The sequence below is a fragment of the Volvox carteri genome (genome assembly GCF_000143455.1).
Source record: "Volvox carteri f. nagariensis unplaced genomic scaffold VOLCAscaffold_3, whole genome shotgun sequence".
NCBI lineage: Eukaryota > Viridiplantae > Chlorophyta > Chlorophyceae > Chlamydomonadales > Volvocaceae > Volvox > Volvox carteri.
In genome coordinates, this window is record NW_003307546.1 from 1,960,902 (window position 1) to 2,024,845 (window position 63,944).

General features: G+C 56.5%; 10 protein-coding genes across 10 annotated transcripts in view; 3 read left to right on the forward strand and 7 right to left on the reverse strand.

The window, feature by feature from the left end:
- VOLCADRAFT_103034 (uncharacterized protein) overlaps positions 1 to 2,777 on the reverse strand; it is a gene marked incomplete at its 5' end in the record, with an annotated part of 12,575 nt that extends 9,798 nt beyond the window's left edge. Inside the window, 6 exons of the mRNA XM_002946571.1 lie at positions 1 to 38; positions 415 to 590; positions 1,042 to 1,122; positions 1,595 to 1,681; positions 2,378 to 2,475; positions 2,666 to 2,777. The exon at positions 1 to 38 is cut by the window's left edge and continues 145 nt beyond it. Coding sequence (XP_002946617.1) covers positions 1 to 38; positions 415 to 590; positions 1,042 to 1,122; positions 1,595 to 1,681; positions 2,378 to 2,475; positions 2,666 to 2,777 — 592 coding nt within the window. The remainder of the gene's footprint in view (positions 39 to 414; positions 591 to 1,041; positions 1,123 to 1,594; positions 1,682 to 2,377; positions 2,476 to 2,665) is intronic.
- A 1,157-nt stretch (positions 2,778 to 3,934) lies between these two features.
- VOLCADRAFT_116030 (uncharacterized protein) lies at positions 3,935 to 11,371 on the reverse strand (the record flags this gene model as incomplete). Its single annotated transcript, XM_002946572.1, has 14 exons — positions 3,935 to 4,546; positions 4,978 to 5,043; positions 5,407 to 5,490; positions 5,797 to 5,867; positions 6,333 to 6,568; positions 6,741 to 6,865; positions 7,107 to 7,155; positions 7,251 to 7,390; positions 7,940 to 8,116; positions 8,411 to 8,602; positions 9,202 to 9,492; positions 9,825 to 9,933; positions 10,058 to 10,233; positions 10,709 to 11,371. The coding sequence occupies 14 exons, from the start codon at positions 11,369 to 11,371 to the stop codon at positions 3,935 to 3,937; spliced, it is 2,991 nt and encodes a 996-aa protein (XP_002946618.1).
- Positions 11,372 to 14,026: 2,655 nt separating this feature from the next.
- VOLCADRAFT_86751 (uncharacterized protein) lies at positions 14,027 to 22,776 on the reverse strand (the record flags this gene model as incomplete). Its single annotated transcript, XM_002946573.1, has 15 exons — positions 14,027 to 14,236; positions 14,701 to 14,952; positions 15,256 to 15,577; positions 15,863 to 16,442; positions 17,057 to 17,335; positions 17,693 to 17,819; positions 18,334 to 18,366; positions 19,691 to 19,758; positions 20,014 to 20,099; positions 20,453 to 20,656; positions 20,981 to 21,156; positions 21,361 to 21,473; positions 21,737 to 21,920; positions 22,346 to 22,447; positions 22,582 to 22,776. 15 exons carry the CDS (start codon positions 22,774 to 22,776, stop codon positions 14,027 to 14,029), a joined length of 2,931 nt encoding a protein of 976 aa, XP_002946619.1.
- A 1,919-nt stretch (positions 22,777 to 24,695) lies between these two features.
- Positions 24,696 to 26,928, forward strand: VOLCADRAFT_86752 (uncharacterized protein; the record flags this gene model as incomplete). The annotated part of the gene is made up of 5 exons (XM_002946405.1): positions 24,696 to 24,749; positions 25,083 to 25,783; positions 25,899 to 26,282; positions 26,374 to 26,714; positions 26,777 to 26,928. Coding segments are annotated over 5 exons (1,632 nt in total), but the record flags the coding sequence as incomplete, so codon positions are not given.
- A 1,653-nt stretch (positions 26,929 to 28,581) lies between these two features.
- mrpL12 (mitochondrial ribosomal protein L7/L12) lies at positions 28,582 to 29,864 on the reverse strand. Its single transcript, XM_002946574.1, has 3 exons — positions 29,196 to 29,864; positions 28,980 to 29,058; positions 28,582 to 28,808 (listed from the first exon to the last, which is right to left on the reverse strand). The coding sequence occupies exons 1-3, from the start codon at positions 29,673 to 29,675 to the stop codon at positions 28,783 to 28,785; spliced, it is 585 nt and encodes a 194-aa protein (XP_002946620.1). The 5' UTR covers positions 29,676 to 29,864; the 3' UTR covers positions 28,582 to 28,782.
- A 638-nt stretch (positions 29,865 to 30,502) lies between these two features.
- shmt2 (serine hydroxymethyltransferase) lies at positions 30,503 to 34,517 on the reverse strand. Its single transcript, XM_002946575.1, has 8 exons — positions 34,292 to 34,517; positions 33,882 to 34,109; positions 33,588 to 33,756; positions 33,289 to 33,455; positions 33,013 to 33,127; positions 32,612 to 32,797; positions 31,721 to 31,940; positions 30,503 to 31,543 (listed from the first exon to the last, which is right to left on the reverse strand). Exons 1-8 carry the CDS (start codon positions 34,432 to 34,434, stop codon positions 31,299 to 31,301), a joined length of 1,473 nt encoding a protein of 490 aa, XP_002946621.1. The 5' UTR covers positions 34,435 to 34,517; the 3' UTR covers positions 30,503 to 31,298.
- Positions 34,518 to 36,692: 2,175 nt separating this feature from the next.
- Positions 36,693 to 39,134, reverse strand: cag2 (uncharacterized protein). Its single transcript, XM_002946576.1, has 4 exons — positions 38,816 to 39,134; positions 38,623 to 38,723; positions 38,295 to 38,553; positions 36,693 to 38,080 (listed from the first exon to the last, which is right to left on the reverse strand). The coding sequence occupies exons 1-4, from the start codon at positions 39,077 to 39,079 to the stop codon at positions 37,862 to 37,864; spliced, it is 843 nt and encodes a 280-aa protein (XP_002946622.1). The 5' UTR covers positions 39,080 to 39,134; the 3' UTR covers positions 36,693 to 37,861.
- Positions 39,135 to 39,221: 87 nt separating this feature from the next.
- On the reverse strand, positions 39,222 to 42,200 carry VOLCADRAFT_103039 (uncharacterized protein; the record flags this gene model as incomplete). Its single annotated transcript, XM_002946577.1, has 8 exons — positions 39,222 to 39,767; positions 40,019 to 40,078; positions 40,314 to 40,395; positions 40,609 to 40,665; positions 41,077 to 41,190; positions 41,287 to 41,370; positions 41,592 to 41,702; positions 42,129 to 42,200. 8 exons carry the CDS (start codon positions 42,198 to 42,200, stop codon positions 39,682 to 39,684), a joined length of 666 nt encoding a protein of 221 aa, XP_002946623.1. The 3' UTR covers positions 39,222 to 39,681.
- A 467-nt stretch (positions 42,201 to 42,667) lies between these two features.
- VOLCADRAFT_86759 (uncharacterized protein) lies at positions 42,668 to 60,531 on the forward strand (the record flags this gene model as incomplete). Its single annotated transcript, XM_002946406.1, has 45 exons — positions 42,668 to 42,683; positions 43,250 to 43,458; positions 43,558 to 43,800; positions 44,036 to 44,150; positions 44,348 to 44,504; positions 44,785 to 44,863; positions 45,048 to 45,282; positions 45,583 to 45,750; positions 45,976 to 46,166; positions 46,278 to 46,383; positions 46,577 to 46,751; positions 47,024 to 47,222; positions 47,441 to 47,587; positions 47,721 to 47,885; positions 48,035 to 48,175; positions 48,314 to 48,445; positions 48,609 to 49,005; positions 49,241 to 49,392; positions 49,501 to 49,624; positions 49,816 to 49,928; positions 50,029 to 50,253; positions 50,412 to 50,570; positions 50,810 to 50,995; positions 51,182 to 51,400; positions 51,647 to 51,785; positions 51,975 to 52,072; positions 52,318 to 52,589; positions 52,835 to 52,958; positions 53,157 to 53,298; positions 53,590 to 53,807; positions 54,115 to 54,237; positions 54,581 to 54,996; positions 55,257 to 55,602; positions 55,789 to 55,938; positions 56,229 to 56,443; positions 56,663 to 56,733; positions 56,895 to 57,018; positions 57,171 to 57,330; positions 57,531 to 57,632; positions 57,793 to 57,955; positions 58,092 to 58,285; positions 58,511 to 58,654; positions 59,673 to 59,705; positions 59,932 to 60,197; positions 60,354 to 60,531. 45 exons carry the CDS (start codon positions 42,668 to 42,670, stop codon positions 60,529 to 60,531), a joined length of 7,731 nt encoding a protein of 2,576 aa, XP_002946452.1.
- A 2,758-nt stretch (positions 60,532 to 63,289) lies between these two features.
- Positions 63,290 to 63,944, forward strand: part of rlsL (RegA-like protein RlsL) — a gene marked incomplete at both ends in the record, with an annotated part of 11,040 nt that continues 10,385 nt past the window's right edge. The window contains one exon of the mRNA XM_002946407.1: positions 63,290 to 63,334. Within this exon, the coding sequence (XP_002946453.1) occupies positions 63,290 to 63,334 (45 nt within the window). The remainder of the gene's footprint in view (positions 63,335 to 63,944) is intronic.

Sequence of the window (63,944 nt, forward strand, 5' to 3'; positions counted from 1 at the left end):
CCAGCGGAGGAAAGAAGTTGAGCCAGTGACCCGAGTCCCTAAACAGAGCGCAAGGGTACAAAGGTGTGATGTCACATGGTGCTTCAATACCGAGGATACGTATATTGAGGTCCCCGCCAAGATATACATCTCCCGGGGTACTTGACGGCCGCTAGGGGCCTCAAGAAGCGTCCCGGTCAGCATTAGGTCCGGTGCCGCACTCTGCGGAGATGGCCATAGGCCTTCTGATGCCGTAAGCTCACTATACTACCCGAATAGCTGTACAACGTACAGTGTGGGTTACAAGACTCAGACAACCCAATGAAAGGCGGGAAACCCCGGCGGGCCGAGTCGCGAGGCTGCACTGTATGTCCGACACACACGACCGGCACTGGAACGGCTCCTCGACTACGTGGTTTCCGGAAGGCCATTCACCTGAACTCCGGAATCTGGTCCTCCGGGATCCCGCTGAGCTTGAGGATGTCGTACTGGTACGCGCCCGGCCCCTTCTTCGCGGCCGCCTTGCTCTTTTTGCCGCTGAATTTGGTCGGGTCGGCCTTCACCTCCCCGCCGGCCGGAGCTGCAGGCGCTGCTGCGGCTGCCTCGGCCTCCTGCGGTGGCCACAGGCATTAGCATACACGTGCGTGTGCTACCAGGCTAGCCGGCCATCGCCCGAGCGCGACAACTCTCATACCATGACTCCAATAACCACATTTGGCGCTACTCGCGCATAGACGCAACTAGTCGTCCTCAAATCCTCTTTAGCCTACGACTTCATACTCTCCCCCAAGTCCCTGCCCCGTCCCAAAGCCCTTTAGACCCCCTAATATAGCATTAAGCCTTGTGCAGTCACCGACCTGTATTTTCAGGATGCCTACCTATGCCACCATCCTCAACCCTGTCCTTCAAACCGTCCCTCCCGCCTCTATCCTGTCTGCCACTCTCGTTTGCAGTCCATTTACTATTGCGCACATGCACAATTCTACCCACGCGAGGCAAGGTAGCCCAGTAGAGGCTTCGCTTCTCACCCGAGTCCGAAGCCTTCCCAACCCAGAACCGCACCTCCTCCATCGCGTCCTCCCGGGGGAAGTTAGGTGGGCAGCCGTACGTGCGCAGCTCCCGATCCAGCTTGTCCGCACAGGCCTGCAGGAGGTACGATGGCATATTGAAGCGCACCCCTAATCTCGCGCCAAGGGCCAAGACAGAACCGCCGAGTTATGCATAATGGCTCCGCCCGGTCCATGAACAGGAAGCAAACAGGCGGATAAGAATTAAATGCAAAGAGGACACATGGGCCATGGCCAAGGGCGCACAACCTACTCATGTGGCGTAAATACCACCATATTGTTACCTTCATAAAGCGTTCCTGAAAGCCGTGCGCCAAGGTGGGGTACGTGGCCGACCCCGGCAATCAACACACTTAGCAACCTCCCCCTGTATCTGTCCCAGAGACGCAACCGGATGTCGGTGCGTGTTGGCGAGCACCAGCGCCCCAATCCCCACCCCGTCAACACCAGCACCCATGAGCTGAGCTCATGGGCCATATAACCTGTAAGCGCCTTTCCCCCCACTGTGTTTGGCTGCCCGGTCTCTCCCCGACATGAACCCTAGTCACCTTGATAGGCATGCCGGTGCAGTGGAAGGCCTGCGGGAAGAGCACGTTCTTGCCAGACAGCCGCTCGTACGCCGCTTTGAACTCCAGCTGCACGATGGCGACGCAAGTGAATAACCAAGCAGAGCAGCACGCAGCTCGTGAAGGGTCAATGGTGCGAACGGACAGTACGGGTTATGGAGCATGGAACCCCACCGCAACCCCCTGTACGTGCGCAACCTAGACCCACTTGTTTCGCATCTGGCCATGTGCAGCTGGGTAAGTTATGTATGCTACGCATGCTGCTGTAGTGCATGCACCCATCACCCGCTGAGACAGCGACGTAGCTCGCCTGCAGATCGCCTGCCCAACTTTCCCGGCACCTCAACCCGCATGCCCGTGCCCCGGCTGGCCACCCTAGCGGCAAGGGTTTGCTCAGCGAGGGGATTTCGGGACATGTCAGCCTCCAGGTACGGATAGATGGCCGAAGCTGCCGACCAATGGACACGATACACCGCACACTCGTCTTGGTGGGACCCAGATCAAAGCTACGCCACTGTTATTCACCATGGGGCCCCCTGCCCTTGTCCCATACTATTTTCACCTGCCGCACGACAAACCATGCATCATGAATGCGTGCATACATACAAAGTTATCCCAGCTATGGACCATGCATACATCAAATATGTTGCGCTCCATTGAGGAACACTCATTGCTGTGCTAGCTCAAGCACCCATCACGACACCCTAATCCGCAATCGTTGCACCAGTCAGCGCCTTATCCTCCCCGTTTCCAGACGGTGCTGACCTTCGAGAGCGAGAACGCATGACCCAGATGGAGCAGGCCATTCATGTAGGGGTAGGGGAAGTTGCCAAAGAACTTGGGGCGAAGCTTTGCGTCACCGTCTGACGTGTGAAACGAGGCGGAGGGCGCAGGAAACTCAGGTGAACGCGGCGCTAAGCTGTTGGGACAGATCACAGATTCAGAAACCTGGCGCGGTGGGTTTTGGTAACCCGCCAGGTAGAAACAAAACCCCCTCTCCGCGGCTGGGTATCAGAAGAGAGAAACGTTAAGCCGACCGTCCAGTGTGCTTACCAAGCGGGGCATTGGCCTCGAAAATTTTCTCCTCCTCCCACAGCTTTTGTATCTGCCCCTGGATGCTGAGCAACAGGTCGCGACGCGCGCGGTTCTCCTTAGCGCCCTGCATACATGTGGACAGTAGAGCTCTTTTTATGTGCTAGATCCAGCATGTAGTCGCTCCTTTGAGTAATTGCTATGAGGCACACCTCGGGCGCGGCGGCGCTTGCTGATGCCATATGACAGGAACGGATCACGCCAGGGATCGTGTAAGGATATTGAAAGATAAACTTTTCTATAGTCACAGATCGTTGCTCCGTAACAAGGCTCAGCAAACTCAAAAGACGCCCGCCGATCCGGCAACTTCGCATAAGCGGAGCAGCGCTAAGGACGAAAAGAAGCGGTCAGTCGGTAAAAGGGGCTCCAGGTGTTACGACGCTGTTTTTCGCAACCAGGTACATGTACGGATTGTCAGTTTCTTAACGGTCACAGAGTTTAGGGAGGGACGACCCTCTTCATGTGCGCACATTGTGTAATTATCGGAATAAAAAAAATGATTTGATATAATACCTTGTACACAGTTTACAACGTGGTGTACCGTGCCAGGACATCTTCAACTTTTGATGTTCAGAAAGACCTCGACAACACATGCGTCACACTTCACATCTCTCGACATAGTAAAGATATGAGAGCATCGCTCAGACCTAACTGCTATACAAAGGACCCATGCTTGGTCCGGAAGCGTCGGTGTAAATAACTGTCAACTACTGCAGTTGACCTTAGCAGCGCGCCTTGCATGGCACATACCCTAGTCCGGAAACTTGTTAACGAATGAAAGTACAGGTTTCCTTTGTTTGGCTCAAGTTCCACGCGGCCAACGACCATCATGCTGAGTCAAAATCTCAATCGTTGTTGCCAGTTACATAAAAAAAGGCCCCAGTCACCTGCGCACCGTACAATATGCTCGCGAGCAAGCTATACAATCCGCATATCACAACTTTCGATGGCCACATGAACTGATCAATTGCAACGCATGCATCGCCGTACATGGAAGGTGGATCAGTTATCGTTCATGGTTTGTTCGGCTTACAACTGATGTGTTCACTGCCGTATACGTATCTTCACCACAAGGTGAAGATGCGCAAAGAAAATGCAAATTGCAGTGGTGGTCGTGCCTGCCCTTCCTGCTGCAACACAAACAGCGGGACCTACTGTGAAGCCCTTGCAACTTCAGCTAGCTCTGCATGCAGCTCGTTGTTGCAACGGCTCCTTTGCCTGCCCCGTCACTCATGGCACCCCCGAAAGCGCAGCATCCAGCTCTGTTACGTATGTGGGCGCCAAGTGCGTCCCGTCAAATGCCAGGTCCGGCCGCAGACCCATCCCTGCGGCAGCTGCTGCCGCCGGCGCCGCTGCCGACCCCTCTACCGCAGCGCCCCCAACAACTCCCGTGTGCGCTGTCCCACTGCCGTCAGCGTCATCACGCGCTGCCACAGCACCCGAATTCTCCTCGCCTCGCGGTCTGCCATCTGCGAACGCTTCGCGCGACACCTCATCGGATGAAGAAGACAAACCGCCCACAGCGCCACCAGTGGCCCCAGGCTCGCTCGAGCTGCCAGTGGCACACACGGAGGCACCAGCTGCGCTGCGACGAGGCACCAGCAGCTGGTTGAAGAAGTCCAGGTAGTGCAGCCGCTGCCGCAGCGTCGGGTTAGCATTCCGCGCGGCGGTCACCGCGTTGCGGAGAGCAGCGGTGAAGAGCGTCACGACGCCACGCGTCTCGTTTAGAACAGGCGGTACAGGGTGAACGAATACCTCCATGGACCGTTCCGAAACCATGCGGCCAAGCACCTCCATGTAGATGGCCACGGTGGCGTCGATGCCCTCGGCGATGCTGCCATACTGTGATGCATGGCAGGAGTGCGGTCCACGACGGGGTCCCAAACATCAGAACGCAGAGTATGGGCTGCATGAAGCATGCTGCATGCGGACGTGATACATGGCTCCCGGGTCAGTGAGTTCTCATCCCTTGGCGGCAAGGTGAGGGAAAGAAAGTCGCCAGCCCAAAGCTGTGTGGACAACCTTTGCAACTTGCCTCAAGAACCATTTCGGGAAGTATATTGTCTCCTGACTTCGATTACGCTATCCGTTTTGATAGGACCTTCTTTTATCAGGCACACAAGGATGGATCTGCAAAGCCGTCGTCCGAGGGGCTCAGAAGCCCATTAGCCAGCTCAGAGGAGCAGCACAATACGTGCGAAAGCTCAAATCATTGCTATACTGCACATATGGACGCGCCCGCCAGTTCTTCCCGGCCAGCGCGTCTGACTCACCTTGCCCTTCTGCACCGCCAGCAGCAGCCCCTCCCGGCAGTCGATCTCCCCCAGCACCAACACCACCTGCAGCACGCGCCGGAGAGCAAGGGCAATCACACGTACAATGTGCCAATGCCCAGAAACGGTGTATGATAGGGTACGGCAGCATTGGGCGTGTCTTGGGGCCTTCGGTAACGCTTTTTTGAAAAAGCGAAATTCATGAAGTAGCAAGAAGCGATCAGCAAGCCGAGGAGAAAGGAGAGATCACCGTCTCCATTCAGATCTTCTCCACATGTTTTGTTAACCCCCTGTGGGCAAGCGTTGACGCTATGTGCTTAAGATGGCGCAGCAGGACACGAGTCTAAAGTCTTGGGAGGCCGCTGGCTGGGACAGCCATCTGCCCCTGTCCTGTCCAGCCGCCCTTCGTCCCCCAATGCGGTCCCTCACCTGTGCGCCATCCGGCAGAAGTTGCAAGGTGACCTCGAATTGCTTTTTGGGATAGAACTCGCTGGAGGGCCGCAGGTGCCATACCTGACCAAGCGGGTGAGGTGGCGGGGAGTGAGGGATCAGACAGTGCTGTGTGAGGTGTGAAAGCGGGCCGGGTAATGAGGTAAGCCTATCATTAGGTGTGGGCCGACACATGTTGTGTGATAGTAAAGGGCATTGGATCTGGAAGGCAGGACAACGCAAAGCAATTGAGACAGAGGGCCGCATCCTCGGCCGCGCGGGTTCGGCCCTACCGCACCGGTGGGCAACGGCGCTTGGCCACGCGACGGTCATGGCGCGCGTCAAGAGCACGATGAACGCAACCTTGCGGGGCGCGTCTCTCAAACCCACCTTGCAGCCCGTGACAAGCAGCGGCCGTAGTAGCCGTTGCTGTCCGCGCAAATTTACCAGCCGCCATGCGGCTGCAGATCAGCCGGCCGATGGGTCCGTACGGAGTTGGCAGGACGGCAGATCATCCCACAAAACGGAAGCACAAGGGTTGGGTCAAGAAGTGAGGAGGACAGGCGGGTCAGGCAGTATCAGTTACCCGAACAGAACCAGGATGTGGCAATCTGTCATGCTTGACCGGGCGCGACAAAACTCTGCTCAGTCAGTTCGGTGGGCTGGCCGGATGGACAGCCGGACATGCTCATGCGCCGGGGACCCCACCTCGCGCTCAACTAGTCACACGACCTGTTTTGTGCCCCAAGCGGCAGCCCTGGCCTCCATGCATTTCCGTATTCCCAGGTCGCTGGCCCTATTGCGGGTGCCATGCCAGACCATCGACTGGCACCTATTCATCACATCCAACCAAACAGCCCGAGGACAATCCAAGTCCGCAGCAGCCCCACCAGCTCCGAAACCACATCGAGCAGCGCAAGACCTACCAGATAGGCAATGGGAGTCTCCACACAAGTACAACGGCGAGGGGCTGCTACCGCTCGCGGAGGCTCCGCCGGCACCAGCGGACGTGTCAGCAGCGGCCTGCGGTGGTAGGCGGGTGTGGGGTAGCTGCGCTGGCCACGCGGGCGGCGGCGGGTAGTCCTTGAGCAGCTGCATTACACACCCGAAGTAAGCTGCTTCGTTGCGTATGAGAGTGGTGTGGAGCTCAACGGCTGAGGCCCTGTGGGGAGAGCGGAAGGGCGGGACGGGCAAGAACGGCAGGGATACGGGAGGGGACGCAACTCCGTAATTTGGTAGGCATTGACACACACACACACGCACACACATACTGCGGTCGACGTCAGCTACTACGGCACGCCCCGCATCTCCGGATCCACGCTTTGGATACCCACCTGCGCATCGGCTCCACAAGGTCGCACAACCTGGCCGCCGCAGTGAGTGCTCCACCCACGAACAGCACCTTAGCAAGTGTAAAGAGCAGCGCCAGCTCGTCCAACTGATCTGAGCTGTACGATACCTGTTGTACGACACCACAGGCAGATGGCGCGTTAGCACTCATGCCGCCCGGCAGGCGGGCAGGACACCAGTATGCAGAAGAATGGAACCCTGCGGCGCTCTGAACTGCATTGAGGATGCGGACAGAGGAATGGACGTTTCGCAAAAAATGCATTGCAGCCTTTCCTTGACCCCTCCTCCTCCTCCTCTCCTCTTCCTGGCCAATTCAAATCTACTAGGCACCTCTTCTCCTCACAATGCACCTTGCCTTGGCCGGTGCTGAGTGGGCGGCGGCTGCAGTACCGGCAACCCCTGCGGTGTGGCCAGGATGGACCCCTCCGGCTTGTGGAGCATAGGGCCCGTTGCCTCCGCCGCCACCATCTCCGTCAACGTCATTGCCTCCGCACCCTTCCTTTCTCTCCGTAGGCGGGTCAGGCCCATGCCCTTGCGCATATACCGCCGAGCCCCACAACGGCTGCGAGCTGTACCAAACCGTCTGCAGCGGGTTGCGCAGCTCCGGCAGGCTGGGCAACAAGGCATCCACATCCTGGCCAGGTTAGAGAAGACAGAGGTTGGCATGTGGTGAGGGTCCACGGACAGCGTCGCAAACGGTTGAGACGGGGCGCAGGATGCACGGGACAGGACTCCACGAAGGGTGTGAAGTGCAAGCTGCCTTCCCAGCATGGTGCTTTTTAAGGTAACGGTGAACATGCAAATGGCATGGGGGCCCTACGGCTGAAGGGGTAAAAGTCCCCTAAGACGCCCTAAGCCGCGTGCGGCAAGGCCACGGCGCCCCCCATCCTGGTGGCACTGTGTGTGTCTCGGGGTTGCTTCGGGGCACGTGGCGGGTTTAGACCTGTCCCTGAGGCCCTTAAGCTTCCACAATCGTGAAAACAGCAACTCTGCGTCAAGTTCTGTAAGATGCACATGCCGCGTCCACAATAGGATAGGATAGGATTCCGCCGCCTTTAGCTTGCATAGGCGGCGGCCCTAGCTCAGTTTAGCAAACTCAACTCGACCAGCCCGTGCCGCCCCGTACCGGCCAGGCCCCCCCTCACACGCCCATGCGCCTCACGGCACTTCAGGGCGGACCCACCCGCAGCGGCCGCCCAGCGAGATGCGAGCCGCAATGGCGGCAGTAGCTCCTGCCCGCGTCCAGCGCCGCCTGCAGATCCTGGCGCAGCTCCAGTGCATGCACCAGGTTAAGACAATAGCTGGGGTTGGCGGGGTCCAGTTGTACGGCACGCTGCAGCAGGGCGATGCAGGTATCCACCTGGAAGGGAGAGAGGGAGGCGAGATCGGGTAGAAAGTACAGCCTGGCTTACAGCTCCTGCCGAAACACCACGTCCAGGATGCGGCAAGGAAAAAACACACACAGGGGTTTCGAGTGTATACCAGTGCGTTGTTATTGGCGTTCCCAATACCTTGCGTTCGTGACAACTTCAGTTGAAGATGGTGCGGACTCAGGTCAGTCAGTCAATTGGATGGCCCACCAACACCATTGGTGTGGGCCGTCCGCTCATCTCCCACGCATCCATTGACCCAGGGGCCCCCATCCGCGCCATACCTTGCCGAAGTCCTTCACGGCCGTAGCCACGAACGCAAGCGCTGCTGCCGTGCTGCTGCTGTTATTAGTGCTACTGCTACAGGTGCTGCTGCTCAGAGTGCCGTTCGGCGCAGCCTCCGACGCTTCTGGCGGCGTCTGGACCGGGAACGCAATCCCCAGCTCGTCATAGAGCGGCTGGCAGCTCGCCTCGTCCTGCGCAGCGCATCAAGATGACGACCCAATACCGTCAGGGCGCCAGCCTGGACCCAAGATTCTTTTCACGTGCTGCATCACGCCGCATGTCGGCCACATGTGTGAAAGGGCTCAGCAGCGATCCGCCTGCTTCGCAAACACCAACAAAAACACTTCACAATAACCTGCTATAACATGATGCACTCCGGCACCACGTACGACACCCTTAAATTCCTCTTAGCATGGTGCGTCCCATGTGCTCATTCCCCTTAAGCCAGCCCGCTCCCGCGTTGCCCTGCCCTGCCTTGGCTACCCGAACCCCTCCAACCTCTGTTACCCCACTTGGACTTCCCATGCGCTGACAGCCGCTCGCGCACTCACCCCTTCGGGCCAATCCCACATGAAATTCCCGTTGTAAGGCGCCGCATCCCGTGCTAAACCCTGCACGAATACCCTTCCTATAGCCTTGCGACGTCAAACATTTCCCTGCCCCACGGACTCGCGCTTCGCCGTTCACATCTGGGTCCCGTTTGTTTCGACGATGCTCTTTCCTTTAACCACACCCATCCACCGGCCAGCTCCAACAGAACCTTCTAGCCCCGACCCCCAACCCTTCCCACCGGCAGGCATTCCGACAGCAGCGCCTTGGCCCCACGGTGCTTGGGTTGCCCCACCACCAGCCGCAACGCCACCTTGAGCGCATCCTCCCGCAGACCCCGATCCAGAGCGATCCGCGCGTACAGCCGCAGCGCCTCCCAGTGGCCCGGGTCGCGCTCCAGAACTGCCATGACCAGCGAAGCCGCCAGGTCCTGGTTGTTGTAAGGGGGGGATATGCTGCTGCCAGGGACGGCCGCCAGGCAGGCGGCGAGGGACAACCGGAGACGCAACAGCGCGCCGCTTGCGGCGGACACCTGCACCGGCGGCGGCAGCCGGGACGACAGCGGCGCGATGCTCGTGATGAAAGGAAAACAGGCGGCAAGAAACGCGACTGCAGCGCGCAATGAAGCCGGGCTGCCTACGAACCCGACCCAAACGTGAACCACCTCCCATCTCACTCTGTCCTGCCCGCCGTCCTTCCTACCAGAACCGACCGGCAATGTCTAGCCGCGCGCAACCCCCTATCAACTCCTCCGTCGCCACCAGATCTTGCCGCTGCGGTTTGTAAAGTCTCGTCGGCCGGCCTGCCGTGCCTGCCTTAGCACCTCACTCTAATGCCGACCTCGCGGCTGCGGCGCACACGCACCTGATCCGTCGTGCCTTTTACTGCCCCGTTCTCCTCGCCGTTCCCCTCCTGGAGCGCCTCCAGCGCGGACTGGTATTGCGCCGCCGCCTCGCGCGGTCGGCCACCCTCTCTGGTACATAAGCGGGAAGAAGTTGCAATGCACAGAACACAGCAGTCGGAAACCGAGTACAATTAGGCATCAGGACGTGAATGTCCTAGCACTCTGCTGCGCTTCACCGCCCTCACCCGCCCACCTCAGGCAATCCCCAGCCAGTTCCAAAACTTCCGGGTCTCCAGGGCTTTGCTTCGCTGCCCTCAGCGCCCACAACACGGCCGCTTTGGGGTTGCCAGCTGACAGCCACATTCGGGCTAGTCGCACGAGTGTGGCGACGTGGGCCGGGGATGTGGGCTCCGGAACCAGTAGCAGTGCCTGCGTGGAATCGGAAGCACGGGCATGGACGTGAACAGGGAGCCAGGGGGCATTACCAGGCGAGTGCATGGGCTGAAAAAGCCCGGAGGAGGTTGCGGGAGTGAGCTGGGCGCCAGACTAAGGGTGCCATGTGCATCGCGGCCAGGTGCGAATTTCACTCTTCTTCAAGGTAAGGCAGCACGGAAACATCTGCCAGGGAATGCTGTCCCTCTGCTGCCCAGCCAAGGAAACGTGCCCGCCTGCAGGACTGAGCCGCGTGGGAAGCCTTACCGTGATGTGTTGCACTGGCTTCGCGCACCCCGAAGTGCGCCCAACCAATACCTTCACATTACGCTGACCCCGACCAGACGGACATCCCAGGCTCCGCTGCGCCAACGATCCTCCTCCTCCTCCGCGTCCCATGGCACAACCCCGCCACCGGATCCCAGTCGAAGTCGAATATTAGGCAAAGTCACCCAGCCCCGGCCTTACCAACCTGCTGTAGGATATCCCCTGCACCCCGGTAGTGCAGCTGAGCCACTAGCTCCTCAGCCTGCAGCCACAGCGCCCGCACCACCGGTACCAGAGCCTCGCAAGTCCTGCTGCTGTCATTGCTTGTAGCCTGCCCTGTGCTGGGCCCGCTAGGCGTGGAACCCCCTATCGTCCGTATTTGCTCAGTAGCTGCTACGTGGATAGCTCGATGTTGGCCTTCGGCCTGAACAGCCGCCCGTGACGATGGGGCTGCGACCTCGTCAGCTTGCGGGCTGGCGATCTGCCCGCTTGCTAACGGTTGGGATGCAACGCTCGTTGGCATACCACCCTTGGCAGATGAGGTAGCTGCAGCGGCGGTAGGTGCGTCGCACATGGCAGCGCGCCCAGGGCTAGTTCCTGAGTTGGACTGCCGTGACGACGGTGTGGCCGACGATCTAGCAGCCTGGACAGCCGATGCGCTAACTTCGAAGAACACATCGTCACCGTTGGTCAGCACGTCAGCTATACAAGAAGATACAGACAGAGGCCGACGGTTGGCGCCAGTTAACCGCAGTGTGCCAGGCCCGCTGGCTGCAATGTCGGGATGCCACGCCGTTAGGGCTTCCCAGCAAGCATCCCGCAAGTCTGAAACAGAATTGCCCTCGCCAATTTTGATGACCTGCAGCATTGTACGGAAAAGCTAAACGACAGATAGTTTTGACTCCCGCGGGTCATGCATTTCGCGGACCTTGGTGAGCGGCCGATCGCCTTCCCAATGGATATATATCTTCATATGTTCTAACTTTAAGCCGTCGTTCTTAATGATCGCTCCAGATGCGTGAATGATAATTGAAAATCTAACCCTTTACCATATTGCGCACCGTTATAGTGATCTACATCGTGATTATACCAGGTCATCGTTCATATTACATAACTTGCGCCAAAGGGAGTCTGCTGCACCACAAGGTACTGTCGGAATGCGGCACAGTTGAAGTCGTACAGCAGCAACGTGGCAGGCCAGCCCCACCGTTACGTACGACACCAACGACCATCCAATCGGTGATTGGCATTCACTGCGGCCGCTAGACAGCTGCGTGCCTTAATGCGTCCCAAGAGGATATGCACAGGGTGGGGCAGCTGGAACTGCCGTGTCCGCAATTTTCCGAAAAATAACCACGAATCGGGTTGGAGAGAGAAAATGCCAGATTATCCCGGCGCACCAAAATATTCAGCTCCAGTGCCGCTCGCACTTTCCTGCGCTGTTTACGGCTGCTTTTGCAGGTGGCTCCTGCCGTACTGCGATGTCGGGATAGTTAATAAGGAGCCTGATGTGGCCCGTTCCTCGCAGTCAAAACGCACAGTCTACTTCCCGCAGCCCCTCAGCCCATGCGCGGACACAACGTCCGTTTTCGCGGTGACCGATGCGAGTTGAGTACGGCTACGTACGGGTCATTGCTGCGGTAGCATGCTACCAGTGTGCTGCTAGGCCTACAAGATTCTCATTATTCGTAAGCTTACAAGATGCTCATTATTAGTACACCGTCCAATCCCCAGACGGAGCCTGGCGGGAATGGGTTTCGAACAGCAACCACAACGGTACCGGCGGGGTTTTAGCCTGAGAACACGAAACACCTTGCAACACAACGGGACGCCGCTGGACATGACCCGGACACCCCAATGCCACACGGCGCAGACCTCCCCAACCGACCGGTGCTGGTCCCTGCCCGGAAACCCACCTTGCTGCACCTCCGCCTCCGTCCGCGACCCCGAGAAGACATCTCTGCAGGCCAAACAGCCCGTGGTGGTGCGGTGCAGTTCTTCCCAAATCAAAGATCCTCCAGCCGGGTGCCCTCCACCACGGGCGCCCTCAGGCAAGGACTTCCCTCTGCCTTTCCCATTGGCAACAACACTCAGCCTTTCCTTAATCACAGCTCCTGCAGCCGCCTATTCTGTCATATTTGCACGTGCAGCAAGCAGCACGTGCTTTCAGACAATTGCTAAAACATCAACAAAGCAAACGTTGGACCTCCTCCTCGCCGGACTAGATGAAAACATACTTGCAGGCAATATAAGAATGCAATGTCTTCTCGTTTTATAGGCTTCTAGGGATGAATGCCTGATTCGTGGAACTTCCTTGGACACTATGCCATGGGTGTTGCGTCCCAGGGTGTCGCCGTACCTGCCGTACTTGTGCGGGTTGGGCAGGAGCTACCTGGGAACCCCTGGGCGCATATTACCAGCGCAGCACCAAAATGGACAACCCAGCAATAGTCGATGTGCCCATTCGCACAGCACCGCGCATTATCACCATCGTCATCACGACACCGTGCGCGTGGTTATTACCGCATTCCAAGAACGAAGACAAACCACCAACGCCAGATACGCATGAGCGACGCCACGTAGGCCTCTTTAGGGAATCCTCCGATGCTAAAGCGGCGGCGCAAAAGCATTTACTGGGATGTTTAAATTCAACAAGATCCACGCTCAGGTCTGGATCATCAGTGCATTGCAATGCAGTGCAGTACTAGACACTACTGCCGTAATCCACGTATGTATAAAAATGCAACAACTATAATGCAACAACTATATATCCCTGCAAGCAACCAGCGTCGCAGGTTAAATGAATAAAAAAGACACATTGCAGGTGGAAAGCTACAAATATATGCGCACGTATTCTCTCGCACGTTCTATTCGGGAGGTGAGGTACTAATCACACAATACACGACACGACACGACACGACGAATGGGACCAGGCTCAAGAACCCCCACTGGCCATGGGGACACCAGGAGGAGGGGGGTAAAACCTGTTGAAATTTTTTATATGATATACACTCATATACATGGGGAATTGAGAACAGAAATAGAACCCGAGGGGGTCCGGCGCTTTGCCGATTCCAATAAAACAGAGGCCCCGGCACCATCCCGGAGTCTCCCATGGAAACTAACGGGGATTTTCAAGTCAGCGCTGTCCGTCATTGCCGAACACCCCAACAGTGCGGACGAAATGACTGCACCACGATGAGGACAGGCAATAGGGATGAATGTAAGGCACATGAAAGCAAAAAAAAGCGGCAACGTATGCATGTAGGTTCAGGCGTGAAACAAGCCACGAAACCCAATATCATGCGTACATCCACCCATCCACCCGCACACACCCACACGTATGGTCTGCCTCTCTTTGCTAAGCTCGTCTCCAGCTGCCAGACTCACATTCAACGCGAACCAGCGAGGTCATTTGCAATAATAACATCCTCTAACAAAGCAGGCGTCAGTAGAGTGTTAATAACACAACACAACTGCCTACGCGGCGGCTCCGTCCAGGTTGAGAAGGTCCTCCCGCCGGCTAAGACTCGCCAGCTGTCCACTTAATGCCCCTGACGCCCGGTGGCAGCGGCCAGGTGATACCCGTCGACTCCCATGTGACGTTGGCTGGGAACCCCCGCATGCCCAGAGTGAAGGTGCGCTCGTTTGGAGGTACGTAGCCAGGGTAGCAGGTGGCGAAGGCGAAAGGCGGCAGTGACGCGTACAGCTTGTCGTGGCTTGGGTGCATCGCCTGTGAGAATGCGGGGAGGGTGTGTAGAGAACAGCGTAGCGTGCGGTGAAAGGAGAGGAAGGGAGGCGGTTAGGCGGCCTGGGAGGCGGTGTGCGAGTCATGGAGACCGAGGGTTTCGCAGGAGGCGTGTCTGAAGGAGATGGGTCAGGCGGGTCGCGTGTGCATGCGCGGAGGGGCATGACGTCGTGTGACTGCCTACTTGGGAGCGAGGGGGTTGCTGGGCCGCGTACTGCATCTTGGCCTCGCGTCTTTTGAGGCGGGGCCCCACGCGTGGGGCACACTGGGGAGAAATGCACACCCGTGTACTGCCTGAACATCGCACGACACCCGACACGCGCACGGCATGCACCACCATCCCTCTGCATGCACCTCAGGGGCAACTGAAACCCTTCCAACCAACCCCCTCGTACGATGCTATCCACGTGCTTCGCTCCCCCTCAGTCTAGATCTGCGGCAGTTTTCACCTCTGCAAACGTGAGCACATCCCCAGCAGGGTGCAGTACACCGTACGGGTGTACGCAATCGCCGCCGCGGCAGTGCACCAGCACGCTCAATACGGCATCCAGCCGGCTCAGAAGCGCTGGCGCGGCTTGACCCAAAACATTGTCAGCCTCGTATGGATCGTGTGACAGGTCGTACAGCTCTCGTCCGTTGTCCTTGCACCACACAATGTACTTGAGACAATATACCGTTGGCCCGTGAGGCGGTTGCGGCACCTGTGAGGGGGAAGAGCGCCGATGCAGCGCACGGCGAAGAGGGCAGGCAAACATCAACGTGCGTAAAAAGCCGACGGAGCGCAATTCGTAGCGCTCCGTTGGCCTCTCCCCCAGAGGACCGCGCGGGCAGAAAGGACGTGGATCACCACGCGCTATAGAACCACAGGGCGACTACAGGGTGCTGGCCTTCTACACGAAGGGGCTGCGAGGAAGCGGCTCCTGCCTATCCACTTGCCCGCACAGCGCAGCGCAGGACAGTGTTACAGCACGTAAAAAACACTTCAGACGTCAAAGTCTGCGCACCATGAGCGCAGGGGGCCGGCTGGCCGCCGGCTGCTGTCGCAGAGGCGACGGTGGCGGATACGGCGGCGATGGCTGCTGTGGCGAGGGCGAGGGCGGGAACGGCAGCGGAGGCCGCTGCCGCGGCGGTGACGGCGACGGCGGCGGCTGAACCCACCGCTTCGGCGATTGCTGCATTGGCGGCGGAGGCCGCCGCTGCGAGCTGGGTGGCGAGGGCGGTGCCTTGAGGTTGGCCTGGTAGGCGCTACACAGGCGAAGCGCCTTGAAGGTGATCCCTGGGAAGAAGCCGCTCTTCGCATCGCTGTCCCAGGCCTCCAGCAGGACACTGCGGCGGCGGCGGAGTGCGGATGTGGGTGCAAAGACGCACGCACACACACATGAGATAGAAGGATGCGCCCCAATTTAATGCAACGAGGGCATATAGCTGAGGCGGAACAATGACCACAACAAAGACGAAAAAGAGAGTGGCGGACACAGGCCTCGCACACAATCATTTACGCATAGACTCCATGTCTACCACAGCTAAGGATGCGAACTTCAGGTCCAACAAGAGATGGGGATCCGCAGGCAAGAGTGATGGCCCTCCCGCGTACGCTAGCCCCTGACTCACGCTTCTCGTAACCAGGCAGGTGCACTTGTCGGTGGTTGAGGCGATGGTGGCGAGGGGTGGGGTGATGGCGGCGAGGGGTGAGGTGCTGGTAGCGAAGGATGGGGCGATGGCGGTGAAGGATGGGGTGCTGGTAGCGAGGGCTGGGGTGATGGCGGCGAGGGGTGGGGCGATGGTGGCGAGGGGTGGGGCGATGGCGGCGAGGGGTGGGGCGATGGCGGCGAGGGCTGGGGTGCTGGCAGCGAGGGGTGGGGCGATGGCGGCGAGGGGTGGGGCGATGGTGGCGAGGGGTGGGGCGATGGCGGCGAGGGTTGGGGCGATGGCGGCGAGGGGTGGGGCGATGGTGGCGAGGGGTGGGGCGATGGTGGCGAGGGGTGGGGCGATGGTGGCGAGGGGTGGGGCGATGGTGGCGAGGGGTGAGGCGATGGTGGCGAGGGGTGGGGCGATGGTGGCGGTGGTTCAGGTGCCAGAGGTTGCGATTGGGTTGACGGCGGCAACTGTACTGGGACAGGAAGTGCTTCGGGCACTGCCAAAGGCTGAGGTTGTGGAGAGGGCGTCTCAAACACCAGCGGCGCAGGCCATCCTACAGATTGTGGGAAAGATGGCGGCGGGGGTGGGGCGATGGTGGCGAGGGGTGGGGCGATGGTGGCGAGGGGTGAGGCGATGGTGGCGAGGGGTGGGGCGATGGTGGCGGTGGTTCAGGTGCCAGAGGTTGCGATTGGGTTGACGGCGGCAACTGTACTGGGACAGGAAGTGCTTCGGGCACTGCCAAAGGCTGAGGTTGTGGAGAGGGCGTCTCAAACACCAGCGGCGCAGGCCATCCTACAGATTGTGGGAAAGATGGCGGCGGCGGACGGGATGATGGCGAGGGGGTCAAAGGGTCGAGAACATTTTCCACCACTGGCGGTTGTCGAGACGGCACAGGGGATTGTGCTGGCGGCTGCCCGATAGGCGGTGGCGGCGAAGACAGTGCTGGCGGGTGCGAGGGACGTGAGGTTGCCGCCGGCGGCCGTTCAAGCGGCCATGATGATGATGAAGTGGCGGCCGCCGCCAGCGGTCGGACTTTCCCTTGAAGTGGCGGCGGCGGCGGCGGCGGCCGTGGGGATCGGCTATTCAACACGGGTGGCGGAGTCACCGCGGCCCCCGACCATGATGGCCGTGGCGAAGGTCTTGACAACGCAGCTGAGATCGTCGTACCCAGGACTCGGGCGACGCCTGCATCCACGGGCATTGACGGTGCCAACTTGGCTCGTGGTCGTTTGGGCGGCGGCGACGCCAGTGGCGACGGACGTGGCAGCGACGGAGGTGGCAGCGGTGACGGAGGTGCGCCCGGCGGGCCAGGTGGCAGCGGCGGCAGCAGCCCCGCTCGCTGCGCCGCCGCAGCGACGGCCAGACGCATGACCGCATCGTATGCATCCGTCGTCAGGCCTTCTATAGGTAACGGCACGCCGTCAAGGTCAGGTCGCGGCGGCAGACCTGCGGAGGGCGGTGGGATGGGTGTCAGGTTTTGTTCGTGGGCCGTGGCGACAGCAGGCTGCTGTGCTACTGGACCCATCAACTCCTCACGCATATGGCCGCGGCACTGGTGGCCACGTCTCTAATCGCGGCTGATGCGGATGTGGAATTGAGCCAAGCGGCGCGGGTATTGCATTGCATCTAAGCGGCGCACGCACACGGCACACATGGTGTGCTGGTTCCTGGTGCCTGCCATCAGCCTCCTGCCGCCTGCAGGTCTATCATGTGGGAGTTGAGCTGGGTGGTGTGGAGGCGGGAAGACGGGTCCCCGATAATATAGACTCGCTCGCAGGGTGGTGTGTTCCACCTACCACCTACCCGCCAGAGCCCTCACGGTGGGCGCAAAATCCACGAGGTTGGCTTGGTAGGCGCTCACCACCCCTGCCGGGACACCGGGGCCTCGGAGGTACAGCGGCACGCGGCTGTCCTCCTCAATGGGGGTGGCCTGAGGCGCGGAGGGAGACGGAGCCACGGCGGGTAACGAGGGCTAAGCAAGGGGATCGGGATGGCGGACAGGTCGGGAATAATCTGCAAGGGGCGACGGGTAGGGCAGAGCGGCAGGGCCTGCGGCTGGGCAAGCGGGCGGCAGCACGGAGCACATACATCTCAGCACCTAGCGACGAGGGCCATGCGGCCGGGGCAGGACATGAGAGTTATGGGCGCGGGGGCGAGCACGCCAGCTTGATTCCTCAGGCCTTGTGCCGCCGCCATATGCCTTAGGCAGGCCTCCTTGTATATGTTCCCCACCCCACACACAGGTGATTCACGCTTCCTCAAGGATCCGGTGCCAGACCGCGCAGCCCTGCAGCGCCAGCTTCCTCGCAAATGCCGTTCATCCTGCTGCCCCTACTCCTCCTCCTCCTCCGTGTTCGCCCTTCCTATTATTCTTAGCCCATGTATCTGAGGTGTGTCGGTTTTTTGAATCCCTTGCGCTCGGGCTCCTAATTTTCCCAGCCTACCTTGCCGTCGTCCAGGGAGTGTTGCCCCATATGCTGTCGTTGTGTAACGGGCAAGGGAAGAGATAACGATTAAGGGAGAGGGATGGGCATCAGGATGTGTGACGCGGCGTCGGGAAGGACATCCGGTGCTCGTCCGAGACGCGGGCCGGGCCGGGACGCGGAACAGAGCGGCAACATTTCCAATAATGAATTTGTAACATAATTGCCCAGCATGGCAGCAGGTAGTGAAAATACAACATTTGTTTACAGCATCAAGTGGACTCTAGCCGACGGGGCGGCGAGCCACAAAAGGAACCGTCGTACGCTTTAATAAATCACTATACAAATGACATAATCTATACAAAAAAGTTTAAATTATAACTCATATTAAATTTGAGAAATCGTGCCTTCAAATTGGAAAACTATGATGACTGTAGTGAAATATCCTGCAAAATATCCTTCAGGCTGACATCTTTAAACTTTTAAATTTTAATTCATTCGACTTTGCCTAGTTTTAAAAATGAGTAATCTTTGGGACAAGTCGTGGCAGAAAGCCCTAGTGACCACAGCCAACGTGTGTGTGTGTGTGTGCATAGCAGCTAACGTGGGTGCATAGCAGCTAACAAGCTGCTTGACGTGAAAGCGGCCTGCCCCCTCCAAAACTTCCTTCAGCATGTGAATGAATACTTTGAACGCCAACTTACTTAAAGCATGGTTTTCGTATGGCGACGGACAACGAGACGATAGTTCCATAAAAACAGATAGTCGCGACGTTTTCGCTAACAATGCGTCGCCTGTGCCAAATAGCGCTTATCCCACCATAACCACCAAAAGGCCTAAAAACATGAACACTAAAGGAGCATTTCCGTTGTCTAGGTAAGCAGCTAATCAGAACCCAGCCAGGTTTACGAATGTGTCCTAAAAAGACATGTGTCCAAGTGTCCGTAATCGGACTGAAGAGACACAGTAGTGAGCGCAGGGTAGACTCGCCCGTAATCCTGCATAGCCGAAATCTTTGTGTGTTGTTATTCTTGGGGTGTCATTTGGATGCGCGTTCATGCCCAAGCCACACAGCTATACTCGCATCACGACCCTATCACGGAACTATCACGGGACGCGGCCCGTCCCATCAACGTGAAAATCGGAACGCGTTCGCAACAGCTAAACAGGCAACAGCCTTCTTGAAAACAAACATTTTGAAAAAAGTGGCTACATGGGCACGTGGGCTGTGTGCAACACATTTTTGGTTATCAGCAGAGCTGTGATTACGGGCCACAGCCCATTTTTGCCCAGCTGCAATGCAGCCGGTTGCCCGTATGCGGATTCATCCCTTCGTCCCTGCACCCCAACTACCCCAGAACATGCCACCTACACTCACCAGGCCATTGTCAGACATGTAGATGACGTAGGTGTTGTCCAGGATGCCCAGGTCGGATAGCTTGGCGACTGCAATAATAAGATTTGGGGTGGATGACGTGGGAGGCGCGGGCATGGGGTGACGAGAGTAACCAAGCGCGGGTCTATGACGGATTTCCTCCTCAAACTTGAAGTGTCGTGTGAGAGCCGGGGTAATGCAACGGGACGCCGGCTCCAAGATCCCCCCCCCGTGAGCCCCGCAGCATCTTAAACGTGCGAAGAGCCATTGACACCGCAGAACAGAGCTACAGCAATGGAGAAGGCCCGATCCTGGAGAGGGCTCACCTATTGCGCCCACCATCTCATCAACCGCTCTCAGTGACCTGATACGTCCCACATACAAATCCGTCGCGTCTTTTACGTTCTCGGGGCTGCGGGTGGATGGGTGGGGAGATTGTGCGTGGGGATGGGTGGGGATCGAGCCAAGGCCCAAGCACAAAGACAGGTGGTGTGCTTGTGAAGACGTGTCCTTGACGGCTGTTCGCCCTGGAGTACGGCACCGGGCAGTACACGTGAAAGGCAACGCTGATGGCGCACGGCGACACGCACATGGCTCACACCAACTCCGGCACAGCACCCCCGTTCCTGCCCTCCCTCCCTCCCTCCCTGCCTGCCTGTATGTATGTAACTAAGCCACCCATCGAGTTATCCACCCACCCATCTACCCACTCCTGCATCCCTCCCCTTCCCTCTTGTCACGCCGCGCCAGCCTGCGCGCACCCACTTGTTCATGTCCCGCGTTCGAAAGGGATTGAGTGGGTTCACTTTTAGGAACGTGGGGTTGTCCGGCAGCTCCAAGCCGGGGTAGAGGTCCGCATGGCGCTGCGCAGGCGGGGGGGGTCGCCAGCCTTCACCGCCACCGTTGTCCACGTGTGGTGCGGCGGGATCCAGCTGCAGGTAGAAGGGCGACCCCGCGGCGACGGCGCCCCTGCGGCGGAGGAACGGCAATGTGTGTGTGTGTGTGTGTGATATAGAGAGCGCGGTGCACACCGCGCCCCTGCCCGACGCTGTTGTTGAGATCTCCGGTACCCGGCTTTTGGCGTTTCGAGTTCAGGCCCCAGGACTTCATAACAAGGGTGTGGCGGCCGGGTCCGAGGCATTTACGGTGTTTGAATTCCTCAAGTTCCCCTCTCCCCATCGCCCCTACCCGCGCCTTCACCCTCATGGCCTCCCATCCCGCGACTGCAGCAGGAAGCCCACCCGGGCCTGGAAAAAAGGGTCTCCTCACAGGCGCAGGCATTAAGCTACTCACTCAATGTAGGCCAGTGCCTTGTCCCGGATGACGTCAGTCTGGTATTGTCCCATCATGGCCTGACTGGGACCGCAATTGAGCGAGAAGCTGGAGTTGTACAAGTTGTACGTGCCGTCCGTCAGCGCGTCCAAGTGGTCGATGCCCAGCGGGCAGCGCTCCAGCTGGTTCAGGGGTATCTGGAAGAAAATAAAAAAAAACTGTTATTAACGGACTCGACGGAAGCGGCAAAGGATTGTGGAGGGAATGTACTGACGAGGTCACGCCTGATGTGTGATATGATATCACACTGCACCGCAGTGGTCCCCACCCGCAACGTTCGCCCACATTTGTATTCCTTTCGCAGCGCCCATCCACGCATCATCCCAACTTCAGATCCTCACCGAAAAACCGTTGAGCAGCTTTCCCACCAGCGCCGTTCGGTAGCCGGCATCCCGTAGCCAACCCGGCAGCCAATCCGAGTCCAGGCCCTGGCGTATGAACTTGTTCCAGGCGCCTGCAGCGGCGCGTGAGTTGGCAGTACAGGGATTACCACTGGCATCGGCACGATGCGCCATTCGGAAATCCGTCCCCGCATTCCTCCAGGCCCCTATCCATACATGCCTCACCCGAGAACAGCTTTCTGTGCTGGTAGAAAGCACCTCCTCCCCTCAAAACCCGCTTGCCTTCATCGGCGTGTCAAGCGAGAGCCTTTATATCCTCTAGTTGTCAGCCCCCCGGCTAGCCGCTGTACGCATCATCATCCACATCCCGACCCACCCATGGGCGCCCAGTTGGAGGTCACGTTGGTGCAGTGCGCCAGTCGGCCTGTCAGCAGCGACACTCGCGCAGGGCAGCATACGGACGTGCTGACTAGGGTGTTGGCGAAGCGGGTGCCCTCCGAGCCCAGCAGTGAGCTGAGTGCGGGCATGTAGGCGGGGTGGGTGGAGTTGAGGACCTCATCCTGTGAGGACAGCGGCGGCCGCGATGGACAAGTGGTTCAGGGGGGCACGGTTGCGGGGAGTTCAGAGATTGTGGGGATTAGACGCTGCAGGGCGGAGGAAGGGTTGTCAACAGCGGTTTGAGAGTGCTTGGGACGCAATCAGGTCATCACACATCCTCCGGCTACCGTCCAGCAGACTCACAACCCCCTCACACATGCGTGCATGCATACAAACCACTGAGCGGATAAAGCACTTACAAAACCAGTTACGCTGCCTATTGCGATCTCCCCCTTGTTCTCCCCCTTCGCGTTGAGCAGTGTTCCGCCCAACACCTCCCCCCTTTTTGCATCATGCCACGGAAACACCAAATTAAAGCTGCCCTGCCCCCTGGCGGCCCGCCCACACACAGCACCCGCCAAGTGCTTAAATTACAACTCCGTCGTACCTGGTCGTCAGTCACGATGACGACGAAGTTGGGTCGGCTCCCTGCAGGAGCCCGGGGTGGACGTGGCGCTGGCGGGGGAGGCAGCGGCGGTGGGGGAGGCGCCTACGGGGCATGCGGAATCATCTGCTGTCAGGCAGCGCTGTACGTGCGCTGTATAACGGCAGCACACATAGCCGGTGCCATGTCATCTTCAGGGGCAGCCCCATTTTCAGGTCCCCTTTTCTACTGCACCTTACCTTGGCCCTTGTAGGAGCAGCTTCTGCTCCCGGCGCCAGCAGATGCTGTAGCAGCAGGAGCAACGTCATCACCACGACCGGCCGCCCCACAGAGCGACCAGTCTCGGGCCTCAGGTGCCCCCAGGTGCCGCGGCTGCAGTGGACCCCCCCGCCGCTGCCGCAGCCAGCGCGGTAGCAGCAGCAGCCGGTGGTCATGCTGGGCCCACACACGCACACCACCTGGGTGATACCGCTGACCTGTGGCGCTCGGGGCCCCCTCCTACCGCTGTTTTGGTCTGTTGTCGAGGTTGCTGGTGCAAGACCTATTCGTTGTGTTATCCAGCGCAGCGGTTCTGTGCAACGCCCCGACCGTGTGTCCACTCGTCAACCACCGCGGGTCGCGGGAAGCCAGGCAGAGTGCTCCGTTGGACCTATCATCAATAAGTGACCAGGGGGCCATCAATGTGAAGGCGATTTATAAGCAGATGGGTGCAGCAGTCGTCAGGCAAGCGGCATGCCATCCTTCCCTCTATCTTGTCATGCGATGGGTATTGGAGCAGGACAAGGATCTGCAGCGCAGCACAGGACAGCACGGCATGGTGCGTGTGGAGGTCTGGGCATGTGGCCCCGCATAGCAAATGCACCGGGAATGTCCGTTATGCAGGGTTGCGGCTGTGTTTGAGGGCGCTTTGGGAGGTGTGGGGATGCGCGCAGGATGGTCGCAGCGCGGCCACGGCGCGGCAGCCGAAGTCGCTTGACGCCGAAGGTAGCTCCTGTGGCAATGTTGCTGTTTCCTAGTCAGGGTTGGACCATGGCCACAGCGGCAGGCCAATCGCAGGCGACACGTTGCTTAAGGAGTGGCACGAGGGTCATGACCTACAAGAACTTGACGGGAAAAACATTGTTGTATTGTGTCGCCTTGTGGTTCGCTTGCAGCAGTTCCTTTGAAGTCATTCAGGAATTGCATAATGTCGTATGCGCATGGTTAATTTTAACATGTTTCTTGTTCGCATGTAGGTAGGCGACGGCTCGTCATGTTAAGTGTGTTAGGCAACCCATCGGGACTGTGCCACGACAGGTGAAGACGTCGCCTCCCATTAGCTGTAAGCGTATGCATAGTGAACCAGTCTGTCCTACTTATGGACCTTGAAAGGGCAGTTAGGGTAGGCTGAGGCCTAGGTTCGCCGACGGCGTGGACACTTTACCAGTTTGAGGAAGCCGTGCTGGGTCGAGTAGTTATCCTCCGTGGCGGCAAGACGCAATCAACGCAATACGTTTGGCGTAGCCGCCTGACGTTCCGACAATTCTAGACAAAGTTTGCACAGGCAACAACGCAAAGTGGGGATAGTGAACTATGAGCAACTGGAGATAACCAGTAATCGAACAGTTCAGTTAGCAACTCGAAGGAAGAGGTAGCTAGAAATGCATAACGGAGATGTAGTTTGGTGGTTATCTTTGCTTGGTCTGGTCGCTACAGCGTGCTATAAATCCTTCCAGCCAGGCTTTCTCGCGGGATGGAAAAATATCCATAACACAAAGGTCTTCTTAGCTTGACGACAAAAGTGGAATGCACTAACGCGCGGTTCGGCTACCGCTGACAGCGGCCAATAAGACAGAGCGCCCCCTGCAGCGCACAATTCACATGTGCCAAGGCACATTATAAATTGCTCTTTTTGCTGAGCTCAGGTTGACAGTATGACAAGCAACGTTGTGTGTAACGCGGCCTTGCAAGACCAAACGACCATCTGTCAAACGCAGTTGTGAACGATCTTCGTGGAATGGGTTTTCTCCTTTAATTTCCCTAGTGTGCACCTGAATTTTTACCTGGTACCTGATTTCCCACCCCCCCGAAAGAAAAGTACGATATGTGAAGTACGACTTTGGTCAAGCTGTTTGTTTGAGCACCCTTCGCGCTCTAATGACAGAGCCCTAAGTACCTTAATTACTGATTACACAGTTAACAGTTTTCTGCCGGTAACGGCATATTTGCTTGCCTCAAATTCAAGAGTGAAACGTTGAAAATGGTGCCTAAGGCTTAGCTGTGGATTCTTGACGAGATTATTCATCTCTGTGTATTATATATTACAGCTGCAGACGGAAAGGGGCCCTCCGCCGCCGACTTTAACGGCTTTAACATGGACGGAGCGTTCAACCCTGCGCTGGTGCAACTCACACAACGCTTCCAAGAGGTAGGTGTAGCTGCAAACCTGGTCAGGGTGTGCGTATGTCGTTGTGTTGCTGTCGCTGTCCTGTTGCCGTTATTTGGTACTCCTTTCGTCTCGGGGGAAGGCATAGCTTCCCGCAACCAAAAGGTTGCATCCCAAGACGCGTGCATCTACTGTTCTGTAGTCTTATTTACCAATAGGGGATAACACTGTATGCAATTTGGGCGTTTCTGCCAAGCACCCCGCGCCTGGCGGAAGGTTAAGTTTAAATGGTTGGACTCTAGGCAGGCGCGAAAAGCAATCTGCCATGCTGTAACTCATTTGCTTGTTAATCAAAGAACATAATTTGCTTTGCAGGCAAGCTTGGGAGGCGGCCCTGTTGACCCGTCAGTCCTACTTGGGAAGGCTGGAGACCTTCTCAGCTCCGCTGAGGCTACAACCCACTACAGCTCCTCAGAATCCAGTTCAGCTGCAGACAACTTAAACTGCCAGGTCGACAGCAGCTCATTGCTGGAATCCTATCCTGGGGCGAATGCCGCGCGTCCCAGCGAAGGCACACGACAGACGAGCGCAACAACGCAAGAGGGCAAGGCGCAAATTTGCTTTGACTTCACCAAAGGCGTCTGCTCTCGTGGAGACAAATGCAAGTACTCGCACGACCTTGCGACGATTGTCCATTTCAACAGCAAAGAGAAGGGAATATGTTTTGACTACCTTCGTAATCAATGCCATCGTGGCCTCCTCTGCCGCTTCAGTCACGACCTATCGAACATAGCCCAGCAGTGCCAGGTTAGTTGGCAGTTTGGGAACTGGCAGTCGATACGGTTTGGAAGGCGGTTTGCAAATTCCCTGAACACCAACCGTTTGCAGGTTTACAGTAATGGTGCGAAGGAGAACAAGGGTGCAAAACCCAATGCGATTTGCTACGATTTCGTCAAAGGCGTTTGCCAGAGGGGTGCAGAATGCCGCTACAGCCACGACCTTAGCCTCATCGCGCGCATGGCGCGTGGTGGGAGCGCACAGCCAAAAGCCGGCGAGGTCTGTTACGATTATTTAAGGTAAGCATTTGACTATCACGGTTCCTGTATAGTTGAACACATGTGAAATTTTAATGTATGGAACCCGCACGTCCTATACTCATGGCAGTTTTCTTCGTCGCCGTACATCGGACAGGGGTCGTTGCAACCGCGGTGCCACCTGCAAATACTCCCACAACATCGCTTTCCTGGCTGCCCCTGGCTTTCTGGGCAGCGCGCTCTCGTCGGACGGAGCACCAATGGCAGCTCAAGCTGCTGGGCCTGGCTTGCCCGGTCCCGGTGCACCGCTTGCCGGCCTTCCCCTGGCTGGCGGGCCAGGCTTTGTTGGCATGGGCGGCCTTCCGGGCATGGCACCCCGCCTAACGAGTGCCCTTAGCGCTGATCAAGCCACACTCAACCATGTCTTAGCTGCGGCGGGACCAGGTGCTGTAAACCAGATGCTGGTTGCTCAGGCTGCCATGCAGCAGTCAACTGGCCTTGCAGCTGTGGCGGCTGAGGCGGCAGCAGCTGCAGCTGAAGGGTACGTACCTAAAACTGGAATCTGTGCATATGATATTTTACCTTTTTACCTCATTCTATCCTGACTGGCTGTTCCCTGATTTGCGTCACAGGCGGCGACGGTCTGCCAGTATGAACGGCGAGACGGCCAACGACACAATGCTTGTGAACGACCAACCGCCTGTGCCGTGGACAGGCCTTCCATCGGCGCCTAAGGCGCTGGCCGCTGCTCAGCAAGCGGCGCTAATGACAAACTTCGCTGCACACCAACGCATGGCACAGGCCGCGGCGGCAGCGAATATGCAGGCTTTTGCTCACATGGGTATGCAGGCGGCGTCGGCTGCCGCTGCTGCCAGCGGATCAACGGGAGGCGATGGCCTTTTAGGTCCAGCAGCCTCGGGCATGTTCGGGAAGCCTCCGGCGATGGGCCAATTCAACGGTGTACCTGACACAGGTGAGAATGTCCCTGTTAATGGAATGTCATGAGCACCTTCAGAGCTTGAACGTGGTTTGCAGGCGCTCAAGGCATGCGGCGGCCACCACTTCCACCGGGTCAAATGCCGGCCGAGCTCGCTGCGCTACTTGCTGGAGGCGTGCCGGAAAATCCGACCTTATTCGCAGAGACGTTGGCTGCCGCTGCCAAGGCGCAAGCACAGGTGCATAACCAGGTGCGCTGCAGTTAGGTTTTTATGCACTCTTGATTACCATAGCCAGGCAGGCCCAGACCCACATGTATCAATGGGTCCACGTGTAGGTTATCGGATATCTTCCCTAATGTTAGGAATCTTCCTGACTGCAGAACGCCCGTATCATGGCCGCAGCAGCAGCTGTAGGAGCGTCCAATGGGACGATGGTGCAAACCTCAAGTGGACTGCTACCCAGCATGGGGAGCGGTGGCGTGGTCGCCACATCTGCACCTTCGGCACCACAACCAATACCTGGGCGGGAAAGCGTTCTTGTCCAGCAAGCTTATGACGGACCCGCAGGGACGTACAATGGTGGTTCTTTTCCTGTCAGCGGTAACTCTCAGTCTGGCGGCGGAGCGTCCGTAGATAACGGGCACCAATCCAGGAGTGCTCCCTCGAGCGGTCCTTTGAACCCCGTTACCGTGAACCCCGACCTGCTGCCTATGATAAAAGAGATTTGGAGCAAGCCCGGAGCCGCGTGATTAGTGACCAATAACTCCAATCTGTGTTCAGTGTTTTGGCAATGTGGTCTGCTGCTGATGTGTCTAGGTATCGGATGGCGCGGTCGTTATGTTGGGTTTGGTGCATTCATGCGCGCGTGCACGCAGTCGGTATCTGCGGGAGAATTGCCACATCATTACCACTTTAGCCTTGAGGGGGACCCATGGCTCTGGCCGCCACTGTTGCAAATGTTTGTGATACAAGTTTGCAATGGGGACCTCGCGCTCTGCTGCGCAGTTTTGCTCTTGAGTTTGCTTGCGGACATTTTCGCCACCGCTGTATGTTGTTCGTACCGGGTGCAATTTTGCGCCGTAACTTGCGGTATGCTTTCTCGTTTGGTGGTGGGTATGGCCCGAAACGAAGCTTCTTCTGCGTTCGCCCTGTGGGCTTGTCCTGGGACCTACTGAGCATCACAGGGCAAGAGCAGGACGAATGAATGTCGGCCTTAACATCCCGCTCTTATTTGCGAGAGGCGGTCGCGTTCCGTTGTCATATCCCCTTTGTTCGCTTTGTTATCGGTACAGTGTCCCGTTGGCGCAGGCGTCGGCATAGGTCCGCAAGGTTGAAAATGTAGATGCGACCCTAGCCGGGTAACCTGTGCTCGCGCGGAGGTGCAAGTTGTAGCTCCACATTGTGGGGCATTCGTCGTAAGGGTTCTTCATTCTGAGCGTGCGTGTGATGAATGAGCTTTCGGTGTGAGCGGGTCTGTGCGGGGATCCGTGCTATGTACTGAGTTGTGATCACCTAAGCGTGCGGTGCGGGCATGGTGCAGGTGGGGACTGTTGTTTCCTGGGTGTTAGGGCGCCAGTGAGCCCTTGACGTACAACAGATTCGCGCGTCTGCGTCAACTGCGCACACGGGCATTGACCAATCAACGTACAGGTCCAATTGCTTTGCCGTTGCAGTGCGGGCGGGATGATGAGTCGGCGAGCGGCAGGAATGCACTAAAGGACAAAATAATGCCGGATGATTCTGTAGTAATGGGGTTTGGGCTGGTTGTGTATGGGTCTGGAAAGAATAGATATCGTTGTAATTGTAAGAATTATCAGGGCAGCAAATCTGTTGCTGTCAGGAATGGTGAAAACGATCCGATTAAGGTGTGCAATCATGTAAGGAAATTTTCCAGTCGGGGCGCCGTGCGCATTATTACAAATCCCCTATTACACTTTCCCAAGCTCGTACTGTAGTAGTAGCACATTCACATGCACATTCACATAACAACCTGTTACCCAAATGTTAAACTTCTACGCCGCCTATGCACCTGCATCCGCCTTCACTTCACATCCGGCAACATAGGTAGACATCGTGGGGTTCACACATCCGTCTCGGCTCTCCTCACTCAATAGCTACTTTGCCTCCAGCTGCAAATCCAAAAAAGCAGGGACAGGAAATGCGCATAGGGTGAGCGCTAAAGGAATTGGCACATTGTGTCACAGGAGTTGGGAGCCGAGCGTGTGATCACAAAACCTGATTACGAGTGCTGAGGATACCCTACCTACTGATAGGCCCCGAACCCCCCCATCCCCGCTCACCGACTTCAATTTGCTTCTTCATAGCCTCCGCATCCGCCTTCGACACGCCTGCCTTAATCAAAACCGGAGCCTTCTCAACCTAGATGGGTAGAGCAGAGGGGAAGGGAAAGCGAGCATTTCATCGCACGAAAGGTGTTCATATCTAGCATCAAGATGAGAATCGCTGCGCCCACAGTTACCCCGCCTTCCCCCATCGCCTCGCAGACTATAACCTACCAACTCCTTTGCTTCCTTCAATCCCAGGTTGGTCAGTGCGCGTATCTCCTTGATTACTTTTATTTTCCCCTCGGCTGAGAAAGATTCGAGTTTAATGTCAAACTCGGTCTTCTCCTTCTTGGGCTCCTCCTTCTTCTCGGCCGGGGCAGCTGCAGCTGGTCCCGCTCCCGCTGCTGGCGAGGTTGGCATCGGAAAGGGCATAGCCATGGGTGCTCCGAAAGCCGGCTGTGGAACACCAAGCTTCTTTCGCAGGATCTCAGACAACAAGCTGCATTCCAGGACTGTCAGCCCCATAATCTCATCGGCAAGCTTCTGTACTTTTGTGCTGCTGATGGCCACATCAGCTGCGACGCCGGAGTCCGAACTAGTTCGAGGCTGACCCGATAGTAATCTCACTGTCGCTTGGAGGAACAATCCGCATGATGCCTGGCCGGTTAGCCGCTGAGACCGCAGCAGGAACACAGCACGCTGCGCCAACATTTTGCACGCCAGGAGCTTCCTACCGGACTTTCACGCTCTGCACCAACTTTTAATACAGATCAAAGGAGCAGGCCGTGCTTAAAAATAAAAGTAACTAATAAAACGAGCTGATATTTTTGGGGAATACTGCATTACGTCCAGTTGCTCCATATAATGAGGTATGAACAGTTGAAGTAGCTTGAGCAATGTTCTGCAACTCATAACGACTTGGCAGCGACTCGACTCGTGCATTAGATGCTGCAAAGCTGCTCATGTAACGGTATAACGGTAACGGATTCCCTTTCCGTACTAGTGCCCCAATACCTAAATACCTATTCCACGCAGAGCGTCCCGCAAACATTTCAGGGGCTTACCCTCTTCTTGCCTGAGCTGGAAGTGTAATAGGTATTGCATAGTGCGGACCCGAATGTTATCGCGCCGGTAAAAAAAGAGTCACGTACGTCTTAAATTAGTACGCCGGGTATCACTTGGCTTCAGAGGGGCAGGAATGCAGCATATGACTTCATGCGCATGGCCAATCTCCGTATATTGTTCTCTATGTTCTGTACCTGCGTATTATACCGCATGTATTACCGGTGACATGCCGTGGTGCATGTTTCCAGTGTTTTCCCCGCGGATTTTATTGAGATGAATTGCAGTGCACAGGCACCTTCGCTTACTGTTGTTTTATGAAGAATTGTTTGCTTTTACATTTGGACGCTTGTTTTGCAGGATGGATTGCTGGTCCTGTCCTCCAACTAGCTACTCTTATAGGCATTATCCCTGCTACTGCATGTGGAAGAAATCATACAGCCAGTGCACAATAGAAAACCACGGCCAGCCGTAGTCAAAATGGTTTTCCTTATCCGAAGGAGCACAGTGTTTGCCCAGCCATGCATAACAACTCGCTTAGTCCAGTGTGTCGGTGAAACACACTGGGTCGTTGGCAAGTGGGCAGACGCCCAGTGCAAAAACCATCCATTTTAGGCGGCAACAATTTGCAGCACAAATAGGTTGCAATTTGCGAAAGTGCTCGGGCTATATTGATGTGGTTGGTCTTCCTGCACTACAGAAGCATTCAGCTTCCATTCATCACAGTTTTCCTGGTTCGTCTGTCTTGATCATAGGATAATGATGTAACGATGCCTGGCACGACAAACCACGGCAGCACACGGAAACTCAGCATTACCCTGGTGTAAACCCCACCGGCTCAACACAGCTCAACATTGATTGTGTCCCTTGAGAGGCGCACGTCTCCACGGAATATTCAAGGTACGAATTTCAAATGCGGCACATTAGAAAGCTCGCCTTGAATTTCAGGGCCAGCACCCATAACGGAGGCAACCCGACTTTGCCTAGCTTCCGCCATACCCGGGTACCGATCATAGAGGATAACAATCTACGAACAATCCCATTTACGAAGGGCAACGCCGGAAACAATTGAACGAATGATTACGAAAGAGACGACTTTCGTGGTGACAACAACAATAACCCAGGGCCAGCAAGGTAAGAAACAACCCTTCCTGCTAAGAATGAAAACACCCAACGTTCCTTTATTAGCTGGGGTCAAGCAGCCACAGATGCCGGGCCAGCGGCCCCCGCCTCTTCTTCGTAATGTGTCCCAGCAGCACAGCCGTTCGCTTATCAGCTTGAAGCTGCCGTCTGCGGCACAGTAAACCCGGGCATCTGAAATCGGCTAGCCCACGCCTCAACTCGCGCGCGGATGTCAGGAATGCGGGTGTTGCCCTCTAGTCCCTTGACAAAGTCCTTAATTGCCTTGCCCGTAGTGCTCTGGACCTCCTTGCAAACCTCCAGGACTTCATGCAGAAAGCCCGCCACCTCCTCGAAATCGGGCTCCATCAGTCCTCGCGACGTCATGGCGGGTGTGCCTGTTTGAGAGGGCCATGCAAACAAAGTAGTCCTTGTCATTGGGAAAACAGCACAATAATTTGGGACTGCCAAAGATCAACAAGACGGAACTGGATGAAGCATTTCAACATGCCCACGCCAGCTATGCGCCGTAAAACAGCATCCTGGCTCCTCCCCACCGCGAATACTTTACTTACCAATACGGACGCCACCCGGGTTCATAGCGGACAAGTCACCGACAACGGCATTCTTGTTCAGCGTGATGTGACACAGGTCACAGGCTTTCTCCATTTTGGAGCCCGTCAAGCCTTCAGGCCGCAAGTCCCATAGGATGAGATGGTTGTCGGTGCCGTCCGTCACCAACTTATAGCCCCGCTTTAGCAGCGCGTTCGCCAGCGCACGGCAGTTGGCAACCACCTGAGCAGAGCATTTAAATAGCCCACCACGCCTTGTATTTCAGGCCCTCAGACTGATATTTTTTAAGAGGAAGTTAAGCCCCAAGCACAGCCAAGAGATATCATATTCACTTACCGTACCGGTTACATAAAAAAATAAGGAAACTGTCTTTTCTGCAAATTACGACAACCGTGGTTCTGAAACCGGGCGGCTCCTGATGGAATGCGGATGCAACTGAGTTCGTATTTTCGGAGGCAATCGTAGTGCCACTGGGCTGTGCTATGTGTGGGATGTTGTAGGCTTTGGTGGATCGTTTTGCTGCTATTCATGATAGTGCGTCCTTGCCCTTCCCAACCCTGCAAGCACCAGATGCATCGCACTCGCATCTCATCAAATCGCCATTACCAGCTCCTGTCCATGCCAAAACGCCGTGGTGGCGTATCGCTTCTGCGTCGGCCTGTTTTATAGCTCGTGCAAGCCATAGTCCGGGTCTTACCAGGCACGGGTACGGTGAAACCACACAGCCTCGCCACGGCGAAGCTGCGGCACGTCACACACATTTCTTTTGCAGTAAAACACATTCCACTCAAATCCCCTTCCTCCAGCAGGTTATCGGCCGCTTAATCCCGCTAGGTAACTCCTACCACGCGACGACCGTGAGTTCGCCGCGCGAAAGGACGTCAGTATCTCACCTGATTGGAGTATTGCTTAAATTCCGGTGTTGCCGCGTACTTTAGTGCAACGGCTAGCGCACCGATCTGGTGGTTGTGCGGACCTCCCTGGAGGGAAGGAAAGACTGCAAAGTTGATGCGATCCTCGAAATCGTACACGGCGCCCTCCGAGTCGCCCTTCAGCAGCCTGGCCACTGGCTTCGGGCCCTGTGTAGGGATAATATCAGGCACATTATGGTCCCTTGAGTACATTGATACGCGACGTACACAAAAATGTCGTTGGGATCTTAATTGATGCATGAAAAGACACCTCTTTCAAAATTTGGCCTGTGCTCAATCATTTCTTTGCGAAGCATACAGCTCCCCGCCCACACATTTGCGCGTCCACGGCAACGAAATGTACATATTTACTCAAAACTCACCCGGCGGAAAAAGATCATGCCGGCACGAGGGCCGCGCAACGACTTGTGCGTCGTGGTGGTGACGATGTCTGCATACTCAAACGGTGAAGATAGAGTGCCCGCCGCAACCAGGCCGCTGCATCCAATCATGATGCGAGGAAAACAGCTGAAGTAGGTAATACAAACGCGAAATCCCGGGTACACCGTTGCCATTGACATGAACACCCCGGCCCATTGGTGGGCATCCCCAAGCACGCTGGCGTGGCTAGCCCTCCTTCCCCAGCAAGTCATGCCTACCTTATGTGGGCCATGTCCACCATCAGCAGTGCGCCGACCTTGTCCGCAACCTCGCGGAAACGCTGGTAATCCCAGTCACGAGGATAAGCCGATGCCCCACAAATGATCATTTTGGGGCGATATTCCGTCGCTTTCTCCTCCAGTTTGTCCATATCGACTAGGCCCGTCTGAGAACGGGGCCGCGACGCGAAGGGAGTGAATAAAGACGGCATTGCCGACAGAATGAATGTCGCGTCCGGGGCATAAACAAATGGATACAAAGTGGTCAGGCGGCGGATATCGTACATACGTCTGTTTACCTGAGGGTTGAGCTTGTACGGGAGCGATTCAAAGAAGATAGATGTCGCACTGATCTTCTTTCCTTGAGTATAGTAACCATGCGTCAAGTGCCCGCCACTTGGCAAGTCCAAGCCCATAATGCGGTCATGAGGTTGGAGGAGTGCTGTGTATACTGCAAAGTTGGCTGGGCTGTAGGACAGGGGTGGACACATAAAGGCGTTTGCCAACCGTGTAACACATAGCGGTGATTACGTGCCAGGTGTATAGGAATAGGACTTTCCCAAACCTGACAAACACATTAGTAACCCGCTTACCTGCCCGAGTAAGGCTGCACATTGACACCCCACTCGTCTGGGGACAGTCCAAAGGCTTCCAGAGCGCGCCGCTTGCAAAGCAATTCAATCTTATCGATATTCTCATTTCCACCGTAATAACGTGCGCCTGGCTGCCCCTCAGAATACTTGTTGGTCAGGCAAGAGCCGAGCGCCTCCAAAACAGGCAGAGAAGTGAAGTTCTCGGAGGCAATCAGCTCAATACCTTTCCTGCACCAATTAAAGCAAGATTCTTACAAATAAAGCGGCGGCGATATGAGTGAGGTCCGAAGGCCGCACGAATGCGGTCGGGAGAGCAAATAAGGTTAAGACGTCCCATAGCATCGTTATAAGACCCAATCTTAACAAACATTTACACGCAAGCCCTTAATTTCCTTGACAAGCGTACCCACCACTGCCGCACTTTCTCGTCCTCGATCAACGCAAAAAGCTCCGGATCGGCAACAGAGAGCGGTGTATGGGCCTCAGGGAAAACTGCGGCCATAGCCGGTGTGACATGCTGGCCGTTGCCGAGGTCGTGTTCAGCGCCTGTCATTTCGAACTTTCACCGTGTAAGGTAAAGGAAAATTTGTTTTTAATCCCTATAATAAACTGAGCTCAAAGTAATATATGCTACCGCCAAACAAAATACCGTCACCGCTGTAATCTAGGGCAGATGTGGACCCCTTGGTGACCAAAATTAGCGCCGTATCCGTACGTGCAGCTTTTGGCAGTTGAGTCGCCAGTCCTAAGTTATGTTACTCCAAGGCAATGTGTAGGTAACATGATTTTCTTTTACTGTAAAGCACGCATTTACACAAGTTGGTCTTTGAGCTTCTCGCTCGTCTGGGCCTTACAATGAGCTTGTAACATGAAACACCAATTTGCCATGCCTCAATGGTGATAAGCACCCTTGACTTCTCACACTGGTCCTCCTGTCCTGCAACACTGCCGAGCTTCGAGACAAACTGTATTATGTCGTTTCATAAGTTAGCGTTGAGCGCGTGCTAACTTGTTTGCATATTATAAGATAATGCATTTGCATAGTTGAGTTGTTCCTTGTGAACTTCAATAGGCTTGCCAACCGCTTTGCTATGGCTGAACAACTATATCGCAAGCGCATATCGCCGGCAACAAACAGCAATGTCGATGACCTTATATCCAAGAATGTGCTTGCGCAGTTACGCCGGGACCCACCGCCGCGGCCCCCAACACACGGCCATGCAGACCAAAGCAGGTTGGATGTTGTGGGGAGCAGCGGCGGTGGGGCCGCAGGGGGAGCCGGCGGAGCAGGAGGAGCCATTGGCCCGACCAGAAACGGAGGCGTCGAGGCATCGGACCTTATCTCCACTATGGCTAAGCGGCTCGGCGCCCTCGAAAGGGAAATGAAGGAGCGGCAGTGCCTCCTGCAGCAGGTGCAAGCGGACAACGCCATGCTGAAGAACAAACTCAAAGTCGCGGAGGAGGAAATAGCAAAGCGTGCCCTGGCAGCCATTGAACCACGTGACGACTCCCCGGCGGTCATGCACCTGCGGGCAGAGAACGCACGGCTACGTGCGCAGCTCAAGTACGCATGGAGACAAGTAGAGGAGGTGAGCTAACTTGGTGTTGATGCAGCTTTAGGGCGGTGCATCCCTTCAGCCAGGCTCCCCTCGAGCTTGCCACACGCACGCGCTTGGCTGGTTTTACAACCGTTCGGTTGTTTGGGGGGCCGTGTCCAGAAAAACAGCACTTGTTTTCGTTTACAACTCGTCCTAAAGTAAAGCTTTGCCCCGGCACGTCCCTCCGCGTCGTTCACACCACCTGCATGCAAACGTGTCCTACGATCTGCTCTGGCAAAGCGGGCAGTGCGCGAGCAGAAAGGGCATAGCGGGTGTTTTACGCCTTGGAGCCTCGTAGGTTTGTTATGGCGGTTAATCAACCATATGTTTTACGAGTAACGGTTTGTAGAGCGCCCACACAAAAAAACGTCTTGTTCGTACGAAATTTTCTCGATTTCTTCTGGGTTGTGTAAATGTAAGAGTGGACGGCCCGGGCCCCTGACGCCGTGTTCCCGCTACAGATGAAGGCTTTCCTCAATGATTACGGAATGGTGTGGATGGGGGAGCCAGAGGCGGAGGCAGAGCTTGAGGCACACCGCGCCGGGCATTCGGATGTTGTAATCGGCGGCGGTGCACCCTCGCCCGCCGGGGTTGTGGGATCATTGCAGTCGCTTTCGCCGGAGCCCTCCGATCTGCTGGGCCCGCGACGGAGCAGCCACTCTGGAGCCGCGCTTGGCCCCTCCTCAGCTGCAGCCGCAGCCGCAGCGGCGGCCATCATAAGGGCCGGGGAAATCGGCGGTGGCGGACCTTCCCGTGCGGGCTCCGCTGCAGGAGCAGCAAACCGTATCAGCAGCCTCAGTCGCAGCTCATCCTCCGCGGTTGCTGTCGCGACTTCGCTCCCGAGCGCGACGTCAATGCGCCCGCCGTCGTCGCTGCAGTCCCCGCAGCACTCTCCTCGGCAGGGGCCCTCGATGTCCATGCCTATGCTGTCGCCACGGCTCCGAGGACCGCCATTCGATATGCAAGAACTGCTGGCTAAAGTGGAGGAGCTGAACGACTTAGCAGGCGACGGGTGTGGTCAAATCATCCGTGATGCGGCAGGCCAGCACGTGCTTGCCATGCAAGATCCCGTCAACCTTGTCATCTACCGGGACGGATTGCAGATACACACCCTCCCCGCTAAGCCTTTTAATGATCCTGCCAGCACCGCTGTGCTGCGGGACATCCTGGACGGCTATTTCCCATATGTGCTGAAGCGCGACTTCCCTGACGGCGTGCCTCTGCGTGTAGTCGATAAGACATCAGAGAGCTACGCCAGTACGCCGCCCAAGCGCAGCGGCGGCCCTAGCGGCGTTTCTGCGACGGCCAGCAGCCGCGGTGGCAACATCCGCACCTTTGACGATATCGACGCTCAGGGTTGTAGGCCCGAGCCCATGTCCCGCGATAAGTTCCTGAGCCGGCTGCCGCAAGCAGTGATTAAGAATGGGAAGGTGATTGAGATCCGTTCAGACATTGCCAAGGTGTTGGGCGGTGGCCCTAGCGATGGGAATAAGGCTGATATAGCTCTCATTTCAACGCCCGTGGATGCGCTGCTATCGACCATGCAGCGCAACCATGTTGGTCCCTCGCTTCCGCCTCCCTCACGTGATGGGCAACCGCCGGCAGCCGAGGTCGCGACGCTGCAAGTCAAGAGTGTGGATGGCAAACAGACCTACATCTTGAAGTTGAAGTACGACGACACGATTGGCAGCTTGCGGGCATGCCTAAACGCGCACCACGCGAAGGCGACCCATTCCGGACTGTCGTACGAAATCCGCAGCGCTTTTCCTGCGAAGGCTTACACGGATGATGCGGAGACGCTACGGCAGGCGGGTCTTGTACCCAACGCCACCCTCTTTTTGCGGGCGGTGTGATACCCTTCTGTTCGACTAATGATTGCTTCCGATGCCTAAGACCCATGTCTTACGTGTTTTTGATTGTTTGACGGCATCAGGCGATGCGTGTAAACTATTAATCCAGAACCCTAAACTCCGACCCAAACCGAGACCTTAGCACGCACGGCACTGAGCAAAACCAGGACGAAGCAAACTCCCACATACCTCCACCGAAATCCCCAGAGATGGTTATATGGTGAAGCACAACCAGCTTTTAAGCCAACCAACGACACATTGGTAAAGGATTATGGCGCACGCATTACAGGCTAACGCACCATCCCTTCGACCCGGGTTTCATCCGTAATCGATACGCACAGCAACTGTGGGCATGCCTGACAGCATGCCAAACGGCGCATACGACCCCGGGGCTTATAATCATCTGTCAAGAGCTGCTCAATACCCACAGCCGCGATACCCGCAAATGCCGAAGCATTTCGGGAAGCATTCCAGCATGGATACTTTGCGGGCTGGTGTGTACACTGCTATAGTCCTCATATAACGCTGCCGTTCAGCTCGCCAGCTTCTCCATAGCCTCCGCCTCGTGCTGCAGGCGCATCAGATACTTCTGCTCCCTGAAGTTAATCCACTGGTACTCGCCGTGGTCCACCAGCTTTTGCCGCCATGCCTCGACGTCGCGCCAGGCCGTGCCGTGGTCAAGCTGCTCCCGGCGGAACATAGCCGCCAAGTTATGGTAATGATTTGCTACGTCGTCCAGAACGCGGTCACGCTGTGGTGGAGAATGAGGCGAAGCAAGGGTAAGCGATGGACGGTGGGATGTAACAATTGGGGGTCACTCGAAAAGAGTGGAAGCACGCACACCAGGGGGGGGGGTACAACAAAGCCTGACGCAACACCACAATCGGCCTACTTGCTTCCCTCCCAAACCACGGGGGGGAGAGGACATCCGGGCAAGGGCGCCATAAATACCCAGCTTAACCCACCTCATGCGCTGTAAGCTTTCGGATGAACTTCACTGGGTTCCCACCCCAAAGCTCGCCCGATGGGATGCGCCGGGCCGGCGGCACAACCGAGTTCGGCGCCACTATGGACTCCGCCTCCACTACTGAGCCCTCGCAGAGGACTGACCGGGCGCCGATAATGCACTTTGGTTCCACGCGGCAAGATCGCAGCACCGCGTATGGCTCCACCGTCACCTTGTCGCCAATAAGCGTCGCCGCATTCAATCCCGTCGGCACGGCCCTGCCACGGTTTCCGCCAAACGCTCATCGCCGGCACCCGAGTTTATTTCCTCAACTGCCTGCAACTTACCGAGCAGCATGGATAACAGCGCGATCCAGCACTGCGGACCGGTTGCCAAGCCGAATCTTGTTCAGGTCCCCGCGAAGCACAGCGCCAAAGAAAATAGACGCCTGCGCATCATTGGAAATCAACATGGTGGGAACATAACATATGACTCAGGGAATAAGAGAACAATGACACCTCCGGGACCACCGCTGCTCACCCCTCCGTAGATGTCCACGTCGCCACAAACAACCGCATTCGGGGCAACGAAGACGTCCACGGGGAAATATGGCTGCTTATCAAGGAGCTGAAAGATGTTTCGTTGCCGGTTGTACCACTCGTCCTCGATGCTTACTTGCTTCACAGAAGGACCGTTCGGCGCGTTGAAAAAGTTTATGCCACGAACGGAAAGTAGCTGCACCTCAGCATGGTCGCAGACCTGCGCCCTAGCCACTGGCAAGAGCTTAGCTGCGTGCTTCAGCATGGTGCTAAAGCTTTCCCAAAGAATGCACCCTTAGGGTGATCGCAGATTAAACGTGTACCTTAATCTAGACGTCACGTGGGAACATGCCGAACTAATCATCGAGGGCTCAAAATGTCCTGCATGTCGTGCAACCGCATCGGTACAGGAGCCCATTCGTTACACAGGGCTTCGAACTCCCATGTTCTTCCATTAGATCACATATAAGCTACATATAAGCTAGTGAGAACTCTGTACCAACGCTTGTCCTATTCGTGAGACTCCCGGCACATAATTGCCCTACTCGGGAGACTCCATGCAAACGACTGTCGTTGACGGTCATCGCGACCCAAGGCATATTTCAGACGAGGGTAAGTAAGAGGGGGTCACAGGGGGAAAGGAGGATCGCGGCTTGCCATATTGGTCACATCCCGGGTTTAGGAACGGTGTTAGGATAAATCGGCAAAATAACGACGTATTTATCCGCGCCAGTGATTGTGAAAGTCTGACGCCGAAGTCAACCGTGCGCAGTATCACGCCCGACCATGGCCGGAGAAACGTGTCACTTGACCCTGTTTCTTTACTGAGGCTGCAATGGCACGAAATAAGCTCCTTTGAAGGCGACCTCAGGATAGGTACTTCGAGAAGAAATCCACCAACCGCTGACGGGCCAAAGAAACCTCCTCAGGGGCAGGAACAGGGTAGCCATACTCTGCATAAGGAACCAGAACGAGCGGCACACGGTTTTCCTGATAAGAGTGCCACCCTTGTTAGGGGAGGGATGCGCCGGCAAAGCATTGAACCCTTCTTATTGCACCAACCCCCTGCAGAACCGCTTGCTGGTGCAAGCAAGCACCAAGCTTACGCGCCGACCAGCCAAATCCCATCACTTGCAACTGAACGTACGCAAAACAGGGCACTGTCACACAGACCACTCCAGAGCCGCTATCGCGCAGCACTTACTCGCGAAATATTCGGTGGCCTTGGAAGTGACAGCATTGAAGAATGAATGTCCCGATCGTTCTGTTGGCGCCAGCGAACCGTGGACAGGTATGGCCAGGGCAAGAACATCAAGTCAACAATTTGACGTCATGCTACGCGGTCTGCAGTCCCCCCGGACTAGCTATCGAGGCTGTCACCCGGCGTTAATGCTTCCCTGCTCTGCCCGCACGCGCGTGCGCTATCCATAGCGGCGACTTCGAGCATCGTAACGCCAACCCGCTGATTCCGCAACCAATGTATCCTTAACTAAACGTACCGTAGTAGTAAAAGGTTGCAGGAGCACCAGCTTGCTTCATCTTCTCCTCCAGCGCCTTAGCAGTCGCCGCATCTGAGAAGCCCTGCACGCATACATATCCGCACGCAAGCACACGACCCGTTGAATATCCAGGGACTGACAGGAAGGTGGCCCCCGGGAAAATCACAGGTGGCATGGCGAGAATACATGTTTGGTGTTATTCTCAAGCTTGAGGCAAGTAGGCGACCTTGGTCTATCTACCAGCAGCGCTAACTTTGCCGAGTCGCCGAAGGAACGTCCAATGGACCCAGCGCACCGTAATCGTATCCAAGGCGCCGAAGTGTGCCTCGACGGGCACCGTGATCTTCTCAACCTGCGTGTCGCATGCAAGCAGCCGGCACACGAAGCCGCACTGTAACTTCCCGGAGTAAGGCCTAATCATGGCAGGTATTGCCCGTTGAGACATAATGTCCATTCGCTTAATGTGCCAATTCCAAACAGCAGCTAACAAACGCATGCCCGGAAAATACCGGGTTAGGTGAGTCGGGCTAAAGGGTTTGGCGGGGTTCTAGAGTTTGGCGAGGGTCCTAGAGTTTGGCAGGGTTACGAGGATTTGGCAGGGGGCATGGCACGCATGCCGTTTGTGCGCATCAACGCTAATGCAGATGTCTTTTCGAGGCTACGGACCCTCTGTTCCCTAGAATAACAACCACCGTCTTGGAAGCCCAGGGCCTGGGCCCTTGGCGGCCGGCTCCCGGCGGCCGTGAGTTGCGATCGCGCCTACCTCGCAGATGGTGGCGTTTGGGGTGCCATAGAAGGGCGCGGCGGCAGTGACGCCGCAATGCTGGGCCGCACAGAACGACAGCGCACCGCCCATGCAGAACCCAACCGCGCCCACCTACGCAGCAACGCGGTACAGGTATTGGCTCATTCAGACTACAAGGATTGGTACAACATGGCAGGGCGGTGCCAGCTACTGTGGTGCGAGCCCTACCTTGGCGGACCCCGTGGACTTAAGATACTGGACCGCTTGCTTCAGCTCTTCCACAGCGTTTTGGAAGTCAAGTTCATTCAACAGCTGCGGAGGTAATCGTGGGATTTAGTATGCCATGTTTGTGCGCTTTTCGCGCATGGCCATGTCAACTTGTAATGATGCATAATGCATTAACAATAAAAAATAGACGACTTCGAGACGCTACCACCCCAAAGATAGGGTATCTACTTCCATGGGGTGAAGCGCGTGCAATAATGGTAGGAGTACCAGCATGTCGTGTCGGAAGCGAAGCATGCAATACGTACATGGGCCGCTTCCTCCGCATCCAGGCCGATTTTCCCCTTGTACAGGTCAGGTATGAGGCAGCGGAAGCCAGCTTTGCTCAGCATGATTGCCACTTCCTTGATGAGGTCATTCTGTGTGATAAAGGGACAGGCACGAGGCGAGGGAAAGGACGATCTTCCCAGCAGGTGGGATAGATTATTCAGACAATTGACCAGGCAAAACAGTTGGCAGGTTCGCAGCATACAAGCTGTCAGTCATTAAGACCAAGGCGCTGCCAGGTGGGAGCCACAACTGCATTTTCCACTCGTAGCTCCCTAGAGCTGGCAAGCATATGTGTGCGCCGATGCGTGCGTCCGCCCACGTGGCCTTAGCCAGCGGAATCACCCACAAGGCACCAGGTCAAGTGCAAGTCAGTTGTCCTTCCGGGACCTACCACGCCCCAGTACTCCTGCAAAAAAGAAAAAAATGTGAAAATTCCCACCAAGGATACCCAGTTAGTCCCGCAGCTAGGTTACGAAGTACAACTTCGTAACCACGGTAACAAGCGAGTGCCACACCTGGATGACCAGGAGGCCTGGTGCTGTTTTTTCCCCAACCTCGTATCCCGGAAGGCCATTTCCAAAGGTCATTTTCTCCATCATGGCGCGTAAGGACTGCAGCGTCCTGCTAAGACTTACTTCAGATGACAGTTGACAAGTTCAAAGGTAACTAGCTTTTGTTACGTTATGCAGGTCGTTGTGTTGATTGAAGTTTGGCAGGGACAATGAAATAAAACGTACAAAACTGTACGACAGCTATGGATCCCGCAGCATCGACCCCAACACAGTCTCAAGCTTCGGAAATGCAATGGTCGCTGTGCTGTCTTCCTTTGGCTTTAATAGCAATTATTAAGTCGCGACCTTTCTATTGCTAGATGACAGCCGGCATTATGGTGGACAGTAGCCTGCAAATCCTTTTTGTGTAAACATGCAAATAGCATTTTGGCAAAGCATAGACTGAGCGTTATGACGTAGGTCCTGCAATGGCTGTATTATTATACACGTCGGTAGCGCACAGGACAACCAGAGAGATAACTTTCCTCTGACTTCTGGTCCAAATGAATCAGGAATCAGGTATGTCGGACTCTGCAACATGCCGATTGCCTGTCCGTCGTTATAGAGTATGGGCTCTAAATCCGCGTTTACCTCGGCGCTTCTCCGATTACGGCTGCCTAGCAACCAACTTCCTTCCGTAACGCGGATGGTTGTGTCTTGCATCGGACGCAGAGAATCTCACAGTCTTATTAAAGGATGGTTTTGGGGGCCGGCGGCAGGCGAGGCTACCTGTGCCTTTCGCTGACCTTCGCTCCCTAATTCTTAACGTGAAGCAGGCTTTCCAGCCTGAGCTTGACACCCAGGTACAACACGCGGGCTTTGTGTGGTAACTGAGGATTAGCGTGGGGATTGTGTTTTGTACGGGTGGCGAAGCCAAGGGTAAACCGTGTTCAGCTGCTGCAGTCGTGTGCTTCTGTCCCGGTCTCCATATTCTTCTGGGCTTTCCTTTCACACCTCCTTTAGGATGAGCCTTAGGGTTCTCAAGAATGCATGAGCAAACACTTTACCTTCTTAAACCCATCATGCTTTCTTTTAGGAGTTCTTCCTTGCCAACGGGAGCGCCCGCTTGGTTGACACTGATGCAGCAGCTAGAAAGCTAAAGCCAGGCGAACAGCTGCAAGTTTGTCTTGGCAGCCCAGGTAGCAGGATGATGACCGGCACTCAACCTGCCGGGACGACTGGTCGGAGCAAGCCCCCGCCCGGGGCCTCACGGCTTGCAAGCAGCACTCCTGGACTCCTTAAGAGCAGCAGCAAGAATTTGTCCTTTGGAAGTGATTCCAAGCCTCCTGCAAAGGTACGTTCCTTTGTGCGTGCGTATACCTTCCGTTATTAAACGAGAGCTATAGCGGCATTGAAATCCGGCTCGAATTATGTGTGGTGTACGCAAATGCAGGAGCGCATCAGTTTCATTCCCCATCCAAAGACGCTGACCATGGCGGGCGACTACGAGTACTTCTCTGCCCGGGGTCACCATCCATTCGCATTTGCTTTGGCAGAGCTCATTGATAACTCGTTGCGAGCTACTAAAGCCCAGCTACCAACAGACCCTTCAGTTGCCAGCGCTGAGAGGCCGCGGATGATTGTTGTTAGCCTGGTGGTGAACGAGCGTGGCACAGCCGGACTCATCCGCGTCCAGGTAGGCCATAGCCAGGGCATTGACAAGGATGATCCCTATGGTTCAGGCTTGGTCCGTGAGGAGCGGAGACCCCGGAGAAGCTCTGGATACTGTGGGTCGGGTTCCGTACGACCAGGCCGATATGCCAGCGCTAGAAGGAAACAATCCTGTGTACGCCATGTGTGCAACGGGGTTGTGGTTCGCGTCATACATCCCACTAAGGAACAGTGCAACGGCCACATCAATCAACTCGTAGGATAATGGGCGTGGCATGTCATCAAAGGAGCTTGGCGAGTGGGCGATCATGAACCTGTCCATGGAGGACCGCGGACTGCTTCCCAGCGCAGGACAGCGGATCTCGGAGCAGGCAGGTGCGCATGGAAGCGTACATGCGTATACCGCAGAAGGCCTCCCCTAGAGAGAGCCCCGGATTTGGAGTCCGCTGTGGCTCCCGGCTGTTTCACGTCAAGGTGCACGGTGTGCTCAATTGTAATGGATTTTGAACAGCCTTGCGCTTCGTTAAACATGTAAATGACACTAGATAGTTCACTTATCCGGTCAACCGCAGGGGGCGGCCGCTACCTCAGCGGCGACCTATCCTTTTTCGGTGTTGGCTCAAAAAACGCGGCCTTCTTCATGGGAAGCTCCGTCAAGTTAGCGACGCGGCAAGCGGGTAGCGAGTTTGTGCACGAGCTGCACATCGCCGGGGCGGAACTTGAACGCAGGTGCGGGACTCGGATTGGTGCGGCCAGGGGCATCGGGTGGTAGGGATCGACTTTCCACACTTGCGGTCAGGGGGCGAAAGGACGGGTGATCGCAGCTGCAGTGGGTCGGAGAGCCGCCGTTTGCGGGAAAAGCTCTTGGCAGGTTACGATGGGTAGGGTTCTATCCACACCGCGCATCTCGCACCACACCGCTGACCCCTTTTTTCATTGGGTACTAAAGAAAAAAGCCAGTACATGCCTTCGTTTTACTCACGAAAACTTCAAAACTTGTGGCCTGCAGGTACAGGGACGGCGAGAACGTGTATGAGGAGGACCTGATTCATCGCGAACCTGGCGATGCTTCCACGGTTTCCCAAGAGGTCCGCCCCAGCGTTCTCCTGTTTGTCCTGTTTGTCATTCATAGTTCCTTCACATTTGGTGCATCTTCCCCGGCCTCCCAAGCAAGGAAGCAAGAGTCCGGCACCATCATCAGCTCCACAATCCCTATATCAGCCAACCCCACGCCGCCTTGAACAAAGGCCCGTGCTTTCCTCATCTATGCAGGAGTCCCAGTTCGCTGTTTCTCGCTCATGGCTTGCGGAGGAGCCCGCCGCCACGTCGTTCACTCGTGTTACCATAGGGGACCTGCGTGCCGACGTGTTGAGCCTAGTGCGTGACAGCGAAAGCGGCGCCATGGTGTGCCGCGACCTGGCGCACCTGTACCATTATTACCTGCACGGGCCGTCAGGCAACGTGGGCGCCAGCCACTCAACGGCCGCTGGGGGCAGTGGCCCTCCAGGTGCGCGGTCCGCTGAAAGAGACGCTCAGGGAGCTCGATGCTGAGGAAGGGTTATAATTCAACACGTTTCATGGGGCTGTGCCGCGTGGGAATGGAGGTCCTTCAACCTCAACCAACCATGTTGCCTCTCCGGGGAAGGTTTGAGAGCGAGCATATATCTGTTGGGACCCGAACGATGGTTAACTACGCCTAGGCAGGGCGAAGCAAGGGTAACCTCCGATGGAGGTCTTTGGCAGATCTCTCAGACGTTTTGTAAGGCTGCGCTGGCCTTGGGGTTACGCAGTAGCCTACATGTCGCAGGTGTTCTTCCTGGCGGCGAGGTGATGCCCACTATTATTGTGGAATACCTAGTGGGCTCGCAGCAAGTGTGGCGGCGGGCGCTGGCAGAGGTTGACGACGACCTGGAGAGCAGATACGTGCGGGCCGCGAAGGCGAGAATGGAGTTTGAGGTGGACGTGCCCGGCAAAGGTGCGCACGCTTGAATGGTGAGCTTACGTAACCTGTGGGGAAGCGCCGATACCCCCAAACATATGAATAGAGCCACCACCTTAGGCCTTAGGTACAGCGGTCGTGGTCATCAGCCGCGCCGTTACGGCCGCTGCTAGGCTGCCAGTTATGCGTTTCCCCTGATAGCTGGCGAAACCATACAAGCATTTGCACATGAGCTAAGGTGGCATATACCCGTTGTGGCAGGGACTGTCGAGGGCGTCATGTGGTACTTCCCGTTCACGGACGGCGCTGAGACGGTGCCGCGGGAGCTCGGTGCTGCCGCATATGGTGGCGGCGGCTCGGCGGGACCCGGTGGGCAGGGTGTGCTGACCCAGTTCATGCAGGAGCTGCCGACGCAGTTGTCACTACACGGCGCGGCAGCTCTGGCCACACAGGTAAGGGGCACGCCTGCCCTGTCCTCTTGCCAGCGGTTTCATTTGCGTTCACTGAACGTTGATCCTCCAAAGCAGTAGCGAATTCACAGCTTGCAATTGTGTGCCTTGCAGCTGGCACGCGCAGAGCGAGGGGCCGCGAGCGGTACACAGACGGGGCAACTGCCGGAGCAGATGCAGCGTGCGCTCGCGGACATGCTGCGGGAGGAGGACCTGGAAGGTGAGTTGGCTCAGCGGAGTTTGGAAACAGCCGGTGTCTAACCTCTTATGTTCTTGTGGCTAGTTGTAAGGGCGGGGCATAGGGAGTAAATTGGTTACATCTTAGCAACTAATGTAACCGTTGTTTGCGGGAAACCTTGTGGTCATGTTTGGACGGATGTCACAGCCGCCCCGCACACCTGGCCGACCTGCAGAAGGCCATCCTCCGGTGCAAGGCCACCCGCCCATGTTTGAGGCGTTCTGGCAGGGCCGCCTAATCCCTGGAAGCGGCTTGGAGAGCCTCCCTTTCATTGACGCATTGCGATCCAAGATGCGCGGCAGCTCCTCGGGGAAGGACTACCTTCCAGATGAGGTCTTTGGGCGCATACGGTGCGCATATACGGGTCAGGATATGTGTCCTAATGTGCATGCATGCCATGCATGTCACACGAATTTAGTAAATAGCTGCTGCATGCAAGCAACTCTAGGTTAACTTGCCTTCTTTCGGGGTCTGTACTCTGGCGTATGCATTCTAGTGCTTTTTATTTCTTATGCGCTGCGAGTTAAGAAGGTTGGTGTACTTTTGCAGCCGGTAGCTGACTACATGACTGCCCGTCCGCTATCGTGTGCTGCTTCATGCCGTACAATGCCGTGTACCTCAGCGGCGCGCTGTTCTTCGGACCGGCCTGGCGCGTCACACGCAATAAGCTTACCTTCCGAGACCCACTCCCAGAGCTGCTGGCGACTGCAATTCCATCTGATCGCGCAATCGAGAAGCGCCTGCGCGAGTGGCTGCGCGACTGCCACACCCGCCTGGACCGCATCTTACAGTTCCAAGGGCCCGTGGACGTGGAATTAAAGGTACTTCATGTCGGACCGCAGCAAAGTGTGGGCGAAATGCGTGCTGCTTCGTTTGGGTTCAGGTCTATAACGGGCTGATCATGTTGTAGAGAAGGGCAGCTTTGTTCCTTGTGCTTGATGAAAGGTGGTCAAAACGGCTGGAAGTCGGATCATGCACCTGTCATGCTCGTCCCTGTGTATTGCTGTACCCGTAAGTATGGGTGCGTGCGTAATCGCAGGCGCTGGTTCGGAAGGAGCTTGGGGAGGCTGTGACTGGCTTCACGGGGGTTTCCGACGGCACCCGCACGATCAGCGCTGGTGACATCGTCCGGCTGTCCACGAAACCAGTTGCGCTCGGACGTGTCAAGTACTTTGCCGTGCCCCAAGTAAGTTTGCAAGGAACGCGGATGTGGCATCCGCCGTGGTCTGCGCATCTCTAACAAAGTGTTTTTCCTGCACTTTTCTTCAATTATAGCACCGCCGCAAGCTCAGCTGGGTCTCATGCTGGCCCGCATGCAGGCCGGTGCTTCCGAAGGGGTCTACGCAACCGGCTTTGTGACGTTCAGTGGTCTCCCAGCCTTCCTCCACGGACCACGCCATACTGCAACCCTCAACCTGCGGCGCATCGAGGGAGTTGTGTCGCCAGCTGTGCTGGAGGAGTTCACGTCGCGTGAGCGCGCTAAGGTGGGCACTGGTGTAAATGAGCAATTCACTCCACCGGTTAGGACGGCTCCCAATCGCTTGCCTTTCAAAGGTGGTTGCGTGGAACGATTTGAGGACGCCGACCTGACCCCATTGAACCCGGTGTGGATCGTGCTGCTGCCTGGTTGCAGCTGCCATCTTCCATGCGGTTGGAGCCCATCCGCTTCGCATCAGGCCGACGTGTTGACGTCTCAGTGGGCGAGGTCCTTCCGGAGACGACTGTGGCGCTCTGCAACGCCGCGGGGCAGCGCCTGACCCGGACATTCTTACAGGTGGGCATCGCCAAGATGGGTGATGATTGTCACAAACTGTGAACATCTTAGGATGATGATATATGGAGCACTTGATCGTGCCGCTGCGTAGCCTGAGAGAAACCCAAGATCGCATACACTTCTTCCTGAAACACGCAGGGCCAGAAGGTCGCGCTCCGCGTGCGGCAGCGGCTTGTTTACTTGGGTCCACGGCGGCCATCCGCGTATTGCAGCGGGCTATATGTTTCCGGTGCTGGCGGGGAGGAGCAGGAGGCAGCGCGTGGGGAGCAGGTCAGTAAACATGTGTCAGGGCCACCCTTGTAACCTGCTGGGGCTGTAAACCGTGGTGTGTCGCAAGCTGGGGATAGGACGTGCACATTGAATGGTTCATCCACTTGGCGGAGTTGCCTTTGCTGAGCTGCCGTATCCATTCCCTCACTAATCTCCTCGCCAGCTGGAGCCACAAGCTGTTGCTGCTGCGGACGCTAACGACCGGTCGGGTGCTGCAGCAGCTGCTGCAGCAGGCGAAACCGCCGAGCCTGTTGGCAAAAAAGGTCGCAAACGCCGTAAGAAGAACTATCCGGCAGCAGAAGCTGCGATGGACGACGGACAGGGTGTTGCCGATGCCGTTAAAGAGAACCAAGTGCCGCAGCCCCAGTCCAAACGATCTCGCCGCGTGTCATCTGAGGCCGACGTCGGGAACAAGGCCGTGTCCGACCCCGCGGGTGCTACAGCAGCGCCCAGCCGGGCAGGAGCCGCCGGGCCCCTTCCAGAGGGTGTTGGGGAGCTCGTGCTTGAGGTCGAGAACAAGACCCCTGTCGACAACTTATACCAGTTTAGTAGGATTACCGGTAGGGCGGTCTCAGCATGATGGGCCCAACTCGAACCTCTTCTTGAAACAGTTTCACGCGCACCAACTCCTATACTACACTCCGTGGAGCGAATGCCTTGCACGATGTCGTCCTGTATGTCGCATGAGCGCTGGCGGTCGTCACTTATAGCTACCTTCCACAGTGTAATTGACCGCGCTATCTTGCGCAGCGCACTTCATAACTCACTCCTACATCCCCTCCCGGTTCCGTGCAGGCGGTCTGACACGCTCCGGAACCTACTTCCTGGAGTATTCCATGCTGCCCGACCTGCCGGCGGGCTGCGACCCGAGCGGGGCTCCCATGACCATCTGGTCTCGTACCGTCTGCTACGCTACCGCCGGGCCAGCCGTGCGCTTTGAGTTGCGGGTAAGTGGTCTCTGGGCGAGAGCGCCCCACGTTTCCCAAGTTCAGTAATGGCACGTCAGCATGGTGGATGAAAGCTACCTGCCCTTGCCTTTTCATCCTGGCGAGCAGGGCGAGGCGCGAGCCGTGCTTGCAACCAAGGCAATTGCGCTCGGCGAGACGCTTCCATCCCTGCAGCTCGTGTGCTTCGATGCGCAAAACAATGCGGTCACGCAAGCCGTGGGGCCAGGCGGAGGTGAGCATGGCTTTGCGCTGCACGGTTTGCCGTCGAATGTACACCAGGCGCTTGATCCAATCCTGGGCACTGTACCTCCAAATGCCTGTCTGTCATCGGAGCAACCTGTAACCATCTCGGTTTTTTATGTTATGGAAATCGCGCTACCTTGGGAGATGCTTAAGCAGCACTCCCGAATCATGCTATGGCAGGCCATCCTGGCGCTACCGTTGAGGTGCAGCTGGCCAGTGCGGACACCGGCGACGGCGCCAGTGAGGAAGCGACACCTGGCTCCCTCGAGGAAGTCCAAATTGATTGGCAGGCGGTAAGGGCTTCGCGTGGATAGCTTCCTTTTGTGTTACACAGGTCACGACACGTTTCATTTATCGTTGCATCGCCTCCAATTTTCTCTGCTCCTTGGGCAGGTGCCAACGGAGGAGGGGCTCCTGCTCCAAGGCTTGCGGCTAACGGGGGGAAGGCCCGGCAACCGAGGCATGAGACTCTTTGGCGGATCTGGGAGGGGTGGAGAGGCACAGCAGGCACCTCACAGCCTCGATCGCACACCAAATGGTGGCCAGGAAGCGGCCGGGCCAAGGGCACCCGAAGTCAGCTTGCAGCTGCGTGTCTCAATGCCCGACATGCCAAGCCAGGTGCGGTCTGCCCGGGCGATACAGCTCTATATTACGCCTGGCAATGCATGATACAGATGCATACTTGTACTCCTTGCAGCAACGCGCAAACGCTTACGTTCACATTGACTCTGGACCTGTATATACTGTAGGTGGTGTCATGTTGTATGCCGGTGCAGGTCCTACCCCTGAAGCTGCGACCTGGACCTCCCGCGGCGCTGCGACTCATGACGGGCAACCCCTTCTCCGCAGACGCAGAGAGCTCGGAACCAGCGGCCAACCTGCAGGTCCTCCAGCCCGTCTGTGTCATGAACGGTGAAGCCTTGCCCGTCTTCCAGGTACACGAATGGGTAGAGATACACAACTGGCTCAGGCTGGCTTTGGGTAATTTTGGCAGCGCCAGATTATGCCTAGTAGAGCTTATCAGTTTCTGTCTGCCGTGCCCCGGAGTCAAAATATGTAGCCTGGCCCCGTTTAGTGAGTACGGAGAAGGATGTTAGCAAGTAGGCAAAGGTGCATTAATGCGGGTGGGTGTACATACGCTATGCCATCACACCCAGTTACCTTTCTCCCATAGGTGCTGGTGCTCGATGCCTGGGGCAATGCCAGCGGGCCCTCGGCAGACCTTCCGGCAAGTCTAGAGCTTGAGGGCCCTATGCTGCAGCCCAGCCCGGCACCCTTCGACATCGACGCGGGTGGAGTTGCAACTGTGCAGGGTGTGAAGGTGGCCGCACCCGATGCATCACACATCGGCGCCCGTCAGGTGCGTCAATTTGCATTTGTGTTTATTTTTCAAATTCAAAACAGTCACCGGGTCTTTTGACACAGCTCTTGCCAGCCTCAACTACCTTCGTGGCGAGTTCTTGTAGGGCAGGTCTGCCACCGGTGGACATGTAATCCTAAATGAATGCCCCATGCATTTCAACGCAGTGCAATGTGCCCTTTGCAGGACATGAGGCTGAGCATACGTTGCACTGCCCGGGGCAGCGGCCCGCGGGCTGCGCTTGAGCTGGCACAGGCAAGCGCAGTGGAGGCCGAGGCGGTCGCCGCCACTGCGGGTGGTGCCTGCCCTTCGGGAGGTATTGTGGGCTGGTCGCAATTGCTGCTACCCCTCGTGGTGCAGCCGTGCACGCTGCCCGCGGGCCTACAGCTGTTATACAATGGGGAGGTGCGTATGGGCCTCGCGTGTTGGGCCTCGCAATTGGCAAATATTCTCGTCTAGAACCTCTGACCCTAGCATGCTGGATGCGACCTGAGGGGCCATGGCGTATGGCAATGGCAGCGGACACGCATGTCCTCGACATGCTCTCTAAAATGGATGTGACTGAAGCTCTTTCCGCCAACGGTCTTGTGCCTTTTGCCTTTCATTCCGTGCTGTGCTCATTCGAAAACCTTGTCCTTATACGGCGCGCAGCCTTGTGAGGTGGGCCCCAGTGCGACTGGCGACGGGCTAGTGGCAGTGTTGCGGAACGTGTCCGCGGGCTCCCAGCTTCGCGGCTTGTTGCTAACCCTGTTGGATGAGGGTGGTCGGCCCGCGGTACCTGGTTTTAAAGGTAAGCAAGCGTATTACCTTCGCTTTTGCTCTAATTTAGTGTGGTGCATATGTAGCAGATTTGTGACGGTGGGGTTGCTGGGGTACATGCGGACGCTGATGCGTTTCATGCCGGGATGTAAGATGGACGGCTTTCATAGTTGGCGGGGTTTGGGCATCCTCATTTCTACGCTACCTGCTATGCGTGCAGGCAAGCTGCAAGTGTCATGGAGCAAAGGTAGCAAAAAGGTCAAGGTGACGGAGGAAGGGTCAAGGCTGGAGCTGCCGCCGCTGGCTGTGCGAGATCAGGTGTGCCGCCACGGCTACCGTAGTTACCGCATCTCTCAGCTACAGCATTTGCTGCCCATATATTGCTGCCCTATATTCCTTTCCATCACAGCTTCACCAATATGGTGCATGGGCGTCACACAACAACACGCAGACTGTCCCCGGATACATAGCAATTCCTACGCCGCGACTGGACGCACGCTTCCACTATCCAACCTTCCCGTAACTCCTCGAACACCTCCCGCTGTCTTTGGTACCTGGCCCAGGTGGGGCCCGAGCCGCAAGGGGCTTGGGTCAGATTTGTTGGTGATGGCCCGCTGCTATCCGGTGTGACACTCGAGACATCGTTAGAGGTGCTGGTAGTCGCCGGTCCACCTGTCTCTTGGGGCGTCAGTCTGGTGGAGAGCGGCGGGGTCGCCAACGGAGGGGGTGGCGGTCCCGGGGCCACCACCAGCCAGGCTACCGAGAACCTAGGCTTCGTTGCGTGTGGTGCACTCGTGTGCTTGGAGGTGGAGGCGCATGACGCCCACGGCAATCGGTGGGTAGCATTACTGCAGCTGGGCTTCTAGCGTGGCCCTAGCTGGGCCTGAGAGTGCTGCATAGCAAAGAGACGAAAGGACAGGACCCGCTACGGCAGGCAAAGGTTTCATAACGTCAGCGTGGTTGAAATCTTGCTTGCATTGGGAAGACAGCACGTGCATTGACGTGGCCAAGGCCGGTTGCAGTTCATGCATCAATGCACCAAAAGGCTTGGTGTCTACTGGCATCCAATTCCCCTTGCAGGTGCCTCACCTGGACGGGGCCCGGACCCAGACCCACGCCCGTTGTGGTGCCCACCAGAGAGCAGGGCGACGCGCCGCTGCTCTACGACACGGCAGACTGGGTCTGCGGCTGGGACTTGTCACAGGTAAGTCTCCGATACTTGACCACTGGCCCACAGCGGCTTACGTGCGGTGCAGGATTGCTAAAGCTATGCCATTTACAAACTTTGTTTCGTTGTCTCCACGCTCGTCGCCTGGCCTGTTAGCCGCACGCTGCTGCGCACGTGGCGCCGCCACGTGATCCGATTACCTAAAAGGTGCCTGTGGTGCAATCCCGTCTGCAGCAAACTGGCTGCGAAGTTTACCGGGTGAGGATGGCGCTCGGAGGCAGCGTGGGCCCCGTGAAGCTCGTGGTGCGTGACATGCAAGGTCCTGACGGCGCGTCCCTGCTGCAGCCCGATGAACTGCCGGTGGAGCTACACGCTGGTGGGTTCGCAGCCAAATGGGGTTCGTAACCCCCCTCCCCGGCATGGCGCAACCGCGGAATGGCACAAGTGCACTGGGCATCGTTGGATGGACTCGGGCCCGTGCAAAGTGAAAAGGTGCTTCACACAGTTCCCCCGGGGCGCCCGCACGATATTCATTCCGCGATGTTTTGTTCCACAATCCCACCTATGCACGCATTCCCGGCTCGACGCGTTCATGATGCGCACACACCCTGTTTGGTCACCTTATAAGTATTACTCCGGTTCCTGCCTGGATTCCTTGTTTGTGCAGGGCAACCAACGACTATTGCCTTCGACGGGCCACAGCTACTGCAATGCGGTACACGGGGGTGCCTGGGCGATCTCCGAGTTCGTGTCACGGACGATTGGGGGAACCTGGTAGAGAATCTGGCCTTAGGAGGCCGGGGAAGCAAGGAGCAGGGCTCAAACTTAGAGCTGACACTGCAGTCCAGCGCCATTGCCACGGACGGCTCGGGAAACGCCGCCAAGGTCACGGTCGCTGGGAGCAACAAAGCAAAGGCAAGCTGAAAGGTTGTTGAATTCATCAAGTGCGGAAGGGTTTTCGTTGTTTATAGCTTGGAGCACTTGCTCGCGTAGCTTACCAGCCAGGTATTAGGCAAAGGGGTATGTATCCTTATTGAAATGCGTGCCGACTGTACGGAACGGCGCTGAGGTGTAAGGTGTTGAGCCTGGCGTGGCAGCGGCCGCAAAACCCCGCGCGGACAACTGCATGGCACATGGGAAGCTGCGTCAGGCCATCATGAGGGTTCTAAATACGGCGCTGCCTTGAACACAGGTGACTAAGGGCTGCACCTGCTTTCGGGAAGTGAAGGTGGAGGGAAGTCCGGGCGCGTATTCCCTTCGCGTGGGTTCTGCCTCGCGCAAGGTGGCGTTGCGGGAGGCCGTGCTGACGGTCGAGGTGAGGATTTTGAATCCATGCTGAGAGACCACATTGTAGGCCGTTCTTCAGGGCCAAACGTGGGCCCTTGTCATCGCTCGCGGTATGCCGGATAATGAGGCGACATTCCAGTTCGAGAGCATGCTTGCCTCTAAGCTCTCTGCCTCCTAAAATCCTTTGATAGCCCTTGTCCATTGCAGTTTTCCTTTCAGGGTTGCATGCATCTCTTCCCAAAAAGGTGGCATCAACCTTCCCACGAATAGAATGCGTCCAAACGCTGCCGACTTCTTTTCCCCTGCCGTCTTCTGCTTCTTACATCCCTGAAACACTGCTGCGGTGCGGCACATGCATTTTTCGTCCACAGGTCGTCGCTCTGAACGTTGTGCGCCACGTGGCAATCGCGCCGTGTAGCCTTCCCGAGGAGCCGCTGGAGCCAGGGGCGTACCTGGACCTGCAGGTGGAGGTCACCACCGAGGACGGCGGGCCGCTACCCTTTGAGGTTGCGCGAGCAGGGCTGTCTCTGCGGGTTAAAGCCCCATCGGCCGGGGCCGCCGCAGCTGCCAGGGGTGACCCCGAAGCGGCAGCGGCGGCAGCCGGGGGAGGCACTGGGGGCAATAGTGCTGCCGCATGTACAGTTGTGTTGCTGCCACATCCGCCTGAAGATGGGGCTTCGCTGAATAGCCGGTCGCTGTGGACCTTTACCACGCCGGGGCCGCTGCTGGTGGCGGGCGAGTACTCGGTGACGGCGGAGTACGTGGAGCTCCGGCCGGAGCTGGCGAGGTGGGGATGGAGAGTCATGTTGCAGAATGACTGACAGCCCTTTGTGACTATCACGGGTACCCTTATGACGTGGGGTCGATTGCCCTGGCGAACTTGCAACACAAGCGGCAGTTCCTTGGGACTCCTTGGGCGATGGCAACGGCAAACGGCAGTTCAAAGCCGTAATTAGCCTGGACGGTCCCAAACCTAGTCCCGGATCAGCCTCCTCAGGTCATTGGCGTTAGTTATCCCTCCGCCCTGCATACATGTTGATCGTGCAGGGCGCTGACGAAGGCCGAACAGAACGTCCGCAGCGTCAGCCACACAGTTGAGCTGCTTCCTGGACCGCCCGTGCGGGCTAATCTGGAGCAGGATCCTTGCGCCGCTGCCGCAGGCCCTATCACTATCACCAACGGCAGCGACTGTCGCGGCCGCACGCTGCTATCCTCCGTCGCCGTGCAGCTGCGGGATGAATATGGGAACGCAGTGGCACTGGACGGGGTATCCGTGCGATGGGTGCTTGGGTGGCCCAGCGAAGAGGATGCTCTGCCCAATAATGGATGTGACGGCGGGCCGGGGCTTGCACCCAAGGCGCTTGCAGCGGGGGCAGAGCTGCCGGCACTGCAGGTGAGTCATCACGAACGTGCATCGCGTCCTAACGGACTGAGATCGTCCGCGGGAACTACCTGGCCTAAGGGCTTTACCTGTTCCAACCCTCTCCCTTTGCGTTTATGGCGATTGGTAAGGTTGCATTTTGGGGGTGTGGCCAGCATATGCTGAGGATGATAGGCAATACCTGTCCGATTACTGCAGGGCGCCAGTGGTGACATGCCATATGTGTTGGAGGCGCTGACGGACTCGCGCGGCCGTGCCTTCTTCAAGGAGCTCTCTGTGATGGAGGGAACTGGTAGGGTGGGCTCCGCCCGCCGCGACAGCTGCGGCGACGGCGACGGTGCAGGCCTGGTGAGGTGAAGGGAGAGGGCAGGGGCCCAGGCCTAGTTTCGGTTTGGCACTGGCTCCTTGCAACTGCTTTGCGTCTTTTCCGTACCGCGTCACAGAAGTGGATGCTGAGTCCACGGCGTCCCCATTATTGAGTTGGCCTCAGGACATTCCTGAATCCCATTCCTATCCACGTAACTATAAGGATCAATGGCCAACTGGCGAAACTCACTAACCTATTGTTTGTGCGAATCATTCGGCAAATCATTGGGGTTTGCGCTGAGAACCCCCATTTGCTTACTTTGCCGATTTAGGCTCTGCACCTTGAACTGCGTCTACTTGCCGCTCTCAACGTGGGCGGTGGTGTCTCGGCGGGCGGCAACGGCGGCTGGGTTTGCTGCTGGGCGGGGTCCGTCGTGTTCTCGGATGATGCAGCCCGCGCTGCAACATTGCAGCGCCTATGCGCGGCGCGGGACGAGCTGGCGGCTGCGGTGGCGCGTGAGGAGGAAGCCAAGGCCGCTGCACACAGGTGGTAGTCCACTAACGCACCACATGTGACTTATGTGCTTCATTGGTGCTCAACTCTTCACACGCTCCTTGTTATCGGAGCCAGGACTTTTGTACGTGAGGGAATAGCATTTGGGGTTCATGTGAGGCTCGACCCGGTATATGGCCGTTGGCAACGGACTGTCTGGTATCGCTGACTCAGGCCGCGTGACCCTGGCCTTCACGGTGGATGACGTTGCAGGGCCCTAGATGCTGCACAACAAGCTGTGCGCCAAGCGCAGAAGGCGGTGGAGCACATTGTGCGGCGGGCAGGTAGGCTGTGGGTCAATACCTACGTACTGTTTTTCCTTCGTCTGTATACTTCAATGCAAAAATCGTTGCTTGGGCTTCCTGCTGAGTTGCGAGTGGGTATGGAGACATGTTATGTACCGTTCTTTGCGTCGCGAACGACACCCTGCTGATCGCAACTGCAGGCCGGGGGATGGCTGGTGCCCCGCAGAGCTCTGCGGAGGCGCAGGAGCTCCTCCAGCGCCTGCGAGAACAGCACCAACGTGCAACATCTGCTTCGCAACAGCGCAAGGACGCCATGAACGCTAGGTGAGCCGTGTATCACTGGATGTGCCGCGCATGCATGCCGGGGATACTGATCCTCTCCACGCTTAGTTGCGTGCAAAGCCGTGCGCAAACCAGCTCCATTTTAAAGACGAGGCGTACATCAGCCGTGTGACATGTGCTGATTACCGTTGCAGGTACGGCCCAAGCACCAGCGGCGTGGTGATGGCGTTGAATCGCTGCCTGACCGCCCCGGAGGGCCAAGGTGAAGTGGTGGGCGTCATCGCACAGCTGGCAACAGTGGACAATCCACACCTTTGCGCTCTGCTGTCCGCTGCTTTCGCCTCAACGTTGCAAGTGGGTGGCCTTCAGCCTTTCCGGAGTAGTCCAACTACGTATCTCCCCTCCGTGCTGTCTACTTATTATGTATTGCCCAAACGGGGCTGTAGGCAATGTGAGAGACGTGCAGTAGTTAGGGCACTTACGGCATGCCATTCAAGCACGTACTCTGTACCTATGTGAAACGTGCGCTGCACTTCCCTGCTTGTGACGTGCAGATCCTGGTGGTTCGCACGTATGAATGCATCAAACGGCTTCGTGAGATGCTCACGGCCAACCGCAACCAGCTGCCCTCAATGCTGGCGATCAACATGGTGCAGGTACGTAGGGATTCCGCTGGGGGCCTGCCCATGTCGCGCTGCGCCAGGATCAGCAGTCCTCGCCGCGCTTTGGCTTCGGTTATCGTACACAAGCTCTCGTAAGCAGCTTGCATGAAGCCTAACTGCCCAAGCATTCTTCTGGGTGGCCGTCGCGGCGTAGGGCTTCACGGGAGACGGTGGCCGCCAGGCAGCAGAAATGGTGGCGGCCATGCGCAACGTCAGCCCGGAGGCCCGGGCTCTTCAAGCGGCGGGCTGCGACGGAGCGGACCCTACACTGCCCATGCTGCTCCCGCACACACGCATGCTGATGTCTGCAAACCCAGGTACGTTCAGCAGCTGTGCAAACGCCACGTGCATGACTGCGTCCGGCGGCCGTGTCGACCCCAGATGCAAGCCCGCCCTGCGTAGTGCACCTATATTTTGTGCTTGTAACTCCTGTTTCAACGTTTCCCGGTGCAGATCGGGTTCGGGCAGCGGCGGCCACGGGACCAGCTGCCGACGAATGGCCGCACGGCTGCCTGGGGTACGCTGTCAACCTGGTGCGGCCCATTATCCCGGGCCACCGCTCCACCATCTTCTACAGCCAGCTGGGGCGCACCCTGGTGTTCGAGACACTGGACCAGGCAGCTGCTTATCGTACATATGTGGTACAGGTAGGTGGGATGGAAGGTGGTCTAATGCCCGGGGGCGGCCTCGTGCGTGAAGGCTTTGGCCTGCGCTGTGCAGCATTGCGCGCGCCCACGGACAGCTTGGTGCAATGACCCCGCCTTGTCACGGCCCACGCTACGAGTACATGTCATGACATTGTATGGGCCGACTTTTGCTGCATAACGTTTTCCATGAGGCTGTCTCTTGCACGGGTGCCTTCCTATGGTTAGGCGCTAGGCTGCGCCGGGCTCGGCGACATCTACACCTTGGATGGCGGCAAGCTCAGCGGGCGCGGTGTCGTGGTGGGCAGCGGCTTCCGCGTGGCGGCACTGGAGGACGCGGTGGTCCGCTTTGGAGCGGCACAGGGCAGCCAAGTGAGTGTGCTCATGGCAGGCGCGGGAAACCCCTAGGGTGTGGTGATTCTGGAGTCTTCATAAGAGCCTGCCATCTCATGCAAGGCAAGGTCATAGGCAAATAGCATGCACGCGTGTGAGGACGGGCAAAAAGCGGAGGAGCTAAAGCGTGAATTAAAACATTGGCCGAACTTAGGGAAGCCTGCGGAGGTACTGCATGCTGCTAGGCTTCTCGCTCCTTTGTTGCTGTACGGCTGCGGGGCGTTGTCCGCAGCAAGGCAGGCCTCGTCATCCAGGCAAATATGCGGGGCGTGCGATATGCTCGTTGCTACACCCGGCGTGATGACCCAACCGGGGACAAAACACCGGAAACCGACACTTAACCCAGAAGATTCCTGTTCGTCTCGTCGTTGGATCATACGAAGGATGCGAAGCATGCAGAAACCCGGGCTAGATGCAATGAAGCAAAGATAGAATGCGGATTAGTGGATTTTATACGCCCTGGGGAGTGGTTGGAGAGGTAACGTGTGATAGCCTAAGACAGGGCGAAGGGCTTGCAAAAGGCAAGACTACCACGCGAGCTGGAGAGGCAGATGGGAAAAAAGGGATAACGGTAGCAGGCAACCGAATGATAGCGGGGGATGGGCCTCAAGGGAGCGGGCGAATGGAGGCCAGGATCCTGCTTTGAATGCGGTCAAAGATGTGTAATTGCACGCCACGCTGATGTGATGCAAGAGGGGGCTGCGATGCAACAAGCCACGTATGGTTATGCAATGCGGCTGCTTCATGATATAAGTTCAAGCCATGTAAATTGGGCCCGAACCGGCTGCGGAGAGTGATGCGATACTTGTATTAATCGAGAACATAAAAGATTTGGGAAGCCTGGTTAAAACAATGCGGGAGGAGTCATTATGGATTGGACGCTCTGGGGATTACTTCAGCTGCGATGCTTTCTGGTGTGGATTGCTGTTTGTTGCAGGGTGCAGGCCGTGCATCGTCCTTGTGGCGTAAGTTTGTGCCATGTTGTGAACACGCGTAGCTGTATGCGAAGCCCACGGTGTATATTGCCCAGGTCAGGTCGGTCTCGAGGAAGAGACAGAGTGCACGTGTAGGTGGCGCGCAGGAGCCGTGTGCCAGTGCAGTACCGTTTGCGGCAGCTGGAAATGTATGATGCCCGTGGCATACATTTATCGCCGCTCTTCTTAGCCACCCAAGATAGAAAATATGCAAAATATGCGTGGCCATTTCGGCTATGCACCTCGAGCATTCCATTTTCCTTTGTTTTGCTTGATGTACAGGCAGGATTGGTGAAGCAGCTTTCACAGCAGATATCGGACGTGGAGGCCCTGGCGGCGGCACTGGACGCGGTAGAGGGTGCATCATCAGCTGAGGCGCAAGCGCTAAAGCGGGCAGACGTAGCAGCGCAACGAATGGAAGAGGCCCGCGCCAGTACTGCTGTGGAGCTGCAGCAGTTGGAGCGGGAGATTGCGGCGCTTGCAGGGGACCAGCCCCATGCCGCAGGCACAGGGGCCAGCAAGGGCAAGGGAGGTCGCGGACCGAAGAGGTGAGCATAGGACTGCTCGCGTGGGCCCAACCGGTGCCTGGATGCGCGTCTTTAGATTGCCGCCCAGCCCCACATCCACCAGTGATACGGACTTACTTTAAACGCTGGCTAGTATTTCCACGTCAAGCTGGTTCATTAGCGCGCCGCATATTGCAGGTCCCGAAACGGCGCGACGGCAGTGGCGGCTGGAGCGGCTGAGGGGCAGCCGGATGCTGGGCCAGACATGGCAGCGGATGGCGGCATGGGTGTGGCAACAGATGGAGGTGCAACTGGAGGAAGGGGGCAACGGACCAAACGTGCAAGAGGCCAAGGCCGTATGGCAGCGATGCAGTGAACCACCTGCTGGGCGACAGCAGCTCACGGAAGCGTAAAGCGGAATCACACTAGGACCCGGCATGAACGGACCGTTGGCATGAGGCTTGCATAGCGCACGATCGTGGCGAACATTCTGGCTTTGCGTGGGCGGGACAGTGATTGGCCACGAAATAAGTTTTCCGCACAGCGAGAAGCTAGCATCTAAACTCGTAGGTACCCACTGGCGCACCAGCGGGTGCTGTTTTGCATAAAGTTGGACCTTCTGCTGCGGGAGTAGAGCTGGTTGTGGGAGTTGTGGCTGGAATATCCGCAGTTTATTGCAAAAACGACCCGCAATATCCTGACTCCTCATCCCCCAACCCATTGGCGCCAAATTCTTAAACGTTCTCGCACGGAAACCCCCACGCGCTTCCATCCGAGCTTCTGTGGGAAGAAACCTAGGGACCGGAATGTGTTATAGTGTTATCCTCATACTATCAAAGCTGTCAGTACACCAGACTGCAACGATTCATACTGCATCGAGTCGCTCTGCTGAGGGCGGCACACCACAATGCCTGCGTGCCCGCAAACGGCACTTAAGCATGGGCACTTTGTTGATGTTGATGTTGTTACAGGGTGGTTAAGCTTCACCAGTGGCCTCCTTCCCGAGGCAATTCCCTGCTCTCCCCTGGTAGAGGGGCACCCTAAGGCTTGTTAGGGATAGGCAGCACTCGATATGGTACGAGGCCAGCGCATGAACTTTGAGCCCAATGGAGTTAATTAAGTGGACAGAACAGTTGATATTAATTATATGGAGGCAGTCGACATCCTTCTGCTGCGACCTGAGAGCGTCCTAGCAGTAGGCAACGCTAGGATGTTTAGGACCGATCACCCACATCGTCCATTTATGTCGCGTCCAGATCCTACGGTCGAATTGAGTAAAATGAGTAGTCTCTGGAGGGAATGCGACGTGCCGAAAGAAACCACAACCAGTTTCGCGCCACAACTTTAGCGGATATTGCTGCCTTCAATCAAGAGGTCCTTCGCAGTCCTGGATGTCGGAACAGTCCTCAAACCCTGGAGCCCGTTTATGAAGGAAATTGATGAACCAAAGCAGCGAAAATTGCTTCGACCTTAGGTATCTTTCGGAAGAAGTTCTTCCTAAAAAATATTTTTTTTATTAATTTCTTAATTAACAAATTCAGTAAGTATGCAAAATACAGGTTTCCTTTGTGATTGTCGCATTGTTTAATACGGATTTGGTAATGGTGGATTTCGCTTGTGGATAACTTGGGTAAGCATAGGAGATAAAAACTTATACAATTATGGCAAAGTACCCAATTTTTGGGTTCGTGTTGATCTTTAGGATTTTTTTGTAAACAAATCAGTAACTTGAAGACTGAGCTTACTGTTCTATAGGGTGCCAGTGGAGCTGCACTTGATAAAAACACCCTTTTGCTTTAAGGAACAACAGTGCATTCTAACGTCAACTGTACATCAATGAGGGATTGGCACGGCTACGATTATTCCGGGCATAGCGACTCCCTCCGGAACAACCAGGAAACCACTGGACATCTCTTTGACAATGGCGAACTTGCTTTGCTGTATGGGTACTGGAGCAGGAGATATCCACCGACACGCGTTTGACGCTGAGTGCTTACATTCATGCAGCCGGCACATGTACATACATTATCCTTACCATCTCCTTCTGCTTGTCATTATCAGGAGAGCCATATAAAAAAAATCATAGCCCAACTGGAATCGAGATTAAAAGCAAGCACCCAGAAAGTGGTATTAGTGAATATTTTTTGCCTTCTTCTTTGCTGCTACTTGTATCCCTATCGACAACTCATCCCGTACTCCGCCTCTGGCAACAGTTACCATGTACAAGTAAGGAAAAGGTCGAAACTGGATGAAGGAGACTCGGTCAGTCGGAACTTAGGAAGGGGTTCCAGTATGGTGCAAATCCACCAGCTTGGTGGCTCGTAGGAGTTTTTTAATGGCCCAGAAACTACTGAAGCCATCTTACAGCTCTCTCTATGTTGGCCTGCTAATGTTCAACCTTGTCAATGTTAATTTTATAGCACACGTAGATAAACCGTTGCACGTGCTGGGTTGCCGGCAGCTAGGAGTTACCAGACCATAAGGTAGACCTAGCCACAGCAGCACGCTGCTACCTCGGCGTCCTGCTGCTACATCTAGCTCATGGTGCGCCAAGAAAGCCTGAACTTTATATAAAGCACGTAGGTCGACAGAGACCGTGTGTCCTTCATGCTGACGCCATTGAGCGTCTGCCCCGTCACGCTAAAAATAACTTATTTTCTTGAGTGACGTATGGGGCTTTCCCACTACGCTATTGTACCACCCTTGCAACCTCGCGAGAACTTCAGGCAGTCATTTTATGGCCCTTGCGTGCGGGATACATCGCTACACGCATGGCAAGCCTAAATAGCGCTTCCACATAGCGGCGGGGCAAGGATCTGCTATATTGCCACATGAACCCACACCACCATATATAAAATATATAGTATGAGCTTGGTGGATAGATACCTTTTGGCCATAAAGCTTCTGATCTCTTGACGTCATCCGAAGCAACGTTCCCATGTAACACGCAAAATTACTTGGACATCCAGGGCTGAACTGCAGATTTACAGCAGTATTTGTCATGTAATGCACTGAGTGTTCATCGCGGCCCACTTGCATTGTAACAAAGCTTGCAGTTGGCAAGCAGTTGCGAAAAAGGAAATTATCCAACGATAAAGGTGGTATTGATAAATACCGTTTGGTATTGGAAGATTATGAATAGTTCTTGGATGTACCGTTGGTACGATACCGTTGGCCCGGTGAGCCAAGGGCCGCCTTAGCGGCGTTACATTCCCCCCCTCTTGAATGCGAACCCGTCCTCGGGGCGCCTTGAGTGAGGTGGATAATTGGGGATAACTTGCGCTACGATTTTGCAGCGGAATCCGTGGATACGGAGCGACGTATGCACCTGACCTTGGAGGCGGGCGCTATTTGCGCCGTCTCCTAGCATGCAAGTAGCTACGTGGCTAGTGAGGGGCTGTAAACCCCGTTTTTGCACAAGTGTGGCGGATATGAAAACGTGCGAAGCACCTGAGTCGACTAAGGCGACAGCTTTTGTGCTAGTAAAGTTGCACGGTAGTAGTGGCGCGGTGTTTTCAGTCAGAGGTTCTAGTGCAGAACACTTGGACTTTTCCTGGCAGGGGTCGAGCCATGCTTGAAACTCGCCGCTGCAGTTTGGGGACCTGGTGCGACCACCTCCGGGTTTAGGTTCGGAGAAGATATTGGAGTTTTTTGTAAACTCTTTGAGTAAGGTCCAACCGCGTGTTTGAAATTCCTTTTCTAGGTGGGCACACTTGGGCACCAAAATAACCGCACTAGTTGTGTCCGGAGCGCGCTGTTTAAAAGTGCTGAAGTATTCAGCCAAGAATC

Excerpts from the sequence above, each read along its gene's own strand:
- shmt2 (XM_002946575.1), bottom strand. The coding sequence starts at position 34,434 with ATGACAGGCGCTGAACACGACCTCGGCAACGGCCAGCATGTCACACCG. Across the intron at positions 33,757-33,881 it reads GTGCAGCCTTACTCGGGCAG|CCCAGCCAACTTTGCAGTAT; the intron begins GTAAGCGGGTTA and ends CCTGTCCTACAG. Across the intron at positions 32,798-33,012 it reads GCATGATCTTTTTCCGCCGG|GGCCCGAAGCCAGTGGCCAG; the intron begins GTGAGTTTTGAG and ends ATCCCTACACAG.
- cag2 (XM_002946576.1), bottom strand. The coding sequence starts at position 39,079 with ATGCTGAAGCACGCAGCTAAGCTCTTGCCAGTGGCTAGGGCGCAGGTC. Across the intron at positions 38,724-38,815 it reads ACGTGGACATCTACGGAGGG|GCGTCTATTTTCTTTGGCGC; the intron begins GTGAGCAGCGGT and ends AATGATGCGCAG. Across the intron at positions 38,554-38,622 it reads GCTGTTATCCATGCTGCTCG|GGCCGTGCCGACGGGATTGA; the intron begins GTAAGTTGCAGG and ends AAACCGTGGCAG.
- mrpL12 (XM_002946574.1), bottom strand. The coding sequence starts at position 29,675 with ATGTTGGCGCAGCGTGCTGTGTTCCTGCTGCGGTCTCAGCGGCTAACC. Across the intron at positions 29,059-29,195 it reads TGAAGGAAGCAAAGGAGTTG|GTTGAGAAGGCTCCGGTTTT; the intron begins GTAGGTTATAGT and ends CTACCCATCTAG. Across the intron at positions 28,809-28,979 it reads GAAGAAGCAAATTGAAGTCG|CTGGAGGCAAAGTAGCTATT; the intron begins GTGAGCGGGGAT and ends TTGGATTTGCAG.